The sequence below is a fragment of the Anolis carolinensis genome, chromosome 2 (assembly GCF_035594765.1).
Source record: "Anolis carolinensis isolate JA03-04 chromosome 2, rAnoCar3.1.pri, whole genome shotgun sequence".
Lineage (NCBI taxonomy): Eukaryota > Metazoa > Chordata > Lepidosauria > Squamata > Dactyloidae > Anolis > Anolis carolinensis.
The window spans coordinates 237,809,018-237,881,106 of NC_085842.1; the positions used below are offsets into that span (position 1 = coordinate 237,809,018).

A 72,089-nucleotide genomic window follows, 5' to 3' on the forward strand; every position below is an offset into this window, starting at 1 on the left:
TTATTTATTTTAGGAACAGTTATATAAACTAGCACAAGAAAGATATTGCAGACACTGAGCTCAGGCTCTCAGTCTAAGACTGGACATATAAGTAAAAGTATTTGGGAAAATATGATAATGTGGTCAGGAGAATTTTGGCTGCTGTTTAAATGTCCATTTAAAAGTCCATTGAGCCCCAGAAAGAGAAAAGAAGTGGATTTTTGTTGTCATAATTATTATTACTGTTATTAGTTTCCTAGTCTATCAGATCAAAACAACTGGAGTTTTGATCATCAACAATTCCAAAAATCTAGGAATTGTTAGGATATTGCTTGATAATATGTCATATTCAAAACAAAGTAGCTTTTTTTCAATTGTGGTATTGTTTATGGTAATTTAATACAGATATTTTGTCAGCCCAGTTGGAATTACCCATAGGGCACCTTTCACTACTGAAACCAGTTATTTTATTTCTCTCAGTTTGTAGATGCCACATCTGTAATCCACGTTTCCCTTTTCTCAAACACAATTATGTCTGGCATATTACGTTCTAAGAGTTCTAAGTTTGGATCATACAAACCCATGTGGTTTATTTTTGTACATCACCATTTTATATATTTATTTATTTACAGCATTTATATTCCGCCCTTCTCACCCCGAAGGGGACTCAGGGCGGATCACATTACACATATAGGCAAACATTCAATGCCTTTTAACACAGAACAAAGACAAGACAAATATTGGGCCTCAAACGCATTTTCAACAACTTTTTTCAAACTTGTGCTCCCATCACTTTTTTAGGGATGGTAAAGGATATTTTTGCGTATGTTTGAATGTATTTACATTTATTGTACGTATTTGAATGTAGCTCCTTCATTATAATGTTCCTTATAGTCAGTCTGTAACAGTTGTGCTGTGCAAACTGGTAAGATACATAGATGAAATTCATTCTCCATTAATATTTTGTTCAATATTTGTGTTGTTTGAAGGGTCTATTCTTGAGCTACAAATATAAATCTTTCTGTTTCTTTATTTGGTGTCCCATGTTGAAACTGTTTCTAAGTGTTTCCCCTTCTTAGCTTGTTATTTTATGCTTTTAAAGTACTAACCAAGAAGTGATTTGTTTTCCCAGACAACAAGGCAAATTTTCATGATTTGCCTTCTACAGACATCTTTTGTATCTTCAGTGTTCAAAGACCAATTTACACTACCATGTGGTCAGTAAAGATTCATATAATGCACTTTAATGCAGTTAAACTGCATTATATGAGTATACACTGACCATATGCGCTGGGCTGTGGTGAAGCTGGTTAGTAGCCAGCTGCAATAAATTGCTTCTGACCAAGAGGTCATGAGTTTGAAGCTAGCCCAAGTCGGACTGAGCACCTGACCATTAAAAATAGCCCAGCTTGTTGTTGACCTAAGCAACCCAAAAGATAGTTTCATCTATCAAGTAGGAAAATTTAGGTACCGCTTATACGGGGAGGCTAATTTAACTAACTTACAACACCATAAAAATCATCCAGCAGAGTACAGAAAGTAATGAGGAAGCAATCCATCAAGGACTCAGTGTCACAGCTCTTGGCAGCAGCTTCCCTGTGGCCGGAATCGAGCATACCCTCATGAAGCCTGGAAGCTGGAAAATGTTAAATAGCCTCTGTGTCTTCATCTCTGTCTATATGTCTAAGGGCATTGAATGTTTGCCATGTATATGTACATTGTGATCCGCCCTGAGTCCCCTTTGGGGTGAGAAGGCGGAATATAAATATTATAAATAAATAATAAATAAATATGATGTAGTTTCAAACTGCATTATATGGCAATGTAGATTGAACCCAAGACATTATCTCTTTATATATAGCTATCAGCATTTTTCTTTGATTTTGTTGATGTATACAAAGAATACAGCAGGAGAAAGAGGGGACTGGGGCGGGGGCAGACTATCCCACACCATATCACAAGATCTTAGAGTAGTATACAGATACAATCAGTGTCAAGTCCCAACCCATTTAGGGCTTTGAACGTTATCAGCAAAACTTGGATTTCAAAATAGAAATATTTTGGCAGCCAGTGCAATTGTTTTGTCACTGGCATTATATGATGTCTATATCCAGCCAGTAGTCTAGATTTTGCATTTTGCACCACCAGTAGCTACTGAGAGCCTTGCCAGACAGGTTCAAAAAGTGGGACTTACCACAGGTTTACCTGAGACATCCAAATGACACCTCAAGTAAACTCAAATTAATTCAGAGTAAACTGTAGTTTCCCAGTTTGTACTAATTTGACACCAGGAGAGATCTCGACCTTAATGTAAGTTCCGTATCTTTCCAGATGTGGGCACTGTGGGGATTGACTCCTGGGACCGCTTCCTCGATCCCAGGGGCCAATCCTCACTGTGATCCTGGTACTTTGGGTTCCAAGAGCATGAAGGAGAAAGATGGCACCCACACTCTCCCCTTCCAGCCCCACATTTACTCCAAAAACCTATGTGAGGGACCTGGCTGCATGCTCAGGCATCTCCATGCTCAGGCCTCTCCTGGCACTTGAAAATTAAAGATTGGAAGGTTGCGGGGGGAATTCCAGGACAGCATGTAGCCACCTGTCATTACATTATCTAGGTTCAGATCAAGGTAGAACTCACTAGTCAAAGGTGAAACCAAACATGAAATATGGAATTCAGGGGTACGGTTTTGATTTTCCTGAGGACAGAAGCATTTCAGGTATTTAGTTAATATGAATGAGATATATACACCCTCCCTCTTTCATATGTCAAGTATTTTTATTTTTTACTTTACCCCTCAAGTTCGATATTTATTTACCTCCTTGTTTCCCATTTCTGCCCCCTGCTCAACTGGAACCTGGCCACATAGTTTTCCTCTGCCTCTTTCCTTAAGTCCCTGTATGTTCATTACCCTGCATTCTCAATCCAATGCCAAGGAAATGAAACTGCATTCACTTGTACACATATTGTGCTATTCTGGCTTTTTTCGCTTTTGTAATCTCATCCTGCCCTTAACGTGTGCAAATGTATTAGCGTGAATTCTAATTACGTGTTTGAGAGAAGGATGCATTTAGTTTTGTAATCCAATAGTATTTACTTTAGACAGCATTAATTAATAAGAATATTGTTTTAATCTTATATACTATTAACCAGCAGGTTTTTTTGACATTTCAAGAAAAGCAGCATCATTTATGCCAAGATTTTCTCCTTCACTTGACTATAAGAGTTGACACTACGAATCAATCTTGATGACATGTACATTTAAAAATAAAAGCTGGGTTTCTTTTAACCATAGTACTTCACAGAAACAAATTAAACCAGATGAATAATTAATTATATCTTATTACTTCATTAACTTAATTATAACATTAATATTCATTCACTTTAATTTTGAGAGTTTTATTAGCATGTTGGTAATGCTCCAGTAGTTTCATTATCAGTTGAATCTTATATCTTTTTCCCATAATACGAACATAGAATATGAACTTTATTTTTTAAAACAAAATTAAGCTTTTTAATTACTCTAAACTATAGAATATTGAACACTGATTTTACAGGATAGAATCATTTTGTGGTACCCATATAACATTCCTGTGTACACTTTTCTTGAACCCCTATTGGACTAAATGAAATTTTAGAGCTGATATGCATGGGATTTTGCATCAGCTCACCCTGCCTGAAGTCAAGTAACTCAAGGTGCATCTACACTGCAGAATTAATAAAATTTGACACCAATTTAGCTTCCAAGGTTCAGTGCTATGGGATTGTTGAAATTATAGTTTTACGAAGTCTTTAACCTTCTCTGCCAAATAGTGCTGGTGTCTCTGCTGAAAGTAAAAGTAAAAACCAGAGTGGTGTAGTGGTTAGAGTGTTGGAGTAGAACACAAGGTCCATGGATGTCATTGAGTAAGACAGCAACTGTGGACTTACCATGGGAAAGCCCCCCTTTCCCAAGGTAAAGGCAAGAAGCCTAGTCTAAAGGAGAATGTCTCAAAGCCTCCATAAAGAGAAGCCTGGCTGGTATTATGCAAGGCCACCTATAAGGCAGTCCAGCCCTCTTAATGGCTTGTTTTCTCCAGTGGGGTGACCAACCGTCCTCCCTCAGTATGATATGAGCAATATGCTGGTAGCCTTAGGGTTCCTCAAAGGGTGGGTTTTTTTTTAACCTGCCCCATATTGTATCTGTCAGAGTAAGGAATTTATAAGGATAGTATCTGGTAGTCAGGTTCCCTTGCACTGGAATTGGGGCGGGAATAACAACTAGTGTTCATCTTGGTGCCCTCTTTGGTTGAAGGGGGGGGGGTCCCTGAATAGAGCCCTCTAATAGGTTGTATGGTTTGGGAGGCTGGGAAAGGGGCTATTATTTTCGGGGCTTGAACAACTGATTGGCTGCCTGTTCCAAGGTTGTAGGGCCTAGGGAGAGAGCCCCACAAAGGGTCTTCCTATAGGATCATGCCAGAATTTACAACCCATGTGAGTTGGGTCCTTACTCACGATTGGGTAATTTGTCCAGGGTGCAAAGAAGATGGCCATGGGTTGACATCTGGACTTTAGCAATAGTTGCTCCTCTTCAATTACTTGGTTGTTGCCCAGGAGAGCTTGATTTGGAAAACTAGGTCAATAAATGGCCCATTGTGTTGTCAAAGGCTTTCATGTCCTGGATCACAGGGTTGTTGTATGTTTTCCGGGCTGTATGGCCATGTTCCAGAAGTATTCTCTCCTGACGTTTCACCCACATCTACGGCAGGCATCCTCAGAGGTTGTGATAATAATGGCCCATTATTCATCCATATTTTTGGACTTGGCTAATTATTTCATGGTTGGTCTTCAAAGGAACAACGCTCATATATTGGCATATGGGTGAAACCAGCTGGTCTTCTGCTAAGGGATAGCCAAAGAAGAGGTGGTCTTGGCTGGACACATAGAAGCAGATGCCTAACCCTTACTTTTACTTAGAAGTAAGTCCTACTAATTTATTTTTAGGCAAGCATTGGTAGACTCACACCCAAAATACTGTATCAATTCTTCCTCAATTCCAAGCATACTCCTTACTTATTTAGATACCTGTCTCAGTGCAGCTGTAGATGCAGCTACTGCTTTCAAATAAAGACACACTCTGTGATTAATTTCTTCCTTTCTGATCTGTAGGGCTGAATTATACCAAGTGGCACATCTGAACTAAAAGGAGTGTCTTTGTAAACAAGGTCAAGTATGCTTTGGTGGGAGATGCTAGAGGTGTTCAAAGAAAAGGGAGACAGGAAGAAAACTACAGATATTGTTTAAGTGCCATTTTCTGATGTGTTCTTTTTCACCCTGTTTCATCCAATTGGAGAGTGACAAGCTCAGTGTATCTTGACATTTGACTCTCGGCATGGCTTGAAGCTCAGCAGTGGCAGGAGCAACTATTGTATCAGCACAGCTGAAATTACTTTCCTGTTTATTACCACAGTTTACTTTTGATTCCTTAATGAAAGAGGCACATTTAGTATTCTCTTGGGTGCCTGGTGCTACACCAAAATCCTTTGCTTAAATTGCTCTGGCTCACGCAGCAAGTAGTCAAGCAGAAAATAAAGTGTCACTTTCAACAAGGCTACTTGGTTTGCGGGGGGATGTTATTAAATAATTCAAGCAAAAACAAATGTAGCATTAATTAATGGAGCAGAGGAAATGGATTTAATGTAGTAATATTTTAGAAGGGCTATTAGAATGAGCTTGCAAATCTACCCAGCTTTATCTGTAGTAGAAGTTATGTTTTGGATAATGTAGCATAAATATCTTTGTGACGAGAAACTATTACGGATTGGTGATTTGAATGTTGAATGTAAGTGTTATTAAGTCTAGCTGAAAGCCACAAAATGAAATTGAAAGGGAAGTCTAATTCATTTTCTGTTTAACATCAATATATCCCCTTCTAACTGTGCCATAAAATGGCTCTTGAAACAATGCAAAAATTAACAAATACGAAGCTAGATAATTGAAGAGGCAATTCTTGTGATGTGTTTTCAGTTGTGAACTGATTTTCGCATTCTACAGAAAGGTTTGTGTAATCAAAATTTGGTCATCATCATTTCAGGGTACAATTTAGTTAACTTAAAATGCATGTATAGTTTATGTCTCACTGACTTTTAGAAACCTTTGATTACTTTAATCCACAGATAATACAGTAGTTGTTTGAGTAATTTCAAATTGTCCTGGAAATAAATTATTAAAAAATCATATCATTATCATAGCATAATTGTACAATAAAAGCCATGTGAGGAAGCTCCCAAGATCAGTCCTTAGAAAAGTTCTTATGAACCCACCCAATGAACTGAATGAACCACATCTGCTGTGCACTATGGCCACAGTTGCCGTCACACTTACCCACAATATAAAAGTCTCTCTCATGTTCTGTATTAGAATAGGGGAAATAATCAGAAACAAACATCTCAGTGACACTAGCCTTCTCACATATCCCATATATCTTAAGATGAAAACTGTTTGTTTAGCCATTTAAAGGGAATTTTAGAGAAATAAAATGCATAAAACAATTTGCCAATTTAAATGGTGAACAAATTAAAATGTACACATTTTCAAAAAATGCTTACAAAAATGTTTAGTTAATAGGGGATAACATGTGCATTAAGTACAGGCGGTCCTCAAGTTGCAAACATCTGACTTACAAATGACTCATAGTTAAAAACAGAGTTGAAACAATAGGAACTGAGAGAAGTCTACCCATCAGAAGGGAAATTCACTCCTGGAAGAGTCGTCATGGGGAAAAGGTGTCTCCACTGAAGCTCTGTAATAAATTATTGTTTCCACAATGACCCAAATATTCAAAATCCAATTATCACAAGGATAGAAAGTGAGGCAAAATCTTCTGAACAAGGGCACAGACAGCAAAACAAATACGACAGAGGTGTTAACTCTTCTCTATGCTATCTGATATTTGGCTGAGGTTACACTTAAAAATGTACCTGTTCTGACTTAAATACAAATTAAACTTAAGAAGAAATCTACAGAATCTATCTTGTTCATAGCTTTGGGACTGCCTGTACAATGTGCAAATAAAATGCATGCAATAGGAAAGATGTATTAATATGTGCACTGATTTTCATGTGCCAAGAAAAATGTCTCACTACCTTTTTCGAAAAAAGGAATCCCAAGTGAGATTCAATTATCAAGACTGAGAGAGTGCCTTGTTGCTTTATCCATCAGGTCTAGTTGGCACTGCCTACAGCTGTCACATGTTGCATGTAAACTGCTTCTTGGTAGCTCCAATGAATGGATCTCAAGCAGTGAGGTTGAAGAAGGCTTCCATGGAAAATTGCTACCTAATAGAATGCTAGGTTTATTGGAAGTTTGGTAGGTTTGTAGGTGTGGTATATAAACTGCTTTTGGAATATATTCCCATATTTTAAAATAAAATATTCTGAGAACAATACAAAGCTAACCCAAGCTCCCCCCCCAGCAGAATAAGATTTCAGATTATTTTTCTATTTTGTAGTATTATCAATTCATTATTAAGTGAGCCAGTATGCTGAACAATAATAAAGATCAGTGATCATGTTGCATACCACTGAGATGATCTCCCATAATATGCCATGTTCTTTGTTTACATATTTTGTTGCTTCAATTATCTTCATTCCAAAAGCCTCATTTATTTCTTCATTTGCTTATCAGTTTATTGTACTCTTCATTTAGCATCACTCTGCTTTGCTTTCAATGGGGGGGGGGGGCAAACTTCTCTTCTGTCACCTATAAGATGTACAAATGATTTACGCAAATCTAGTGTGCCACTGAAACTTATACACACCTCAATTTTCAAGGCGCTGAAACAAACAAAACAGGATTTGCTGGCAAATGTAATGCACAGCAGAGAGAGAAGGGAAAGAAGGCACAAGAAAGAAGGGAGGAAGGAGCCTTGAAAGAAAAGGCAGAGAGAGAGAAGGAATGGAAAGAAGGTACAAGAAAGAAGGGAGGAAGGATCCTTGAAAGAAAAGGCAGAGAGAGAGAAGGAATGGAAAGAAGGTACAAGAAAGAAAAGGCAGAGAGAAGGAAGGATGGATGGGAGAAGGAAAGAAGGAAAGTAGCTTTGCAGTGGCATAGCCAAGGCTAGCTCTGCTGAGAGGGAGGCGAAGAAGGCTGCCCTCTCCTCCTCCTCCTCCTCCTCCTCCTCCTCCTCAGGGCCTGTGACTGTCGAAGCAGTGGCCCAGGAGAAAGTTGTGAAGGAGGGTGAAGTGCCTCCGCCAGCCATTTACTGCAGTCTCCAGGAGCCAAGGAGGCTGCCCCTTGCTGCCTTTGTAGTTGCCTTTGCCTCTTCCTCCTTGGCTCCTGTGGCCACTCACCACTTTGACTGATGCCTTTGTCAGCACTTAGATGGCTTGCCTCTTTGCCAGATGTTTTTGTCAGCTCGCCCTTTGCCAGCTTGCCTCTTTGCGGGCCACTTAGGTGGCTCGCCTCTTTGCCTGCTCACCTCTTTGCCAGCCATTTAGGTGGCTCACCATTTTGCCAGCTACCTTCACTTACTCACCTCTTCCCTGGCACACCTCTTCACTGGCTACTTAGATGAGTTGCCGCTTCACTGGCTCGCCTCATTCCTGGCCGCTTAGGTGGCTCACCTCTTTGACAGCTACATTCACTGGCTTGCCCTTTGCCAGCCACTTAGGTGGTTTGCCTCTTCACTGGCTTTACTCTTCATTGGCCACTTAGATGACTCCCCTTTTCACCAGCTGCCTTCGCTGGCTTGCCTCTTCACTGGCCAACTAGGTGGCTCGTCACTTTCCCAGCTGCCTTCCCCAGATCACCTCTTTGCCAGCCCCCCTCTTTGCTGGCCACTTAGGGGCCCGCCCCTTTGCTGCCGCTTGGTCGACTCACCCTTCACCAGTCATTTTTCTGTTTGCCCTTCACTGGTTGCTTCGCTGGCTTGCTCCTTTGCTGGCTGCTTTGCCATTTCTCACAATTCTAATGCGTACCCCAATTTTGGCAGGGCCATTTAGCCAAAAAAGGTGCACATTAGAATCAAATAAATACGGTATATGTCAATTCATAATCCTTTTACTTCCTGAGTTTGAAATATGTCCTGTTTTGTCTTTCAAGAACAGCCTTAAGACACTGTGGTAAGTAAATGAAAACTGCTTTACTTCAGCAAAACATAAAGTACAGTACACTCAGTGAAATAATGCAAAAGAAAGCCAGGAAGTCTTACTTCAGACAAAGAAACAGGCATAAATCCAGATGCAGACTTGGAGCAGGCACACAGAGAGTGAAGGCATTAGAGTCAGTTTGTTACCAGCAAGAGCTGGCTGCACCTGCTTCAGCTTTTATAGCCCTGGGTCCCCACACAGCTGCTAGGGCAGTTCCTAATTACTCAGCTGCATTTCTGGCAGCTAATCTAGCTGAACGACATCTCTGCTCTGTTTCCTTTCACCTCTCCTGGAATGAGGGTACTAACAAAGACTCCTCCTCAGACTCCAACTCACCCTCAGATTCATGAACACTTTCCTGCTCCCCTTCCTCTTCTGAAGAAGAGGAATCCCTGACAAATAGTCCTCCAAGCAACATAGCCAGAAAGCCAACTATATTTCAGCATCTTTTCTTTTTTAGCTTCATTATGGCTTCACGTGTTCACCTTTCTCAAGTTATTGTAAGATTTGCTTCACTGGCTGGCCATTTTCTCAGAATAAAAATATAACTCAATGTGAGTAAAGGTAACCATAGTGTCATTTATACTTCCTTAGAATATTATGTGTTCTAATTATCTTTTCAAAACCATTTATGCTGAACTCACAGTATATCTAGAGCACTGGCTAAGTTGTTAATTAGCCTTGTTAATGTGGATTTCAAGTAGACAAAAATATTACCTAGATAAACAAAAGTTCCTAAAATTTTGTGTTTTTGCAACATTGCATTTGTTAGGTTATAAGGTATGCTCATATTAAATTGAGATAGTAGAATTATTTGGTGTAAGCTATTATGAAACTGTATAATAATTGTAAGAAAACATGGCTTGTGCTTTAACAGAAAGCCTTATCCTGCTAAAACCAGTTGGGCTGAAAATAATCTTATGCATAGCAGAAGTGGGTCCTGCAATTATATTTAGTAGGTTGGAGTATCCCTGCTCAGGTTTTCAGCCACTCTGCTCACATCTACACCAACTACTTAGGTAGAAACAGACCTGGATATAAGCTCTGTGGCAGCTAAATGTTGCACAAAGCTGATCAGGGATAATGTAGTGCAAGGCCATCTTAATGCAACCTTGTTACATGTTAACCAAAGTCACAGGATACTCTGAATTTTGACTCAGAATTTAAAGTGTTCCCCAACTTTGGGCTCATCTAAACAATTGAGCTGGTTCTGGAATGAAACCAGCTGCAACTGTTCTCACTGCCATGAGTCTCTTCCAGGCTTGGGCAGTCTGGAGACATGGGATGACAATTAGTCTCCCCTCCCATCGCCTATGTTGTGAAAGCCTCTGACCATGGCATGGCTCCCACATATCAGCATCATGGGGTGGTCAGGGAAAGAAGTGGGGAAAGGAGGGCTAGCCATCCAGAAGTGGACCCATTGTGGATTGGTTCTGGTATAGTCAGTCAGTGTAACTCTACCTTCTGGTTATCTCCTTTGCTCTGTTTTTCTTTATTCAGCCACACTTGCTTTTTGTCCAACATTCAGTAAGCATGAAGAGGCCACTGAGCACACTCAGACCTCCTCAAACCCCCTTCAAAACAAATGAAAAACTAATCAAGAAACAGAACTAGTATGTCTGGACACACATCTATCTTATCAGTAGGACTGTAGTCTTTTGATTTTTCCATGGCTGACAACTCCTTTTCTTACTTTTGGAACATATTAAAGTAGCATCCAAAATTTTCAATGGAAATAATATTTTAAACATTAAAACATTGTTTTAAAAATATTTTCTCAAGTGCCAGGAAACACAAGGAGGAGAAATCCAGACTGACGAGAAGTTTATAACTTTTTTGTGCAGAAAAAAAATTATTTTCTGTGCAGGAAACAGCAACAGAGAAAGCTGTTTCCTGCACACAAAAAGTTGTTTTCTGCCCCAAAACACCAAATTTGAATTTTGGTAAAGAATAGGCACCAGAAAACACCGCTATTGAAAAAATGCAAACCCTTAAAAACTTCACAGTCTGTTTTCTACACCAGGCATCTTCAAACTATGGCCCTCCAGTTGCTTTGGCCTCCAACTTACTGAAGCCCTAACCAGCTTGTTCAATAATCAGGAATTCTGGGAGTTGGAGGCCCAAACAGCTGAAGGGCTTGAGGATGACTACAATTTTTAATTCTCTATGCCTTTTCTTTTCTCTCCCTTATATCAGTGCTTTCCACTCAGTTTCCACTCGATCGTTGTAAGACTGTTGTGGTATCTTTCTCCTTTACCTCACCCCCTTCCCCCAAAGATTTTTGAGCATCTGCAAAAGCCAGGGTTCCCTTGAATCTAGTGATGCCTCCCTTTTTTGTGTAGGTGATGGTGACCTTTCAGTTACAGTTCCACAGGAAGATTTGAATCAGGAATAAGAGGGATGGTGATATTTCCTTCGTATTTTTCCTTCAAAAATACATTTCTTTGACATTTTAATCATTTATCTCTGAATGGTGATGCATTTATTATTTCTTAATGCATCTGCGCCAGGGTAATCAAAGAATCCTTTTGCAATTTTAGTTTAAAAGACAACCTACAAGTGATTGTGGAAAAAGCCCTTCTAGAGCAGTTGGTGGGAGAATTAGATGGCTGCATGAAATTCCTCTACTGTGGCAACTGGTTTAATATTGTATCAGAAAATGGTGGGAGGATGTGATAAGAAGCAGAAATGGAGTCATTTCTGGGTTGGCAATCCACACCTGCTGGGAATGACTCCATTTCAAACAGCAGGATGCAATAGGTTTACTCATGAGTAAGTTTTCTAAGGAGCTGGTAGACCTCAATGAGAACTCAATTCACAACTATAGACCAAATGAATAGATATATTATGTAGTCTTTGCATGCTGGCTGGCTCTTTTGGAAACTGTTCTGGCTTTTTTCTGAAAATCTTTTGGAGTTATAGCAGTTAACATGATGTTTTGCAATTTATTTATTTATTTATTTACAGCATTTATATTCTGCCCTTCTCACCCCGAAGGGGACTCAGGGCGGATCACATTACACATATAGGCAAACATTCAATGCCTTTTAACATAGAACAAAGACAAGACAAACATGGCTCTGAGCGGGCCTCGAACTCATGACCTCCTGGTCAGAGTGATTCATTGCAGTGATTCATTGCAGCTGCTCTCCAGCCTGCGCCACAGCCCAAGCAATTAAAATCAAACTCACAAAAACTTTCTGCAGCCGAGCTTAGGTAAATCCAAAGAGACTCTCCAGAGTTTGGAGCAAGAGAGAAAGCCAACATGTCAATTTTGATGCCATCTCTCGTGCTTGCTGCAGTTATTCAATGGTCAGCCTTGTAATACAGTATTTGATTGCCACCATCCATTCTCAATTATGGCATCTCAGCTAATTTTGAAGGGCTCTGAATTGGCTTCATTATGCAGAAAGTACTACTCTACATGTTTACATGGTACACATTTAAATTATTTCAGTATTCTTTAAACATCTATTAATATTCTTCAGTAGAAAACTCTACATTTGTTGTTGTTTTCTCTTATCCAAGCATTCCTTTCTTTCCTTTCCTTTTCCAGCATCTTATTTCTTCATCACTAGCAAAGGAAATAGAGGACTAATTTAGCCATCAATACTTCCTGAAGCAAGAAGCACACTTTCTAAAGGGCAGATAAAAACTGGTCCACAGTAATAATCATAGCACTTAAAGTTTGCTCAATTTTTTATTATTGCCTTTACCTTGCACCTGCTGTGTTCCTACTGTGCAGCCTGGAGAACATATTAGTTCCAAGCACTAATGCAGCCTACAGTTCAGTTAGCAACACATTTCAGTTTCCAGGAGCGATTGCTGATGTTCGGCAGACAGAGTTAACAAACTGGAGCCATCAAAGAAGACTAGCTGATGAAAACATGTAGTGTGGATTTGGCTCTTGCGGCAGTTCTAATTCGAGCAGTCAGTCAGCCTCAATTCTTACTAAACAATACAAAGATATTGGCTTTTAACAAAAACAACTCTGGGTCTTCCATGGAATTATTGTATCTTTTTTCTTTCATAAACATGTATCAGGTGAACTTACGCAGCAGAATAGAAGCCAATAAATAAGCACATTCTTTTTGAGCCTTGATGGAAGAGGGAAGAACTGTACCTGAGTAAAGGTTTCCCCTGACGTTAAGTCCAGTCATGTCCGACTCTGGGGGTTGGTGCTCTTCTCCATTTCTAAGCCGAAGAGCCGGCGTTGTCTGTAGACACCTCCAAGGTCATGTGGCTGGCATGACTGCATGGAGCGTCGTTACCTTCCCGTCGGAGCGGTACCTGTTGATCTACTCACATTGGCATGTTTTCGAACTGCTAGGTACCTGATTACTGTGATAATATATAATGCTATTTTGAAATGAGAGAAACCATTTCAGTGACTGGCTTGACCTTGAGGGAACTGAGGGCAGCGACGGCCAACAGGGAGCTCTGGTGTGGACTGGTCCATGAGGTCACGAAAAGTCGAAAACGACTGTGTGATTGAAGAAGAAGAAAAAACCAAGATAAAGATATATCATTTATTTAGGTTTCAGATATGTTTATCTGCCTGTTTATTATATATATATATATATATATATATATATATATATATATATATATCCATATCCTTAAGACAACCTCAATTTATGATGCAACTATTATAGGGGTTTCTTGTCAAGATTTATGCAAAGGAGGTTTGCCATTGCCTTCATCTGAAGCTAAGAAAGTGTCACTTACTACAAGTGTTTCCACTGATGACTGAGGATTTAAATTATGACTCCCAGAAACTTTGTCCAACATGGGAGTAATAATCCATAAGAAAACACTGTGGGAAAATGACATTTTACTCATAGACCTGTGATGGCTGGTAGGGCTGTGCGATCAATAAAAAAAAAAGTTTCAAAACTCATTACAAAATTAGAAGGTGCTGGTGTTTTGTTTCTAAAGTGTTTCTAAAGTATCATTAGCGAAAATTGTGATAGTATAACAAGAGTAACAAAATTTTATTACTTTTTTGTTATAGTAATTGTGTAAGAGGGCTCCGTTCACTCTTATTTTTATAGCAATTAGGGTGACATGTTTTGCTTATCCAAGGAGTTTTGGGGAATTTTCCAATTTTTTATAAACAACATTTTTAAAGAAAAACTGTAATAGATATCTCCTTGAATTTTCCATGCAATGACGCAAGATAAAAAGGGGATCGTTCCCCCCAACTTTTGAAAAAATTCATATATCTACTGATTTTAGAGATTTTTTATTAAAAAAATTGACAAAAATGTTTTTTTAAAGCCACAACAGCTTATTTAATGTATCTCATATTAACAAAGAGAAATGCCATTTAGGGATTTCTTCCCAGTATCAGTCTTCCTCTTTATAGATTCAACAATTTCCTGGAACTCTGGCTGCCTGATGCTATGGAGGGCTAAATCTCTCCCCTATCCTGATTGGGGTTATATGATGCTGAGCAGAATTCTGGGAAATGTATTTTAGAGCAAAGCCTTTTTAATTCTCTTCCATAGGGCTCATCACCTTCACGAAATACATTTCCCAGAATTCTGTGCTTTTTCAGTCTCTTTCCCAATGAACTCTGCTTTCTCCCTGCTATTTCCCTCTCCTAATGGTGAGAGGCCATTAATTTAAAGAGGAATGGCAGCCTTTTTGGCTTTGCTTTGTTGCCTTGTACTGAAAATGAAACTGACTTTGGGAGGCTTCCAAGGTTTACAAAATTCAAACAAAAAAGTATTGGGTAAGTTTCAATTCCTAAGTTTTTGGTGCGGGCCATGCCCACATTTCACTTTTAATGAATATGATCCGACTAACAAGGACTAACAATAATTTTGCACGGCCCTAATGGTTCATTATTTTGACTCAAGTTATATGATGGTACAGGTCAAATTCATCTAAATGGGTGGACATAAAGAGAAAATATGCAGAAGGAAAGGGAGGGCAGGAAGCTAAAAGGGAATGGATGTGAAAGGGAGACAAAAACACCGATGTGTTAGTTTGCTTGGATGTCTATCCCCATTGCATGTCTGAAGGAAGCAAGTTTTAAGTGGAAAGACCAATTAATTCTCAAAGCCCGGCTTTATTGTCTGAGAAGTCAGGTAGCCTGTTTGCTGAATCAACAAGACACACATAGTCACCAATAACTTTTTTTTCTGGTCTGAAGCTTGGTGACATGAAAGAAAAGCTAAAAAGTGTGCATGGTAAAATGGGGAACCCAACATTGTTATAAATAATCTGAGTCTCCCTTGAAATCAGGCAATAGAGACCCATAGGAAAGAAGGTGGGCCCATGCGTCCAAAATGTCCAGGAAACAAGATGGGACCCTGTCCTAGAGAATATTTTGGCCGTATGAGCCCTCGGAAGTGCAGCGGGTTAAACTGCTGAGCTGTTGAACTTGCTGACCAAAAGGTTGGCAGTTCGAATCTGGGGAGCAGAGTGAGCTCCCGCTGTTACCCCAGTTTCTGCTAACCTAGCAGTTTGAAAACATGCAAATGTGAGTAGATCAATAGGTACCACTCCAGCAGGATATAATGGCACTCCATGCAGTCATGTTGGCCACATGACCTTCAAGTTGTCTACAGACAATGACAGCTCTTTGGCTTAGAAATGGAGATGAGCACCAACCCCCAGAGTTGGACACGACTACACCTAATGTCTGGGGAAAACCTTTACCTTTACTATAAGAATATCTAGAAGGGACAGACACAAATTAGTATTAGTTATTGTATACTCAAAAAAAGACTAGGTGGAAAACAATACTTGAATGTTCTTGTCTACATGAGGCAAAATTTATACATATATAATAATAAAGTAAATAAGTTTGGTTTTGCCTCCTTCTTATAATTTGCCCACTGACATCTAGAAAAAAATAAAAGCGATGGCATTTCCAGTGCAGGGGAAGAAAAATAAAAGAAATTGCTATTTAAATGCCAACATCTAGGACTCATTTTGTTGTTCTTACTGTTTGGATGTGTGCCTAGCAATGACAAATGCATGAATGTGTGTTGTAGTCAGTTTCTATAGAGAAAGCCACAAATCAAAAGAGAACTTTTTGCTCTATAAGTTTTAAACAAGAGATTTCTTAATGAGGGCAGGGAAGGTGAATGGGCACTAGGCAAGGGTAAATTAATCGCAATAAGAAAGCATAAGTAATTATTGGTGTGCCTATAGCCTGGAAAGTGATTATGCGGAATGAAAAAAAATATTTGCAGATTTGTGGTAGAAATGTGGGTTGTTTTTCTCTAATCCAATGATGACTGGCACAACACAGCCATCTTGTTTCTAGAACAGGTTATGTTTTGATCATATACTTGGCTTTAGAGTAATCTCACTAAATCAGTGATGGATGTGGATGAAGTGATTTGAGGGCTGTTGACAGAGTTATGTTTATAGATTCCAGGTAGAGACTGCAGAACATTCTTTAAAATTCTTAAAAGGCGTCAAGTATCAGAAATGGTATTTAAAAAAAACAAAAAACCTTCTTCATAGCACAGAGCTGCTCTTTTTAAAAATTGTATAACATAAAGTGCCTTGAATTTCTAACTTAAGGAAACCAAAGCTGAAAGGTCTTCTATAGCAAAGAGAAGAAGGCACATCATTGTGGTATTTGTTCATTTTACACATGTCAAAGATCTTTTGTCTCAGTTCTTAAACACTATCTGCCATAGCAACAATTACAAACATTCGCTCAAGGAGTATCATTTCCAGGAGTTAATTTGAGTCAAAGTGTTGCTTTTGAGATCTTTGCTCTTGCTGCTGATGGAGAGATTAACTGCCAAACAATCACTCTGATTCCAAGCAAGTAATATCTCCACTGTTGACAGTTCCTCTGTGAGGATAATGAACTATTCTGTCTTCTAATGGTTACCTGATATAAAGAATACTCACAAGGATCCACAATTTTGATCTGAAAAATACCAGTAATTGCAGTTTTTTATGAGGAAGGTTATATAAACTTCTACCCATTAACAACATTGTCCACTGCTAGTAGGAGATTTTTTACATTCAAAATTTTCAATGTGAAATTATTATGATTTTTGCACACAACACATTTCCCCCCCAAAAACACCACTTTTTTTTTAACAAACCATAGTACACTTAAAAAGCATGGCATTTAGTAGAAAAATAAATGATTCTTTTCCTTTTTACATGTGAGAATAAAATAAATGAAGATTAAAGAAAAAAATGAATTCTAAACTATTTCCTCACTTGAGTGCTTAATTTGAGCCAAAAACTTGAATTCTTTCTTTTATACCCTCTCCCTGTTAATCTTCTTACCAAGTTTAAATTTGAAGAACAGCAGACAGAAAAAGTACATTTATTCTCACTAATTTCATTGCTCCTGAATGCTGATACTAGAGAAAATCAGAATCCAAAATTCTGAAAAATATAATTATTGAGAATTCAGTCTAGACATTAGTCTGGCTTTTTGTATTGATAAGCTGAGTTGTCAAATGACAAAGCCGAATAAATAGCACAATGACTGAGCCCAAGACCTATGTGCCAAGTCAAAAATTGCTATTAGAGATCTGGCAACTGATTCAACCCTAGTGCTATTAATGGCATCAATAAGAATACTGAAGGATACAATATTGTTTCATAACTGTGTATGAATGAACCCAAACTGTTAAAATATTTTATTTGTTTTTTAAAATAAATCTTGGTCTTTTCCCTAATCAAACTAAGGATGAGGGAGTGCCAGTCTTCACCACCTCTTCAAAAATGAACCCATCACCCTCTTATGTCACACATTGACTTTGGCTGGGAGCCTGTTTTCACAGAAAGATTTCTGAAATCATTGATGGGACTGGGTTAGAAGGCTATTTTGCAATCCTCTAGAATAAAAGGCTTCTCTTAAAACTAGAGTCTGGTACTTAATTGAGGTTATGGTCCTTTCTGTTTACAATATCCAAATACCCATTCTGATGGCCTCCAAAAATCAATGTAAACACACAAACAGATTTCATAGTGGTTTTGTGATTAACTGAAAGGGGTTTGGAGCATATGTTTTTGTAAACTAGGACTTCTTCATCAGCTGCATCAGGGCTGTAATGTAGTCCAGATGTCACATAGTCCATCTGTTGTGTTTCTTGCCAATATCCAATCGAATTCTGCACCCGTTCAAATTTCTCCCTCAGAGACAGCCTTATAAACAATAGTAAAGGACCGGGCTGTGGTGCAGCTGGTTAGTAGCCAGCTGCAATAAATCACTACTGACCGAGAGGTCATGAGTTGGAAGCCAGCCCAGGTCAGGGTAAGCTCCTGACCATAAATAGTCCAGATTGCTGTTGACCTATGCAGCCGAAAGACAGTTGCATCTGTCAAGTAGGAATTTAGGTGCCGCTTAGGCAGGGAGGCTAATTTAACTAATTTACAATGCCATAAAATTTCCAGCAGTATGTGGCAGAGGAGGAAGTTTCCATCAAGGACTCAGTGTCACAGTGAATGATGAAGCAGCAGCTCCCCCTGTGGCCGGAATAGAGTATATCCTCATGAAGCCAAAAGCTGGAATGTTAAATTGCATCTGTGTTTCTGTCTATATGTGGTTGTCTATATATGTCATTTGTCCAATGGCACTGAGTGTTTGTCATTATATGTGCATTGTGATCTGCCCTGAGTCCCCTTCGGGGCAAGAAGGGTGGAATATAAATACAATAAATAAATAAATAAGATCTGACTTCCCCAGCTAGGGTCACTGCTGGCATACAATCATAAACTTGTAAATTGTCATCTGAGATTCTTAAGTTAGCACAGAATTCTGATGAATTCTCAGATTCTGAGATTGGTCTTTGGGGTGGGGTGTGTGCAAACCCATCTAAAGTCATTTGTGAATCTTTACTAAGAGCAGTCAGTTTTTCTAACCTCTTTTGTTTGAAACTGTGGGATTTCTTAGATACCATGGATTATCCTACATGGTATTGGTGAAGTGCTAAGTGTCACCCCCCCCCCCCACGGAAATATATGTTCCACTTCACTGCTACCAGTGCTCTTCCCCCATTGCCATTCCTTGTTTGCAGAAAGTTGGGACTAGCAAGGTAGTGTCTGGCTGTGAATGTACAAAAACAGCATCTCCCTCTTGGATTTCTTCTGCAAGAAGCATGAGAACTTTCTTCCATCTTAGGACTTCATCCCACACAGTCTTCTCTCAATTTCTCTGTGCTGCCAAAATGGAGCCCCATGGAGACAATCACATCATGCAAGGCCACTTCTGATGGCTGGCAGTGAGATTTTGTTGCAGCAGTGCAGAAAAACCAAGAGAAGACTGCATTTTCAGGAGCTGGGTGCTACCCGATTCCCAGCAATAAAAGACAGAGTTTTGCTGGAGAGAAGTGGGGAAAGGACATGGGATGGCTGCCATCCCTGAAAATGGAAAGGCATGGGACCTCAATGCTAGGGAATGAAAGCAGACATTTCCCTCTGCTTTCCCCCGCTTTCATGTGATGAGGTCCTTAATATGTACAGCACACCTAACAGACAGAGCTGAACACTGACTGGCAAGCCAATCCATCACGAGACCCTAAATTTCTAATGGGAAATGCCATCACTAAGGAGGCAGATTGTATGGGCAGGGGCGAGTGTATAGATTGGATGTATCCTTTCACAATGCTAAAGAAACATAATGATTGCAAATGTCATTAATGGTATTGCCATGGTTTCAAAATAGCAATAGGGAATGGTTGAAATTCCTGACATGAAGGGTCAACAATCAGGAAGTAGCTGTTAACAAGTTTGTTACCTATTTATTTAGTGGAGGTATTGATTTCCATTAACCTGGCCATGTATTTCTCTGTAAAATTAACATATTGTACACATTCATAAATTAGATAATTCACATATGTCTGCTTTTATGAAGGGCATTATCTGAGAAAGGGAAAGAAAGTTGTGCCTTAGGCATGCTTTGGCTGCAATTTTGCAACTAAAAATTACTATTACTGCTACTACCGCTATTACATTAAAATACATAAATACATAAAATACAGAGCATCCCCTGGCTTGGTTTTTTAAAAATCTTCTTTTAAAGCCTGTCTGAATAGAAAAAAATTAGCCTGTCACTGGAAAGACAGCAGGGCGGGGGACACTTTGGCTTCCCTAGGCAGGGATTTTCCACAAAAAGAGCATATTCCTTCCACCCAGCCATAAACATGCAAATAGATAGGGCCACCACTGGCCATTGATTTATTGTGGGGAGGTCCTCCTTTTACCTTGAGTTGAGGCTTTGCACAGGGGCAAAGGGGGAAGCCAGGTGGAAGAAAACTAGTAGAGATTTACATAGGACATTGGGCATCATTTTGAGAGAAGTAACAGTGCTTATTGTAAAACACTGCCTAGAGGAGTATTTAAGAAGGAGATTGTTAGTCATATTTGTACTTTGGTGCATTGTGAAATAAAAATAGGTTATAAAGCAACTTACCAGCAACCATTAGTAGTAAAAACAAATTTTCCTTGTAATATTGATCAACTACAAGCAATGAATTGCTTTTAAAGAGGAATGTTCAATGCCACCAAAATGCCAAACTTTCTATTCTGCCCCTTCTGTTGCAACACTGCCACCATGCTTTTCTTCCTTTTATTGGAAACAAGAACAGGCACCCTGCATGAATTAGAGCTCAGAAGAATGAGGCCAAGATGAAAACTTTACTTTGGTTTTGTAGTGAGAAAAAACCCTCTACAGCTAAAAGGTAAAAATGTATCTTCATTGCAAAGTTGTGGTGTATATGCATCTTCAAGTCACTTCTTGACTTACGGTGATCCCATGAATTTCAAGACATTTTTAAATTGAATAAGTATTGGTAACTTTGTGGACTGAACACAGAATGGGATTTTAAATCCTAGCCCCATTCAGTGACCCAGGAGGTTGCTTTTAAATTGTCAAAAGAGAAGACTACTTCTCTTAGCAACTAATTTCACTTCTGAAGCACTCTTACTGTCAAAAAATTATTTTTGACTTTTTAAATTCTCAATTTATTTGGTAAGGTTCTTGGGATCCATTGGAAGATAGGCTGTGAAGAGGTTGAATCTGAGTTTCACAACAAGGACCTCATCTCATTGAAGTGTCACTTCTCTGCACTGCCAGAACACTGCTGGCACAGAGTCCCCCGGAGTCCATGATATGAGGCAGGGCTACTTCTGGCAGGGATCCATACCAGCAGTGTGCTGGCAGTTCAGAGAAACGGAGCCCAGAGGAATTGGGTACACACCCGATTCCTCATAGAAGAAGCTGAAGAGGAAGCGAAAAGACGCGGGAACAGTGGAGAAACATCATGAGACGGGATAACATGACCTCCATGACCCCTGACAGTAAGGGAATGCAGTATGACACTACCCAACAGTTTTCCCCACTGTCCCATGGTTTATAGGCTTCGGTGTGATGAGGTCCCTAGAGAAGAAAACAATTGTTATTGGGGAATAAACAATCTTTTTTTATAGCACTCTCCTTAATGGAAAAGTGAAGGCTGGTAAAGCTAGGCTAGGGATTTTCTATTGCTTGAAGAAATAGAGAATAAAAATGTATTTTTGAAATTGCATTCAAAAACTACTAGGAAATCATTTGAAAAATTTAAACTATTTTCTTCAGCATATGGCAATTGCTTTTTAGTAGACTTATATTCCTTGACATTTCCATTCCTTTATGGGAACCAACATCTGTTAGTTACTGCTAATATTGACTAGGAACCATTTCCCTGACTAACATGAGACCATTTGGCATATGCTGCTTTACTGTTCCAGTATAAAATTTACCATCTTGTTTATTAATCCAAACCATTTCCCCACAACCCTTTGGATATTGGGCTCACTCTGTTTATCACACTCTTTCCGTACATTTAAAAATCCTAATTAAAAATTTTAGCCAAATTTTCATCAGTCTCAGTTGTGTGATGCTATTTTATCTGATTGTCTGTTAGAAATACTTCTCTGTTCTCATATTTTCTGAATTAAGGTGTTGACCCAGTTTTTATTCTCTCAGTGTATTTCAGTAGCCACATATGCTATTATTGTAAGTTCGACATGCAAACACCATCCCTTTGTGCTCTTGATGATTTTATAGAAAAGGGGGTTACATTAATTTTTTTCCTGGAAACCTCCTGGCTTGGTGTAGTGTATCATCTGAAAAAGAATGAAGCTTATGTGTGTGTACATTTTTATTAAAAGTAATTCCTTAACTACTTTGGAATTCAAGCTGATTTTTTTTCAATGCTGATTGTTTCCTAGCGCTTCCAGACAGCACCAAAATCCACATTTTAAAAGTGGGTTAAAAATCCCACAGGAGCAGGTCCACACACACACCTGTCAGTCCCGGGATATAGTCCACCACAATCCCCTCAATTCTAGAATCATAGAATAATAGAGTTGGAAGAGACTACATGGGTCATCTAGTCCAACACCCTGCCATGCAAGAAAAGCATGGCAGGGGGTTGGATTGTCAAGTACTCTTGACAGACAGCCATCCAGCCTCAGTTTAAATGTTTCCAAGAAAGGAGCTTCCACCACATTCCGAGGCAGAGAGTTCCACTGTTGAACAGCTTGTACAGTCAGGAAGTTCTTCTTAATGTTCAGGTGGGATCTCCTTTCCTGTAATTTGAACCCATGCTCCAAGTCCTAGTTTCAAGAGCACCAGAAAACAAACCTGCTCCCTCTTCCTTGTGACACGCTTTCATGTATGTATACATGACTATCATGTCTCATCCCAACCTTCTCTTTTGCAGGCTAAACATACCCAATTCTTTAAGATGCTCCTCATACTTCTTATGAAGTAGATCAAGATGGAGGGAGGATGGGGGACATTCAGTTGAAGTTTTTTTAAAAAAAATCCCTCCATTATGCATGGGACCATATATGGGCACATGCAAATATCTTAATATAAATATAAGCAAATTTACATGTGCACATATGAGGTCCAGGGCATAAAAGAGGATTTTTTTTTTTAAAAAAAAAAACAACTTCTGCTGGATCTTCCCCCAATTGTTAATTCAACATCTATAAAAGAAAAGGTTTCAGAGAATTCTAATTGTTTTCCATTGGTGCTTCCCTTGACAGCACAGTGTGTTCATTTGATAACCCGAACAGTTGATCAGCTGTTTCAGGCTTTTTAGAAAGCGCATGTGGGTTGGAGAAGTCTATACAGGGGGGAGGGAAGGAAAACATGTGTCTTAAATGACTGCAGAGATATACAGTTATGCAAAATGTGCATTTTTCAGCCAGAATAAGATTATAAGCACACCTTTTTAACACGTGTTTTTAAACCTTTTAACCTGATCCCTCCTGCACTTTGGCTAAACATAGTTTAGCCACACACAAACCCTTTTAACCTAGTTACTCCTGGGTTTTACAGCATATGTAGAAAAGACCTCCCAGTTCAAGCGTGTTATCATTCCACATCGAAAGAAATGAAAAGCTACTCACTAGGGGCTGATCATCCCTTTTTACTTTGGTATCTCTGACCTCTTGCTCTGCCATAACTCGGTGTTGATAGTTCTTGAAGTCTATCTGCCCCAACTGTTTTCCTTCATCCATCTGTGCTGTCAAGATTCCATCTCCTGTGAGTATATATGGGTGAGTCCTCCTTTCTCCCAAAAGTAAGTTCCATCCTATCACCAGTGCATATATTTGGATGAATTCACCAGTTATGTATATTCTACCAGTTCCTTCATTATCTATGATCCCCCATCAATCTGCATAAGTCAGAGATATAAATATCCTCTTGAGAGGCTATCTAACCACTTGTCGATTAGTTAATTGTTCTTTAAACATTTAGGGTTTTGTGCTTCATCATCATGATCAACTGCAACATTATCATGATTTCCTTTATGTCTAAGTTTTGTTCCAAAACTTGAACTCAAAGTAGCATAAAACATTCAAAATAAGTTGGATAAAATAGATGTGCAAACATATAACTAGAAACATAAATGGATTATTGTTAAAATGCAGTGACATTTTCTATAGATTCATAGAATCATAGAGTCAGAAGAGACCACAAGAGCCATTTAGTCCAACCCCTTTATACCGGAACACAGAATCAAAGAATAGAATTGAAACTACAGTAGAGTCTCACTAATCCAACACTCGCTTATCCAACATTCTGGATTATCCAATGCATTTTTGTAGTCAATGTTTTCAATACATCGTGCTATTTTGGTGCTAAATTCGTAAATACAGTAATTACTACATAGCATTACTGCATATTGAACTACATTTTCTGTCAAATTTGTTGTATAACATGATATTTTGGTGCTTAATTTGTAAAATCATAACCTAATTTGATGTTTAATAGGCTTTTCCTTAATGCCTCCTTATTATCCAACATATTTGCTTAGCCAACATTCTGCCGGCCTGTTTATGTTGGATAAGTGAGACTCTACTGTATTTAAAACAAACCTGTGAGAAAATCAAAAGAGGAAAGGTAATAAAACAGTGATTCTCAACCTAGGGTCCCCAAATGTTTTTGGCCTTCAGCTCCCAGAAATCCTAACAGCAAATAAACTGGCTGGGGTTTTTGGGAGTTGAAGGCCAAAAACATCCCATGCACATCTCCCTCTCTGCAGTTTTCCTCATCAAATGAAGAATCAATGTGTTGTCGAAGGCTTTCATGGCCGGGATCACAGGGTTGATGTATGTTTTTCGGGCTGTATGACCATGTTCCAGAAGTATTCTCTCCTGACATTTCGCCCACATCTATGGCAGGCATCCTCAGAGGTTGTGAGGAATGAGGAATCTTTGCCCTTATGGGGAGGCCCCATTCTGATTCCATTGCTTTCACCCTAGTTGTGGGCAGGGCCTCTGCTGGATATCATAGAACGTTGTGTGATGTCTGGCATCCAGAGAAAATTCATTATGGGGCAGGGAAATGGGGATAGTCACACAATGCATTTTAATTATGGGTGACAGGGGATCTTACTCTATGGAAACTTTGGAAACAAGAGCATCCCTTGTAGGATATCATACTTGGACAGAGTTGGGCAAAGTCTACCCTTGCTACTTTTCAATAAGAACACTAAAGGTAGGAGTGAAAATTCTTCAATACAGGTCCTTCTATACTCTGTGGCATTCCACAAGGATACTATGCTCAATCATTTTGAAGTCTGGTATAATCAATCATCTCTAGAAAAGGAATGTGAAAAATTATAGCTAGCAAAAGCATGCTTTGTAAAAGGCAATGTCAATCTGACAGGATCCTATATCTCAAGGAGATGTCATCAGTGTGTTACTGAATGCATCTGAGTTTATGTGAAGTGGAGGAAACAGTGAGAACTATGCAAATGTTCCCATTAAAGAACTTTATTTTGGATGATGGTTTACGATTCACTGCTACATAGAGTTCCTTGATGCAGGTAGTTGAGTAGGAAGGAAAGTATAGTTGCTATCTCTAACACAAAATTACATTCTGGCCTTCATTGAAGGCACATAGAATTTATTCTGGTGGCATTTAGTATTTTAGGAGGAACTGTTGATTGCAAAACAGCTTTGTTTTTAATGAACTTCCTACTGAGCAGCTAAAGACTAAAACCATCAGAGGTGAGGATATCACAGGTTAAGGATGTAATAAATGGAATTATACTTGAATTTTAAAAAAAATTGCCATAGGAAAAAAATTCCTCAAATATTAATTGCTACTACTGACCTTTACATCTGAAGAAATATACAGATTTTTGAGAGCTAAACTAAGGGTATTGACCCAGAACTCTGCTGGAATAGGAAGATTTGGGAACCATATGCAAAGTTTTCTCTGTTTCCTGCATGAAAGGTATCAATGTAACATATGATTTTGATGTAGATATATTTTGTTATTAATCAATGCCTCATATCTTATATTTGTGGAATTCTGTAAAACTCATAACACAGTAGTACACTAACTTTGAAGAAAATCCCACAGGAATCAATATTTTGTACTTTAAGGTGAATCTACTTTTGACTTAGTCAGCAGAGCATTATTAAAATAACGTAATCATTACTTAAGGAATTCTCAATATCTCTCTTTAAATTGTATCCATACTCAGCAATCTCCTTTTGAAAAGTTTCCTTGATCTGATACTAATACAGGTTAAGTGTCCATATCTGGAAATCCAAAATACTACAGATACCATTGGAGAAAGTTGGGTTAGGCATACAGTATATCCAGTGTCTGGTAGGATTTCCTTAAGGATCCCTGATAGGTGGAATAAAAGAGAGTTAAGTGGAGGATTTTGCATATATGAGACCCCTTGAAAACATAGGCCTTCCAGATACTTCCATGCTTGTTTTCTACCCAACCAATGGCAGCACATAATGGAGTGGGCACCCCCAAAATGACTCACAAGCCAACTTCATTGGCTGCTGCCTGTCTCCAGCCCAATAAGAATTTTTAAAAGACTCATGTGGAAGGGAAGTATTTTTCCCTTTGCAAAAAAGGTGGAAAGTGTGAGGAGGACTATCAAGGAAGCATTGGGAATACTTGCTTTTTACGGGAGTCTGTGTAATTGGAGTCCTCTCCTGTCTCTCCTCTCTTTCTCCTGTCAAGTCTCCTTGAGGAAAAACTCAGTGGGTGCTGGACGTTTGACTAGCCCTCACCCTTCCCGCATTCACTGTGTATATGCAAATATCAGCAGTTTTTTTAAAAATCTGAAATCTGAAATTAAAAAATCCTTCTGTCCCAAGCATTTTGGATAAGGCAGACTTGATCTATGCTGCTAAATCCCTTTCAGATGTTTTGCCAAGACCATTTGGGTCAAAACTGGCAAGATAAAGATATACACATTCTTTTCTGTTTTGTGCTTTCCAACTGAGATATATTATGCACCTCAAAATGTTTCAACATTCTTCATGAAACACTTTGAAATTTCTCAGGTCCACACTAAAACAAATTTGTCCACACTAAAACAGATTCAAGTGTTTATTAAATCCTTTTTAAAAGAATGTCTATGACAAGTCCAGGATTGCCTCTGTGGTTATGCATTGAATGTTTATTTAATGCTGCTGATTTATGCTCTGCATGTGGACCGTGTTAGAAGCAGCAACATTAACATGCCTATATTCTGTAATTGCTAGTTTGCATCTCTCTCTAAGAGTTCAGGTATTGCATGTATTCATGTCACTTCCTATTTGTTTTTCTGAGACACATTGTCTTGCATCCTATATCAGTTAATCAGCAGTTAGTCTGCATTTGTTCACCTGCTTTTTTTAGTCTGTAGTTTTCTCTCTCTCCTCCATTTTTGAAGAGTGCATGCTGCAGGTGCTCTCATTACGACATCTGATGAATCCTTTAGTATCTGTAAGTAAAGCTATGTTTATGTTTTGACCAATGATGACTAACCTAATCTTATTTCTCTGATAGACACTGGGCAAGTGAGACTGGTAGTTGCTTCTCTTCTGCTTGAGAATCCTAATTACTCTGTTTATGAAACAGACATTTATTTCTCAAATTCTACATGAGTCAGCCACTATTATGAAGTGCATGTTGAACATACCAATTTTTCACACACACACACACACACACACACACACACACACACACACACACATATATATATATATATATATATATATATATATATATATATATATATATGAAGATGTAATACCAAGGAACTTTATCCTACCTTCCAGTGGTGTATATAGTGTGTGTGTGTGTGTGTGTATCCAATACAGGTGTGTATCCAATTTGAATAAAAATTGAAATGAAGGCAGTTGGTAGTTGTGTGTCTTCAAGTCGTATGTACCCTATTCACATTATTTGTTTTGATTATAAAACTAAGTGGACATTCAAAGACACATAGATTGCAGGTGAACAATCTATTTGTAATCCATTCATTTTGGATGCCAAAATTGTGGATTTTGTATGGCCCATGGATAAACTGAAGGCCATTCTGCATAGAAGGGAAAAACAGCAATGCCAATTCAGTGGGTCAGCCCCCCCCCCCCCTTTCCAGGATGGAATAAGTTCTTTCCTTTCACCATTCAGAAAGGTTCCTTTTTTTATAAAAATTAAGGTGCAGTACTCACATAGACCAATTGATAAATTGACCCAGGTTTGGGGTTGATTTTTTTGACTAAAACGTCTAGACTTATACATGAGCATATAGGGTAGTTTGCCATTTAAAAGCAATTGAAGTTTACAAGAGGTGCCCCTTTTAATTATCTAGAATGGGAGCCAATTCCACAGGAAAAACAAGGAGAAGGGGGAATAATTGAGATAGCTGCCCTTTGAATGATTCCATATTAATAAGTGAGGGTTCTGTGAGAGAATGGGGCACATATGCAATATTAAAGCATACAATAATAACACTGAAACCTGAAAAGTATGTTGTAGTGATTAGTCCTTCCCTCCTCCACCACCACCTCCTCCTATTATCATTACTATTTCAATTTCTTTTGTGATTTTTACATGTCACATAAAATAGATTTTTTAAAAGAAATCGCATAAACACAGAGTTGGCAATGCTTCTCCAGAATAAATTATGGGAATAATCAAAGAGGATGTTTCTTTGCACTAAAGCAGTCAGTTTATTTCTCCCTGTCTGCATGACATGAGTGGAGACCTCATGGGTTACATGTGTCAGACTGCTATTTCAAATTTGAAAATCCCATTTAGCAGAATAATAAACCATGCTGTGCTCTGTGCTGAAGCACTAAAGCTTAGTAAAGTACATTTAGACCCCCCAAAGTTCACCCATGCTGCCTGTTCAATACATGAGCTTTAGGCAAAGGCAGCTGAATTAGCATTTTCAGTTGTATTAAAGATCTGAACTTAAAGACCTTTTCGCTTCCAACTTGTCTTGTTGCAATTAGTGTTAAAAAATAAAGGGTTTATATAATTTTCTTATGATTATTACAAATCAAGCTTCAATAATTACTTGTAATAGCATTTAAATTAAGAAAAGGCATCTTGGATTTTTAAAAAACTCATTGTTTGTCTAACAAGAAATCATTGCATGTTAATTTTACAGAAATCAGTAATTAAAGCTTCTAATTTTAAACTTGAAAAAAGTGATTTGATTCAAGTTAAATGGCATTACTTTCGATTTCTTTTTTTAAAGTCCCTGTTTTGCTCTCCCTATGCTTTATGAAAAAAGGTGGGAGCTATTTTTCCCCCACCACTGCCACCACCATCAAAATATTGAGTAAATTATATTGGAAATAAAATCAAAGTAGCCTTTTTTCCTTTAAAAAGTCAGCTTGAAAAAAGCAAACACAGAACACAAGCATGACCATGGACAAATGCCAAGTATATATTCCAGTGCATTGACCTGAAAGGCAACCTGTCTTGCACTCAGATCAATAAACCATCTTGCAGAGTGTTTAGATACAGGCTCTTCTTTTTCCCTTGGAACTAGTCTACATTTAAGGGGACTCAGCACACTGTTCTCTTAATTCCAAGGTAATGAATTATTTCCCAAAGTCAGTCTGAGGTTTTATACGGCAGTGATTTCTAAATGGCAGGTCAGGGGAAACTGACAGACTGACAGAAAAGTCGATCCGGGGGCCTCGGGTTACAAAGAAATGTTCGGCTTCCAGCCCAGTAGCAATAAATAAATAAATGTGGTGATTTCAAATACAAGTAACATTCCAATTGATAGTTCCATAGAGCAGGCAATTGGGGACAGAACCCATGTGACATATGAAGGTTTTGTAAAAGAAAAATGAGGGCAAGATAGCAGCAACCTATACACACACATGCTTACAATTTGATTTTCACCCATCTACCCAGTAATATGTGGCCATTTATTTTTTTCCACCTGTGTATCAACTTCTGCATCTGAGAAGTAGTGTACTATAGTGAATTGAGTATTGGACTAAGACTCAAATCCCTCCTTGACCACAAAAGACACTGGGTGACTCTCTCAGTCTCAGAGGGAGGCAATGTCAATCCCCTTCTGGAAAAGAAATGTATTCCAAGATAATCCTGTGATGAGGCAACCATAAGGCAGAAATGGCTCAAAGGCACACTACAAAAAATAGTAGCTCTATTTCCTATGTGATATGTAGATTGCATCTACACAGCAGAATTAATGTTGTGTACATTAATTCTACACCACTTTAGCTGCCATGGCTCAATACTATGAAATCATAGGAGCTGTCGGGTTGCTGTGAGTCTTTCAGGCTGTATGGCCATGTTCCAGAAGCATTCTCTCCTGATGTTTCGCTTACATCTGTGGCAATCATCCTCAGAGGTGTGAGGTATGCTGGAAACTAGGCAATATCTGTGGAAGGTCCAGGGTGGGAGAGATAACTCCTGTCTGTTGGAGACAGGTGTGGATGTTGTAATTAATCGCCTTGATTAGCCTTTGATGGCCCTGTGGTCTCAAGGCCTGGCTTCTTCCTGTCTGGGAGAATCCTTTGTTTCGAGGTGTTTTCTGTCCCTGATTGTTTCATGTCTGGAATTTCTCTGTTTTCAGAGTGTTGTTCTTTATTTACTGTTCTGATTTTAGAGATTTTTTTAATACTGGTAGCCAGATTTTGTTCATTTTCATGGTTTTCTCCTTTCTATTGAAATTGCTCACATGCTTGTGGATTTCCATGCCTTCTCTGTGTAGTCTGACTTGATAGTTGTTAGAGTCCTCCATCATTTCTGTGTTCTTAAATAATATGTTGTGTCCAGGTCGGTTCATCAGGTGCTCTGCTCTGGCTGACTTCTCTGGTTGAGTTAGTCTGCAGTGCCTTTCATGTTCCTTGATTCGTGTTTGGGCAATGCTGTGTTTGGTGGTCCCTGTGTAGACTTGTCCACAGCTGCATAGTATACAGTAGACTTCTGCAGAGATGAGAGGATCCTTCTTGTCGTTTTACAAGGTCCTTCTCCTTTTCTAACCAAACAGTGCCGGTACCTCACCAAACTACAGCTCCCAGTATTCCATAGCAGTGAGACAAGCAGTTAAAGTGGGGTGAAACTTCATTATTCTACAGTGTAGATGCACTCTATGTTGAATATATTTAAAGTCTAACAAAATCGAATATCTACTAATATATGTGTGTGTGTGTGTGTGTGCGTGTGTGTGTGTATATATATATATATATATTAGGCTTGTCCGATCGATGGAAAAATTGTTTCAATTCTCGTTTCTAAAGTAGGGGGTGCCGGCTCTTCGATATAGAAATTATTTCTAAATGTTTCACCCAAAATTTTCGGATATTTCCGAAAATTCATAATGTTTCTAAAATGTTTCTAAAATGGCGGACGCGCATGTGCAATCGCCAAAAAACAGGAAACCAGGGGTGGACTTTTCTGGGGATCTCCTGCCCTCATTTCTTGAGCTATCCTCATCAAATTTGGTACAGTGGGAGATCACATTCAACACTCTTTGCTCAACAAATTGCAGAACATTTCCTGTCTTCTATGATTTTTGGCGAATTTTCATAACTTTTTATAATACACTATTTTTCAATATTTGAAGAAACCTGTTCCTGGTTTGAAAGTCTTATTTCCTGTTCAATTGGGTTCTTATCACTGTAAAAGTCCCTCTTCTACTTGTGTAGACTTTGGATTAGAAACGCAGCACACGCCAAGCAATGCCTTGGCAGGAGTGCCACTGTCCTTTGGAAACTATAAATGGCCTTTGAACCTTTTGATCAATGGTGCCACTGGCTGACCTTGTGATTGCAAAAATGAAACTCTGGCTGAGGACTTTGGATTAGAAATGCAGCACACGCCAAGCAGTGCCTTGACAGGATTGGCAACGTCCTTTGGAAACTATAAATTGCTGTGGACCCTCTATTGAATCAAATCAATGTCTGACTTTGTGATTGCAGAAATAAAACTCAGCCCAAGGCTTAGGAATAGAAATGGAGCGCGAGGGAAGCAATGCCTTGGCAGGAGTGCCCACGTCCTTTGGAAACTATAAATTGCTGTGGACCCTCTATTGAATCAAATCAATGTCTGACTTTGTGATTGCAGAAATAAAACTCAGCCCAAGGCTTGGGAATAGAAATGGAGCGCGAGGGAAGCAATGCCTTGGCAGGAGTGCCCACGTCCTTTAGAAACTATAAATTGCTGTGGACCCTCTATTGAATCAAATCAATGTCTGACTTTGTGATTGCAGAAATAAAACTCAGCCCAAGGCTTGGGAATAGAAATGGAGCGCGAGGGAAGCAATGCTTTGGCGGATGCCCCACGTCCTTTGGAAACTATTTCTTCCAATGTACCTTTTAGGTTTGAAAACAATGTGTGTCTTTGTGATTGCTGCAATAACACTCAGCCCGGGGGCTTGGGATTACAAACGGAGCAAACGTCCTTAGGAAACTATAATTTTCTAGTTCCCCCCTTTCAGGATTGGAAAGAAGGGCTTATGTGGTGAATGATTCCAAAAAAGAAAAAAAGAAAGGCAAAGGGTCTCCCTCAGGAGTAGGAAAGGAAAGCAAAAGCACCCCTACTGCTTACAGGGACACAGACGTCCTTTGGAAAATAAAAGTTCCCTAAAGCCAGCCACAGCAAGGACTCTGCCCCAAGCCAATTTCCCCCAAAAGAAACACAATATCGAATCAGCAACAACAGACACTCTACCCCAGTCACTTAGCCCTCTCTCCCCCAAGCAAGCAAGTAGCTTCCCAGCGCGCGCGAAACACCCTCTCTCCTCAGTATCCTAGCCCAGAATGGCTTGGCTCCGTTGCGGAGGACGTGGACGCGGAGGACGCTAGCCCCCACCTTTTTCAGCCATCGTGGAAGACTCTGATTGGCCAGGGAGCGGTAGCCATGTTAGGCTGCGCTAGGCTCCCATTCATGTTAGGTTGCAGAAACAAAAAAATAAATAAATAATATTTTTAAAAAATATTTTAAAAAAAATTTTGGAAGGAAAAAATTTAACGAAAATTTTAAGAAACAATTAGAGAATGGGCCAACGATGGTTCGAATTACATTGCCAGTTGCGCCCAGGGAAAATGTTTCAATACTCGTTTCAAAAAACGAGAACAATACGAAATAATTACGAAACGAGAATTATTACGAACATATGGACAACCCTAATATATATATATATATATATATACACACACACACACACACACACACACACACACACACACACACAGAATTAGATCTATCTACCTACAGAAACATGTATATAATTAAATAACAGAGTGGAAACTTGTGCTATTTCTCCTGTGGATAAAATGAAGTTAAACTTTTCAGCAATGTGAGCATTATTGGCTGGAATCCTATGTGCACAGATTATACTATGCACCCCACATGTTGAATGGCAAAATTACATATCTGTATGTATATTTACTCAGATGGCAGTGATAACCTCACTACTATTAGGTATACAAAAACTCTAAGCATGGTTGGGAAAGCTTGAGAAGAGACTATAACAATATACAGATGAATAGGATTGAAGAGCCAGTGGAGAACTATAACCACTGTTAGCCAGCTGACCTTTAACTAGTACAGTAGAGTCTTGTTTATCCAGCATTCTGTATTATCCAACACAGTCTGCCTTTTAGTAGTCAATGTTTTTGTAGTCAGTGTTTTCAATACATTGTGATATTTTGGTGCTAAATTTGTAAATACAATAATTACTACATAGCATTACTGCGTATTGAACTACTTTTTCTGTCAAATTTGTTGTATAGCATGATGTTTTGGTGCTTAATTTGTAAAATCATAACCTAATTTGATGTTTAATAGTCTTTTCCTTAATCCCTCCTTATTATCCAACATATTCATTTATCCAACGTTCTGCTGGCCCGTTTATGTTGGATAAGTGAGACTGTACTGTACAAACCTTTACCTTCATGATGAGGGGATGTGGGCTTATTACATGTTCTTGGGATTTTCATCTATCTCAACTCACTATAGGCTATACATGAACAAGAATAATTATATGATCACAGTATATTCAAACATTGCCAGAGGCAATACCAAGTTTCTTGCTTTGGACAAAGACTAAAAGAAAATCAGGTAGCAAGGGCAGGAACAATGAGTTGCAGCTTTCAGTCCCATATTTCCAGCAAAGCTTCCAATGTCAGATGTTGGGAAAATGAGGGAGAGTTGTAGCCATTTGTTTTTTCACTGCATATCAGTGGAAAGAGCAGTCAGTGATCCAGATTTCAGGAATGTTATTCTCTGGATATGGATCAGAAAGTGTCTGATTTGATCTGGACCCACATTGGGGCCAGATCCAAATAATTGAATCAGCCTCATAAGTAAACCAGTTGGCCTTTACATTACACCATAGACCCACATTACAGAAATGGCATGAACTATAACACTCTGTGGGATGCTTAAGAGCATGTCCCTTTGGGGGCTTTTGATTAGTTCTGGAGAGTAATTTAAAGCGATTTTACAGTGAAAGGGAGATGGAGGAACTACAGAGGGCTGGGAAATAAACTAGATAATACAATGGAAGGAGAATTGGTGACAGCCACATGAAGTCATACAGTGATCATTCAAAAGCAACTCTGCGATCCCCAGATTATTGCTGATGTGGGTGGGGAATTCTAGTTACCCATTACATTTGAGCAAGGCACTCCCTTTAATTTTGGGGTAAAGTATTTATGAGAAGTGTTCCTTGTCCCCCCTTTTTTCGTGTCAGGAGTGACTTGAGAAACTGCAAGTTGCTTCTGGCGTGAGAGAATTGGCAGTCTGCAAGGATGTTGCCCAGGGGACACCTGGATGTTTTTGCTGTTTTACCATCCTTGTGAGAGGCTTCTCTCATGTCCTCACATGGGGAGCTGGAGTTGACAGAGGGAGGTCATTTGTACTTTCCTCGGATTTGAATTGGAAACCTTCAGGTCAGCAACCCAACCTTCAAATCAGCAGTCCTGCTGGCACAAGGGTTTGACCCATTGTGCCACTGGGGACTCCTTTCCTTGACTCCTCATAAGTTGATATTTTCCTTTCAAGTAGCCAGATGTGGTCCATATTTTGCACACATGGATTTGTGTTTTGCCTTTCTGTCATTCCAGAAGATGTGAGGGTCAGTGCATTGCAAATACAATATACTACTTTGAGGTCATGACATTATTCCCCCTCATCCACCCCATTACTGCTCACATCATTTGCTCATATCAAGTAAGTACTATGAAGGAAAGTAGGGTTAGAGTTAAATTGCAGTGGGCTCATGGTATCTACTAGACGTTGGTTTTAGGACCCTACATGGTTACCAAAATCCATGGATTGTCAAGTCCCATTACATATAATGGCATAGCAAAATGATGTCCCATATATAAAATGGTAAAATCAAGGTTTATTTGGGAATATTTCTAAAAAATATTGTCAAGCCTTGGATGGCTGAATCTGTGCGTATGAAAAGCTGACTGTAAATGATATGGAAAATGTTTACTGCTCATAGATTTCATATTCAGCTTAGGTAATCTATAGAGAGGATTTTCCCCCATATTTTACATTTAGGAGCCTTTTAAAAGGTCCATCAGTGAGTGCTGAAAAACAGCAGACATCAAATCTGAGCATGTTTATGATGGCAGAGAGATGGCTGGAGTTAATCCATGGGCCTTGTTAAAATGCAGATCATTTACAATACCTATAAATAGGCTCATTGCCCAACTGTACTGCTAATCCTGATATAATTCAAAATGCTGAATTATCCAACATCTCTATTAATATTGTTACATGGAAAATAAATAGTCCCCTGTCACTTTTAAATTAGCTCCGTGAGTGGTTTCTTGTTCCAGACTTTTTAACTGTGTTATATAATTTGGATGAAACATAGTAGATTGAAAAAGAAACCTTGCTTTGACAAACATGTAGCCCAATGCTTTGAATATTTACTCAGAAGTAGACCCACACAAAAGGATTGCAATGTTATTCATTTTGCCACAATACTAAGTAAACATTTGTTGTTAATTTGTTCAGTCGCTTCCAACTCTTCGTGACCTCATGGAGCAGCCCACCCCAGAGCTTCTTGTGGGCCATCGCCAACCTCAGTTCCTTCAAGGTCAAGCCAGTCACTTCAAGGATACCATCCATCCATCTTGCCCTTGGTCAGCCTCTCTTCCCTTTTCCTTCCATTTTCCACAGCATCATGATCTTTTTCAAGCTTTCCTGTCTTTTCATATGTGGCCAAATTACTTTATCTTTGCCTTTAATATCCTTCCCTCCAGTGAGCAACCAGGCATTATTTCCTGGAGTATGAACTGGTTATAGTTAGTATGTTTCTCAATTTTTGGGATGCTATGTTTAATGTAATTAGTTGGAGTGTAATTGCATTATCAATGAAATAAGGCTTTGTTATTCAACAGTAACCCACCTCAAGCTGTGAGGAAAGGCAGGTAAGAAATCAAATCATTATTATATTTATTGTGTGTGTGTGTTTATGTGTCTTCAGGTCACTTTATGTCACTTTATGACACGTTATGTCAGAGTGGCTTTGCTAGGCACACACAGCAGAAGTTGCTGACGAGGAAGCCCTGGATAAATAACGACAGTGCAGTCTTCAGTTTTCTATCAAACGTTTACTTACGAATGGAATTCACAAGACGATACACAGCTCTCATGCAGGCACACACGGGAAGGGGCAGAGATAGGAAGTAGAGGGCTATTTATCTCATCCTCTGCTGTCTGATGCAATCCAAGTTTAACCCTTTACACACCGGCATAGTAAGCAGCACACAGTGTATGATGCAATCTCCAACACACATTGCACGACCATGACTCAATTACATTTAAACAACTCTATATACAATCATTCCCACTTCAACACGTTAATGTCATGGAGCAGTGATTCTCAACCTGGGGTCCACAGATGTTTTTGGTCTACAACTCCTGGGAATCCCAGCCAGTTTACCGGCTGTTAGGATTTTTATGAGTTGAAGGCCAAAAACATTTGAGGACCCCTGATTGAGCACCACTGTCATAGTGGGTTCTTAGGCAAGTTAATAATAGTCGTTGTTGTATGTCTTTCAGGCTGTGTGGCCAGAAGTATTCTCTCCTGACGTTTCGCCCACATTTATGGCAGGCATCCTCAGAGGTTGTGAGGTATGGAAAGGTTGTGAGGCAACCTCTGAGGATGCCTGCCATAGATGTGGGCGAAACGTCAGGAGAGAATACTTCTGGAACATGGCCACACAGCCTGAAAGACATACAACAACCCTGTGATCCTGGCCATGAAAGCCTTCGACAACACATTAATAGTAGTCCTTCATGCATTGCATTTTGAGGAAAAAAAAACCATAATGCTGTGATGTCATGAACCATGAGGTGTAATTATAACATTAACTAAAATAATGAACTGGTTTTTATTTTAGCATGCACATTCGTTTATATAAAATCCGTTTATTTAGATATAATGGAGGTTTATACAGTTGTGGGATTGGGATAGAATATAATAGGATTCTTAAAAATAGTTAAAATTAGATAAAAGACATGTAAAGAACTGGAAAAGAAGATAGGAAGAACATCAAATAGTATGGGAAGACATAACTACCAGTTTTGACATCGGATTACAAGAATGTGTTCTTTTCTGTTATAGCGGATATATGGAACTTTCAAAACTTTAGACAACGTGTGTATAATAGTCCTTGAGTTGAAGATATAGATGCAATAATTACAACAAATATAAGATTTCTCTTCCCCTCAATCTCTTTCCTCTTCTCCAGTAACACAGTAGAAATTTATATGGTTCTAATTTACTAACGGTAACCAGAGCTCCATAACAGTCATCCTCTACTTTGTTCTTCTTTTTTACTTTGTATTATTTTTTAAATGCATAATTAAAACTTATGGAAAAAACAGGATTCATAAAAATGAAATCATATCATTTTCTCTATATTTCCATAACTTGCATCCTTTTGGGTGCTATTAATTTCTATCTCAGACCTACAACTGTATAGATTTGCTTTATACCTGAGGCCTTAATAAGACTCAAATTGCTTCCAGAGAACTGGCTTTATAACCACTAAAGCTCATGCTAAAATAAAAATCAAACGGTCTTAAACCTGCTGCTACATTCCTTCCCTCCCCTTCTCTTCACTTCTTCCTTTCTATGCTGCAAAATACTACATATGACTATTTATTTGAAAACCACCACAAACTAAGGAAAATTGTTTTTGGTTATGTTGTAATCACACTGTAATGTATGGTGCACCTATGCTACATATTTATAGCAATTAAATGCAATTTTAACTCTCTCCAAAAGAATCCTGGGATTTGCAGTTGGATGGGTCCTTAGATTTCTGTGCTAAAGGGCTGTGGTTCTCCAAATTTGGTTTGTTTGGGGATTCCATAGGCTCAGAACATGGCCCTCTTCAGTAAATTATCATAAATATGTCCAGGTTTCTAAATTCTATCCTGAAAAATTGTTACAGAATCCTGCATAGGTCTTTTGTTTTGGACTAAATCCTGGAGTGGATTCATCACCCCACTGATATCATAGTCAGTGCAAACATCTTGTGATTCTTTATTTGCAGACTCCAGTGTGACAGCATGAAAGATTTGCCTTGTGACTTTATGCTTTCGAAAAGCATTTTGTTTTCCTAATTAGCAGTGCTTCAATTGGCATTGGACTCAGAAGGTTCACCCCAAGGCAGACTAATGCAAATCTAGGTTATATCGATAGGCGCATAGTGCCTACATCAAGGGAAGTCATAGTCTCATTTTGCTTTGGTCAGAAGGGCAACAAAAATGATCAAAGGTTTGGAAGTCAATTCCTATGAGGAACAGCTGAGGGACCTCCATATATTTAGCTTGGAAAAAAGAAGGCTGAAAGGGGATATGATAGCCATGTTGAAAAGATGTCACATTGTGGAGGGGGCAAGCTTATTTTCTGCTACTCTGGAGACCAGGACAAGGAACAGAGGATTCAAATTGCAGGGGAGGATGGTAGAGTGCTTCTCTGGAGGTGGGAGTGTTACGCATTCCTCATGGGAAGGGATGACTGAATGGCCCTTGTGGTGTCATCCAACTCTGTGATTCTATGATTCTTCATGTGTCTTTCACTGAAGTATCATCACTCTTGGAATCAGAATTCTTGATTGTGATTTGCCATAATGGAGAAAGATGCCTGAACAATTCAGTGGTCTTTTCTTTTGCTTAGTAATCCTATGCATATTTTTCTGGGCATTTTGAATTCTCCATGCTCTTCTCCATTGAATTCAGCTGCCCTTACTTCTGGGGAAGCCCACAAAAGATTGCTAAAGGCATAGATCAAGTCAGCCACATTCCAATATTCTGCTGGGATACGGCAGCCCAAACTACCGCTTGCCGTTTTGCCTGACCTAAGATGTAACTGGAGGGCAAGGGGGAGAAAATGTCCCCACTACTCTTTCTGCGCTAAGGTTATTGTATTCTGTGAAGAGGAAACAAGAAAAGGCATAATGTCTGACTCTGTTATTTAGGTGTAAATGTGACTAGAGGGCATAGAACTGCAAATGCCATCCCTGTCAGTAACAGAAAAAGAAGCTCGTAGCCCTGACACTGCAAACTCCCCAAGGGTTTGTTAAAGTGGGAAGAAATGTTTAAGTTCAAGCTGCTCTAACAGGCACATACATACATGCACATATCAACACATTACCTCACATCGCTTTTTGGGATGCTTATCTATGAGCAAAATAGTCCATTAGGCCAGTCATTGGGCCATTATCTGCAAATGAAACCCGGGCTCTGAAGTGAGTTCTAAATCTTTCCTTCCTTCCCTCCACACTCCCAGCCTGATTCAAAGATGAAAATGCTTTTCTTCTGGTAAAATTCCAGTTCACAGCATGCCAATGTGGCTGCATTTCAGAGCAACTGCCTTATGAAAGCAAGCAGGTAGAGGAATTGGAAAAGTAAGGGGTGGGAGGCAGGGAAGGGAAACAGTCGAGATGCAATTATGAGTGACCTTGCAATACTAAACTGGCACACTCTGCAGAATCAATAGCCAGACAAGTTTCTGTGGCAGATCCAATAAAAAGAGAAGGATGGCGTTGGTACAGGAGGGATGTAAAAGAAAGCTGGGCACGTACATTAAAGCAAAGTGGTGATAATATTACCATTCCCACTACTCTACATATGAATGTGTGAGTGTGTGTGCAGATATTTTTGAAGGATATATTTTGACTGAGGCAAAATGGCAGCTGCTGTCTCTTTGGCCAATTAAGGAGACCAAAGATGTAGTAATTATGTACTTGGCTTGTTACAAAAACTAGCAGCCTACTAGAACGTTAGGCTGCTAGTCAGCAAAGATCAGCTCACATGAGGTTTAGTATTGGGAAACAGGACTTTCTCTCTTATGGGTGCCATCAATAAATAAGCAAAATTAAGCTTTCTCAGAGTCTCTCCTCTCTCCTGGAGAAATGATGGGATTTCTTTTTTTGAAGAAAATCAAAACTGCAAATTGGCAAGCCTATTAAGCCACTTGCAAAGTGTTTGAAATATATATATGGTCTTGCACTGAAATTCTAATGTTCTATTAATATGTGGGAGATTTACGTTAGAAGTCATTCTGCCTATGTTCAGTGTCATTCGGTTTCAGATGGCTCAAAGGTTTCACAATTCTATGTTTGTCATGTAATTATATGTTCTTCTGCAGAAATTGAGTGCATGACAAATACTATATGGGGAAAACAATGCTTTTTGTTCCTTCTGAAAATAGTGGACATCTGGTTCTCACTATTTCTTAGCAGTTTGGAAGTGGATGCCCAATTAATATTTTGTGCTGTTGTGTGCCTTAAAGTCATTTTTACATGTGGAAACCTTTAGACGGACCCATCACAGCATTGTCCAGATGGGGAGGGATGTAATTGATTTTTTTAATTCTGAGAGGGTTTGACCTAACAAAGATCATCCAATGGGTTTTCTTGGCTGAGTGAAATTAGAAACCTAATGTGAGAGAGTCATCACTCAAATCATTATGCTTTGCTGATTCTTCAATATTAGTATACATTTTTAAAAAATAGCTGCAGGCGGAGCATTCACTTTTCTGGCACATAGTTCAAAGGCATACTAGTTTTATTCATTCAGGCCACTCACCATATGTTAAGGATACACTATGCAATTCCTCTTATTCCTCTTCCATCCTCATTTCCATCCTCATGATCATTCTGCAATAGGAATGGCTTCTGAGAAGGCCTTCTCCAATGTTCCAGCAGATACACTTGTGAAAGTAGGAGAATAGCTTTGAACTGATGATGACAGAAGTCTAGGGCCTGCACTTTATAACCACATTTTACCTCCCAGGGTATTTTAGACTGTTTAATTGATTTTGATAATTTTACATCCTATATGGACCAATTTGGGATTATTTTAATGGATTACAGTGTTCCCTCACTTATCACAGGGATTAGGTTCCAGGACCACCCGCAATAAGTGAAAATCCATGAAGTAGGGATGCTATATATTAATACATTATTTTAGTAGTTATACACTATTTTAAGTCTTTATCAACCAATCGTATGTTGATAAATCGCCTCCTTCTCCTCCCGTTGCTTCTTGGGCTCCTTTTTTCTCCCTTTGGCTTCTCCTTCTTCCCTTCCTTAGGTTGTAAATTGTAATTTTTAATTATTTAGAATATTCTTTTAGAGTTTATTGAACAACCACAAAAAAGCGAATCCACGAAAAGTGAACCGCAAAGTAGTGAGGGAACACTGTACTTTATATTGTTATGTTTTAACTATGATTGTAAACCACCTTGAAGAAAGGTGACATAGAATGTCCCAAATAAAGAAATGAGAGATCTTTCCCTACAAGTCTCAAAGGGGCAAATACTGTCATTCAGACAGCATGATTATGAAAAATATCTAGTTCTAATGTAACAATACTAGATAGAGCAGCAGTAACAACCCAACAACTGCAGGAAACAAATTGTTCATGTCTTTAGTCTAAGTTGCAAGACTACACTTAAAACAATTATTCCCTTTTTGGTGATTTTTAACCATTTATCATTCCATACATACTGAAAGTTACAGCTCATCAAAATGACTTGGAAATAATACCAATATGGCGCACACTGGCTATTTTCTCTGGAGGGGGGGGGGAATACATTAACACAACATGTGCATCAGTGTCTTGATATCCTAAGGAACACAAAGGCAGAGTCATTCAAATCAACTGTTGATCTCAAAAGTAAAAACAAAATCTGTGCAATTTTGACTTCCTGTTGTTTATGACAAGAAGGGCTAAGGATATAGCAGAAATGGACTACCACTAGATTATTCCTGGAACAAGAAGCTTCATATTGGCAATGAATTGTGAGTAGTTTCCCCACTGGCATTAGAAAATGGAAAGCCCCCAAATGGACTATGTCTAGCATGCTGACAGCTTTAAATCCATTGCATCCTAATCTTTATAAATCTCTAATAATCCCAGACTTATGGTCCCTTCAGTTACACCATGAAAATAGACATTATAGTACGTATGTTGTATTTTTATAACACCTGTCCTTCAATGAATATCCATGGCTCTCCTCTTCTGGGCTTCTGTTCTTATGACAAACATGCAACAATAGGTCAATAGGTCAGGCTGAGAAAAAATGACTGGCCCAAAGTTTCTTAGAGAGATTCCTTCTACACTACTTTATAAAATCCAGATTATCTTCTTTGAACTGGATTATATGGCAGTGTAGATTCATATAACCCAGTTCAAATCAAATAATCTGGATTATCTGTTTTGATAATCTGCAAGTGTAGAAAGGGCTTGAGTTTCATGGATCGGTGGGAAGTAAACCTGGCTCTTTCCAACTCCTCTCCAAGGCCCCTTCTACATTGCCATATAATCCAGACTATCAAAGCAGATGATCCACATTAACTAATATGAGTCTACAGTGCCAGTTCAATCTGGATTTATATGGCAATGTAGAAGGGGCCTAAGACGCTTAACATTATTCTAGTTCCTTGTAGCCTTTGCTTTCAATAACATACCTATATTGTCTATCAAAGAAAAGAAAACATTTCCACAGTCTTATGATCTTACTAATGTGCATCATTAAGACCTCACGTCAGCAGAGAATATTCTCCCTCATTTCTTCCTGGCTCCATTTTGGGTGGCTCTACAAGTATGGCCTGGTGGACTGGAGTGTTCATTAGACTTTGGAGACCAGTATTTGAATCCCTGTTTGATCATGAAACTCACTTTGTGACCCGGGAAAGCCACAATCTCCCACCCTCAAAGGAAGGCAATGATAGGTGTCTTCTGTACAAATCTTGCCAAGACATCCCTTGACAGATTCACCTATGGGTCACCATAAGTTGGAAATGATCTGAAGATACAACAAAGAAGTCTATTTTTTTTTCATTTTGCTCCCAGTTGGCTATCTTACAATCTTATTCTTTCTCTGAAGTCTATGGGTCCATGTTTCCTGTTCTTTGTACAATATCTGAGAAATTGTTACTGCAGTAATAATGCAACAACATTAAGATTTTATTTTAGCATCGTTTTAGTAAGAAAAATGCCATAGATTTCCAAGTTATTCTCTGGAGATGCTATTGTAAGCTTAATGGAATTGTGTGCAGAGAAATTACAACATAGGTTGATGGAAGCACACCTTTTTGATCTGAGAAATCTTTCATTTGCTAAAATAACTCTCCATCTTAAAAAGCAAATGAAAGAGGTCTGCATCGCTACTTGTACTATCCTTTACATGTAGTGATTTGATATGCAATTCTGAAATTTAAAATGAGACACAAATCAAAACTCATTCACTGTTAATTGCAATAAATGCTGGCCCTTCTGAAGAAACAAATGGAGCAATCAGTGTAATCAGTTCTGTAAATATAATTAGATGAAATTAATGTTTTTTTCAGAGATTGTTTGAAAGATCAAGGATCTAGAGATTAACATGTTTGTGAACTCCAGGAAGAAACCTTGTATTAACTGGGCAAACTATTGAAGGTGAAGGATACAAAGAAGCTTTTCGGGGTTATTTGAGGAGGCAGAACTAAGTACACAACTCTGCCTATCAAATTACTGATCTATACTCAACATTATTGTTAAATGGATATTGGTCATTTAGGGAGGCTTTCCATGCCCCCAAATTTTCAGTCAAATATAATTATTTCTCATTCTAATTCACTGGGTCTGTATATTCATCATGACATTTTGAATGCCTCATATTGCTATTTGAAAGCACTTTGACGTCCATGGCTCAATGCTATAGAATTCTAGGATTTGTAGTTTGGTGAGTCACTAGCACTCTTTGGAAGTGAAGACTAAAGACCTTGTAAAACAACTCACAGGATTCCATAGCACTGAGCCATATCAATTAAAGTGGTGTCAAACTGCATCAATTTTACAATGTATTACATTTTTACTCTGACTTTCCTCCAATGACCACTGCCAAAAATGCTCCTCAATGAAAAAGAAGTAGCAAGAAATCTTGGTTTTGAAAAATCAATCACTTTTGTTGAAAACAAATTCAATGGCCACCCCAGTCAAGTAATTTGGAAATTGGAGATCTTCCTTACATGAGACAATCAAGTGTCTTAGAGTATCCCTGCAGACTATTAATAGATTGTGAACAATAGACACTGCATTCATGACTACCAGTGGTTCATCTGGCTAGCATCTAGCTGCTTGCCTGTCTGCCTTCCTGCCTGCCTGTCTGTCTGTCTGTCTGCCTAGCTCCTTGTCACACCAGTAGACCATGCAACAACCAAAGTTCTCCTATCAACATACACTTCATTGAAATATGACATACCACAACATAACAATACATAAAAGATGAACATACTGAATCCAAGATCAAAGAAACATCTAAAATCTGTCTTATAAGGAACAATTACACATGCCAGTTGCAAAATACAGTAAGAATAACAGAGTCATTTTAATATAGTGAATATAACATTGTCCTTGGACTGAGAAGCTTTGAGTTTACTTCAAATCCCTCCTCTGTCATGGCTGCCTAGTAACCATCTCTTACTCGAACCTTGTCTTACAGAATTACTATGAGGAAAAATAGTAGAAGTCAGAATGGCGTTCTGAGCTTCTTATTTTAAAGAGAAGAACACAAATGTGTTACATAAACAAATGCTCTGATTTCCAAAATTTTGACTTTCCAGACTATTTTATTTATTTATTTACAGCATTTATATTCCGCCCTTCTCACCCCGAAGGGGACTCAGGGCGGATCACATTGCACACATAAAGGCAAACATCTGATGCCATAACATAGAACAGAGGCAGAGACAAGACGCAGGCACGGGCTGGCCTCGAACTCATGACCTCTTGGTCAGAGTGATTTGTTGCAGCTGGCTTGCTTTCCAGCCTGCGCCATAGCCCGACCTTATAGAGTTGCATAGATTATAGAGTTGCATATCTATAATCTGCTCCATACATGCAGGTGAATCAGCCAAATCTGTGAACTGTGTCCTTAAAAGCAAAGTCTTGTTTTTCAGGTAATTAATTAGCTGCACAGAGTCAACAATGAGATCTGCTTGTTCTTGGCTTGTCCATTCCAGTCCCAAAGCGAAGTATTTATGTACACATTTCTTGTGGATGAAGATGATGAAAAGCATCAATTGAGAGTTTTTGTACCTTTTAACATTTTACAGTCTTTGCCATAGTGCACCAACAAATTAAGCAATCAATTGATAAAACCAGTAATAGAAATATAGAATTCAAAGAGACCACAAGGGTCATCCATGCAGGAATACACCATCAAATATACTTCTGATAGATGGTATCCTGCTTGTGTTTAGAAAACTCCAAAGAAAGACCCACCTGAACCTTCTAAGGTTCCATATTCAACTATCAAACAATTCTTACCATCAGGGAGTTCCTCATAATTTTTATGCAGAATATCTTTTCCTATAGTTTGAATCCATTGCTCTATGTCCTTGTCTTAGGGGCAGCAGAAAACAAGCTTGCCCCATCTTCAATAAATGTCCTTCCAATATTTAAACATGGTTCTCATGACATCTTTTAACCTTCTCTTCTCTAGGTTAAACATACCCATAAGCTGCTCCATAAGGTTACCAAACTTTTACCATTTTGATTGCCCTCTCCTGGACATCTTCTAGTTTTCAATATGCTGAGAACTGGGCACAGTATTACAAATGAGCTCTGTTCAAAGTTGATCTAGGCATTATACTTCTATTGATGTAGCCTAGAATTGCCTTAGCTGTTTTATCTGCTACATCATGATGTGGAGTCATGTTCAGCTGTTGTTCTATTAAGACTCCTAGTTCCCTTTCACATGTACTATTTTTAAGGAAAGTGTCACCCACCCTTTATCTGCGCATTTCATTTTTCCCACCAGAATGTAGTACCTTACATTTATCTCTGCTGAAATTCATTTTATTAGTTTTGGATCAGCTTTCCAATCAGTTAAGGTCATTTTGAATTCTGGTCCTGTCTTCTGGGGCATTAGTTGTCCCTCCAAATTTGTTGCCAACTGCAAATTAGCATGTCTTCTGTTCCATAGTTCAATTCTTTAGTTCAAGGTGTTGAATAGGACTTAAGCCATGAATGCTGTGGGATCACTAGTCACTTTTCTCCAGGATAAGGGGAGCCATTGATAATCACCCTTTGGGTTCAGTCAGTCAAGTTTCTTTGGGATGATACTCTTATAAACTGCAGTTAATAAAAAATTTACCTTTTCCTGTAAATTCCAATGTTAAAAAGAGGTTTTTAACTAATACATCAGCAAAAAATAGTAAAATTCAATAAGTTAAAAAAAATCAGTCATACTTGGGGAGGAAAAAGGTATGTGAAAATTAAAATTCTGTACTCAAAGTCGCAGTAAAGTTATGTGATTAAAATGTATTTGTAATGAAACTTTTTAAAAAGCTATCCTCATTATATTTTCTATCTGGTATTGTCATGTTACATTAGCAGCACTCTAAATTAGTGTATTATTTGTTCTTGGTGTAATGAAGTCAGGACCTCCAACAGGTCACTCAATTTCCAGTGTCCACAGTGGAGTAATTCTCATCCTGGGAAAAAGACTTTTAAAAAGACTCATTGTTAAATATTCACAGATTTTGCCTGAGAATTTTCTTATAATGCATGTGAATAAGCCATCAGTCATTCATAAGATTCAGAAAAGTCTTTACAATGGCCTGCCTCATTTATCGATGTGTTTCCTAGTCTCTGTTGTAGAATTCTCATTTCAGGATTTTACTACTGTTTTGTTTTCTATAGAAAAAAATGTAAATTAAGTAGAATGATTCTGAATTGTAAGGTATTGTTCAAAATGTGACCAGTTGGCCCCTTTAGCATAAAGCCTCTGACCAATCGGCCAGCACAACAGTCAACTTTGTCTGAAAACAGAATGTCCACCACTTGTTTAAGTATTTAAAAGCTACTTTTCCAATTGTAATTTTCCAAAGAAATAAAACTATTGGTAAACAAATATCATTTGTTGTGAATTTTCTATGCATTTCTTCTGTCAATTTTTTTAGAGTTTAATAAAGGTTTCTTTTGAAAGGGACAATATACAAATGGTCACATTTCCCACCTGTCTTTATCACTATTCACATTTACTCATGTCTGTGAAAGTCAGTTCTATATTCAAGAGGATCTGTGCTACATCCTTTCTCCCTTGAAGAGGTGTTCTGTCCTTTGTAACATAATGCCTTTGTATTTTTGCCAAAAGCAGTTGCTTGTGGGTTTCCAGTTTGAATCAGGCAATAGAAAGTGGTGTTAATTCTTTCCTACGTGATCTCTAAGATCTTCCGGGGAGGTCCTCCTCTCGCTTCCATCTTCCTCACAGTTACAACTAGTGGGGACGAGAGAGAGGGCCTTCTCGGCTGTGGCCCCCCAGCTCTGGAACTCCCTTCCCAGGGAGATTAGGTTAGCACCCTCACTACCTTCCTTCAGGAAACAGTTAAAGACCTGGATGTTTCGGTTGGCCTTTGGTTAGACAGTCATTAGATAATTAGCCCCAGATGGTATTATTCTATCCTGTATTTTATTAGGTCCTTACTGTCTGTGCACTTAACTTATCATTCTATTCTTGCATTGCTGCTCCAGTTTCTCCACCTAAGTAGATGATAGAACTGTGCCTGGTGGTTGACTGATACTATCAACTGTTTTATTCTTGTTTTACATGGTATTACTGTTTTTATCTTTTATATTGTAAATTGTATTTATATTGTTGTTTATTTTGTCAATGTTGTTCTGGCCTTTGCCCCATGTAAGCCACCCTGAGTCCCCATGGGGAGATGGTGGCGGGGTATAAATAAAGTTGTTGTTGTTGTTATTATTATTATTATTTCCATCCACAGTGGTCTCCTTCTCCAGTCACTTCTGAAGATGATATTAATTTTGTTGGAAGGGAATACATACTGGTGCTCTTTATGTACCAGTACATTTTCCCTCTGATGCTGCTTCTACACAGTCATTTAAACTGACTCAGGATCTGGATTGAAGAAACCCATTTCCTTGTGGCATCCCTACACAGGAACCAGCTGAAATCCAGAGCAGTGGACACAAAGTTCCACTTGTGGATCAATCCAATCAAAAGAATATGCATTTACTACTTCATACACCAGGATGTGCTAATAAGAAGCAGTCTGTCCACTATGTCCAGTAAGGATCAGAACTACACAGCGGGGCACAGGAACAAAGGAAATTTAATGTTCCCATGGGAATGCCATAGTTTTATTTTCACACAGAGGTTGTTGCACCCCAAGGCACCCCGAGCACCCGGAAACCAAACCTGAGCCAATATAACACACAAGCCATTTATTGAAGCAGAATGTAATATATCTATGCACATTTAAGGTGGAAAGTCAGAGTAAGAAATAGTCCATAATATATAGTCTATTGCAATTCAGAAAGAGTTTATCAGTGTCCAATTTATAATCCACAAGTGAAGCTCGATAGCTTCCTTTAGAAATCAAAGTTTGTTCATGAAACAATAGCAGAAAACAAAGCACTGCAAATCCTCTTGAAAGGTCCCGTAGCAAAGTCAAAGAAGCAAGGTAAACAAAGCGGAGTCAATCTCGATTCAGGAACAAGGAAGTCGCAGTAACAAGGCAAGGTATACTTGGGAGTCGCGGCTCGGCACAGCTCTCCTGAAACTGGAAACTCGGCAGGGATTCAGAAGACAAGGCAAGGAGCTGGAAACTGGAACCTCTTCTGAGGAAAGGCAAAGTTGACACTGCAACAAGAATACAGTGAGCGGCACTTTTAAGGAATCCCATGCCTGAAAGATTAAGGAGTACAGGACCCCCAAAAACTTCCATTGGGAAAGTTAGCCATCCAACTTGTGAGCTAATCTTCGAGACCTTCTCACTCCCTCTTTCTTGCTTCTATCTCTAGTAACAAATTCCTTTTGATTAAACATTTCATCTTCACCCAGGTCAACACCATCTGGTGTAGGTAATGATGAAGAGACTTCGGAATGTCTGCCAATTAGTGGTTCTTCTGAAATCACCATATCAGGCAGTTGGAAGGTCATGGGGCCTCAGCCTGAAGCAGAATTGTCTGCAAAATCCTCAGCCTCATCTGTTTCTCACTCCATTTCTTGATGGAATGCAGGCCATGATGGCTGATCTACAACAGAGGTGTTTGTTTATCTCCTGGTGACCTGTGTTTCTGGTTTCTTCCCCCCAAATGCTTCAGCACTACCCCTGTCCTCTGCATTCATTGCCTATACATTGATCAGTTGCAGTTGATTGTATGGTTTATTTCAGAATTTCTGGTGTTTTTAAAAAGCTATTTCAAACTGAATGGCAATTGCAGTGCAGACTCTTACTATTCTGAAGTAAATTGAGTCCTACAAAAGTATGTGGGGCCAGTTAATCCCCATCTCATCACAAAACAAGGGCCCAGTTGATTATATCCCCAATTGATGTTTTCGATAGAGGGAAAACCATATGGGCAGTCTGATTCTGCTTTATCTAAGTTTATGTGGTGTTGCTTTTTTGCATCCCAATTCAGAATAATGGAAACTAAGGGTGCATATACACTGTAGAATTAATGCAGTTTACAAACATTATACCACTTCAGCTGCCATAGCTCAATGCTATAACATCATAGGAGGTTTGATTTTACAATGTTTTTCTCCTTCTCTGCTAAAGAATGTTGGTGCCTCACCAAACTACAAATCCCATCATTCCATAGCATTGCAGTATAAGTGGTATAAAACTACATTAATTCACTAGTTGGAATCCAAAATTGACCTCATGTCATATTCTGATGAAGTGATCTCAGGCCCCTTCTACACTGCCATATAAAATCCAGATTATCTGCTTTGAACTGGATTGTATGACAGTGTAAACTAATTTAACCCTGTTAAAATTATCTGCATTGATAATCAGGATTATATGGCAGTGTAGAAGGGGCCTCAGTTAGGGTTGAAAGTATAGCAGGAGAACATTGAGGTGTAATAATAAGATTGCCTTTCCACATTTCAGCTAGTTCAACTGAGCTGCTGTTTGGGTTTTTTTTTTTAAGTACTTTCATGCTTGCTTTCCAAATGAGAATCTCCTTTAAAATAGTCAGCAAGGAATTGGAAAAAAGAATAATTTTCAACAATTGAAGAACTGAAGTTAAAATGAAAACTAAAGTGCACATTTCAGGTAAATCTATTCAGTTCCTTGAACACATATTCTCTCACACCATGCTTTTTGTTTATTTTATGCTTCTGTGTGTATGCATGCGCACAGTATAATTTTACCGTAGTGTTATATTTAAACAACATGAAAATATATAAAGGATTTTTGTATGAAATTACTGAAAGCTGTAAGGATGAAATTCTCCACAGGTGCAACAACCCACAGTACTGCTGAGTTCTTTGTCAAATGAAATGCGCATCACATCAGTTTAAAAAGTTACTCATCCATTTTCCAAAACAGCCTTGATTTTGACATCACTTCATGCAGTAGAACTATTACTTTCAAAAGCTTTAACCTATTTGGCTGGTTGTTGTTGTTATTGTTTAATGCCACAGCAGACTTTATCTTCTACTCAATGCAGCATCCAGTGCACTTTTTAAATGTCATGTTCCACTGTATTCCTAGAGCACTATAAACAAGATTCACTGTTCCATAATTTTTTAACATGGTAATGATATATAGAAATCTATGTTTTTAAAGATCTGAGTTCTTGAAGTCTGTTTCCAAAATGTACTTCTTTTCATAGTAAGATTTTGTTCCCCTTGAAATACCAGTGCTTTCTTTTGAGAGAAATAGTGTTCAGCTCTTTCCGCTGAAAATGTGTCACAGCCTCCACTGGATCTTTGGCCTCAAAGGCACACTAGAGCTTGTTTTAAAAATGTAGTTAGCAATTATAACTTTTTCCCATGTCCATGAATGGAAGGATTAAGGACCATACCCCAGATCAGTTACTAAAATGGGGTAAAGGTTTTTAAACCTTTCCCTGTTGCTCAGTTCTTATCCAAATTAGATTCCCCATAACAGCAACTTTTATTTCCAAGATAATGATACTCAAAATGAAGTCTTTCCCTATACTCTGTGTCTTTAAAGAAACATGGGTTTTGACAGACATGGTTTTAGCTTACCTAAAGTCCCATTTATTTCTGCTAAAGCTACGTTCAAGTCCAGTTAATATACCCAGAATAAAACTTATAATATAAATTCTGTTTTGCACTCATTAAGTACATATGGGGCAATATGTTTTTGAATTGAAATTGAACTGAGTTGGTGATAACCCAAACTCAGCCCTTTCACTAGTATTTAAAATGTCAGGAATGAGTGAATGCTCCCAAATACTATGCTTTAACAGGGAAGGGGAAACAAACAGCCCTCTGGATCTTGTTGGACTTCCGTCATCCTCATTATTTCTAATTCTGGCTAAAACTGTTAGGAATTGCAATTCAGCAAGATGCAGAATATTTCCACTATACTTGTGTCATGCAGTTTAGAAGTAAATGAATAATGCAGCAATTTTGTCCTCAGATTTTAACACATGGTTTATAGATTAAAGGAAATATTCACACCAGTAGTTAAATCTTTAAAGTAATATGTGCCTGTAGACAAAAAAAAAATCACAACCTGCTACAAAGGCTGACTTTAAAGTCTGAGATCCTTCAGCATAGCATAAATATCTACCGGTAGAGTTTCACTGCACTTCCACTGAGCAGCACTCTGCACTGAATAGCAACATAACACAAGATCAGTGTGCAATGTGCATCCACACAGAACACAGAAAACATAGATGCCCCTCTGAAGGCACAATAGTTCCTCATGAAGAACTCTCCTTCCATCACTGAATATAACCAGTTGTGCATTGTCCATGAAATTCACTCTATGTTCATAGAGCAATTTGTTCTTCTATAGTCATTGGCAAGATATCAGATGAATTCACCTTCATGGCCTGTAGCCTAAATGAGAAATACTGAAATTCACATCTCCCTCATCAAGTAAAATAGTTATTCCATCTGTATACATTTAATTGTGTACATGTGGGGGGAGTGGGACCTGGACATAGCTGCATGTGGCTCTTACCTTTGTGCTTTTAATAATTGAGTGAGGATGAGACAATGTTAAGCATAAAATATAGAGAAAGGCCATTTCCTTGACCAGGTTTTTGATAAGAGCTAATGTACTATCGACCAATTTCAAACCTCCCATTTTTAGGCAAGGTTCTGGAGTGAGTGGTGGCCTCTCAACTCCAGAGATTCTTGGAAGACACTGATTATCTTGACCCATTCCAGTCTGGCTTCAGGCCTGGTCATGGTACTGAGATGGCTTTGATAGCCTTGATGGATGACCTCCGTAGAGAACTTGACAGGGGGAGTGTGTCCCTTTTGGTTCTCTTAGACATTTCAGTGGCTTTTGATACCATCGACCATGGTATCCTTCTGTGTCGGCTCTCGGGAATGGGGATTGGGGGCACTGCTCTTCACCCAGATGGTGAAGCTGGGGGATACCTGCTCAGACCCCTGGCCTTTGACCTGTGGGGTCCCGCAAGATTCTATTCTTTCCCCCATGCTTTTTAATATCTACATGAAACTGCTGGGTGAGGTCATCTGGGATTTTGGGGTTCAGTGCCATCCCTACAGATATGACACTCAACTCCACAACGCCTTTCCACCTACCTCCAAGGAAGCCCCTTGAATCTTAGACCAGTGTCTGGCCACTGTGATGGATTAGATGAGGACCAACAAGTTGAAGCTTAATCCTGATAAGACAGAGGTCCTCCAGGTCAGTCGTTTGACCGATCGAGGCATAGGGTGGTGCTTGATGGGGTCACACTCCCCCTTAAGGCGCAGGTCCACAGTCTGGAGGTCCTTCTGGATTCATCGCTGTCACTTGATGCTCAGGTGTCAGCGGTGGCCGGGAGAGCCTTTGCACAATTAAAACTAGTGCACCAACTGCAACTGTACCTCAAGAAGTCTGACTTGACCATGGTGTTCCACGCTCTAGTTACCTCAAGGATGGATTACAGTATATGGGACTGCCCCTGAAGACGGTCCGGAAATTGCAGTTCGTACAATGGTTGGCAGCTAGGTTACTAATTGGAGCTGCTTACAGGGAGTGATCAACCCCCCCCCCCCTGTTTAAGCAACTTCACTGGCTGCCGATAATATTCCGAGCCAAATTCAAGGTGCAGGTTATTATTACCTATAAAGCTCTAAACAGTTTGGGACCTGCCTATCTTCGTGACCCCATTATCTTCTTTGAACCTACATGATCTCTAAAATCTTCCGGGAAGGCCCTCCTCCCGCTTCCATCTTCCTCACAGTTACGACTGGTGGGGACGAGAGAGAGGGCCTTCTTAGCCGTGGCCCCCCGGCTCTGGAACTCCCTCCCTAAGGCGATTAGGTTGGCTCCCTCTTTATCCTCCTTCAAGAAACAACTGAAGACTTGGATGTTTAGGTTGGTCTTTGGTGAGACAGTCACTGGATGGCCAGTCTCATTATAATTCTATCCTGAATTTTATTAGGTCCTTTTATTTGGGTATTTTAATCTGATTATGCTATATTTATATTGCTGTTGCAGTTCCCCCACCTATGAAGTTGACTGAATTGTACTTGGTGGTTGATTGATATTATTACTGCTGTATTAACTCTTGTTTTATTGCCCTATTGTGTTTTATTTTTGTATATTGTGCAATGTATTTCTGCTGTTGTTTTTGTAAATTATGCTGATCAGGCTTTATCCCATGTGAGCCGCCCTGAGTTCCTGCGGGGAGATGGTGGTGGGGTATAAAAAAAGTTCTATTATTATTATTATTATTATTATTATTATTATTATTATTATTATTATTCTCACATTATCTCAAATATAAGTTGACTTAGTTTTTTTTAGTTGATTTTTTTTTACTAAAGTGACTAAAGTTATACATGAGAATAAAGGAAAGAGCTAACCACTTGGATACTACTTGAATCATAGAGTTGGAAGAGACCACATGGCCCATCCAGTCCAACCCCCTGCCATGAAGAAACACAGAATCAAAGCACCCCCAACAGATGGCCATCCAGTCTCTGTTTAAAAGCCCCCAAAGAAGGAGCTTCCACCAAACTCCAAGGCAAAGAGTTCCATTGTTGAACAGCTCATATAGTCAGGAAGTTCTTCCTAATGTTCAGGTAAAATCTCCTTTCGTGTGATTTGAAACCATTGCTTCAATGTTTTTTTGCTGCCCTGAAGACTATGACTTTATATCATCCCTTCAGATATTTAAACATTGCTATCATGTCTCCTCTCAACCTACTTTTCTGCAAGCTATACACACCTGACTCTTTAAGCAGCTCCTCATAAAGCATGGTCTCCAGGCCTTTGATCATTTTAGTCATCCTCCTCTGGACACATTCCCGTTGTCAATATCCCTCTTGAATTGTGGTGCTCAAAATTGGACACAATATTCCAGTTGAGATGTGACCAAAGTGGAATACAGGGGTATAATGACTTCCCTTGATTTAGACCAGGCATGGGCTGTTGAGGCTAATCTGAGGAGGAGGAAGGGGACCCTTTGGTGAGATTTTGTGCTCCTGAATTGGAGCCTGAGTTGGAGCCTGCTACTTCTGAAGTGCCCCAAGAAGAAAGTAGTTCATCCCTGCATGTTGGGAGAAAGTCACCTTTTCCTTGAGCGCCGAAGTAGGACATTCTTGCCTTAGTTTCATGTCATGTTTTTCTGTTTGCGATCGTGGAATCTCATTTGAATACAGTTCTTTGTTTAACTTTTGGGGACTCTGACTTTATTCTGTGTTGGACTTTGTTTATTGCTGCATCAAAGGATACTATGACTGTAGGATATATTTTGGAATGACTTTTGAATCCTGTACTGTGGATATACTTTTGTTTGGACCTATTACATATACAGTAGAGTCTCACTTATCCAACACTCACTTATCCAATGTTCTGGATTATCCAACGCATTTTTGTAGTCAATGTTTTCAAAACATCGTGATGTTTTGGTGCTAAATTCGTAAATACAGTATTTACTACATAGCATTACTGCATATTGAACTACTTTTTCTGTCAAATTTGTTGTATAACATGATGTTTTGGTGCTTAATTTGTAAAATCATACCCTAATTTTATGTTTAATAGGCTTTTCCTTAATCCCTCCTTATAATCCAGCATATTCACTTATCCAACGTTCTGCTGGCCCATTTATGTTGGATAAGTGAGACTCTACTGTACCTTGGAATTACTTTTGTATCTTTTACCTTGGAATGTATTTTTGAAATAGCTTTTTTCTATAGAACACTCAATTTTTAATACATTTTAAATCAGTGGATTGAATACCTTTCGGCTAAGCTATATATGGGCTAATTAGCTCATCATGTTGGGTGAAAAGGTGTCACGCAGGTGGCTGGGCTGCAACAGTTTGCACTCACCCCCAAAAAACTTTTCACCCTTTTTGGGATCCTGGAATCTTCAGAGATGGAGGCGCTGTGGCAGCAGGTCCAGGCACTTCAACTGGAACTCACTACCATGTGTGCATAGTGCACCCAAACTTTGGGAGCTGCCAGACAAACTAAGGCCCCATTGCCATTCCCTGAAAGGTTTGTAGGAGAGGGCAGGATGATGGACTCTTTTATTTTCCGGTTTGAGGTTTACCTTTCATCTTGGGCCATGAAGTTTCTGAATGAGAATGCCAAAATGGAATTTATTTTTAATATTTTCACCAGATCCATATTTCCTTGAGTTTTCAGTCTGATGATGGCCAAATCTCCAGTGTTGCAGTCAGCAGTGGCATTCATGAAACATCTTTCACCTTGGAATGTATTTTTGAAATAGTTTTTTTTTTCTATAGAACACTCATTTTTAAAAATAAACTTAAAATCAGTGGATTGAATACCTTTTGGCTGAGCAATATTTGGGCTAATTATTAGCTCTTCATTTTGGGTGAAAAGGTGTCACGCAGGTGACAGGGCTGCAACATGGGAAAACTTCAGCCCTCCAGGTGTTTTGGACTTCAATTCCCAGAAATCCAAGCCAGCTTACTGGCTCTTAGGAATTGTGGAAGTTGAAGTCCAAAACACCTAGAGGGCCAGTTTTTGTCCACGCCTGATCTAGATAGTTTACTTCTTTCCATTCAGCCCAAAATCCAATTGGCTTTTTAACTGCTGCATCACATTGTTGCCTCAGGTTCATCTGCCTGTCTACTAACCACCTCATCAGAGTCCGCTTGGGCTTCATCCCAGCAGTGTGCTGGCAGCATGTCATCAATGCACTAAGAGAGAGCCCTGAGGAGATGAATGAACACCCATCATCTCATTAAAGAAGCTGGGGATAGTACAGGAGGAAGCTGGAGACAGCGGGGAAATGTCACGGGACAGCAGCCCACAATCAACCACGGTAAGAGAACAAAGCTAGGTGCTGCCCCATGGTTACCTCCACTGTCCCCGCTTCTGGATATCCATGTGATGAGGTTCTTAGATTTCAATATATTTTTCACATGTACTGTTGTCGAGTCACGCATCACCCATCCTGTATCTATGCATTTAGCTTTTTATGCCTGAGTGTAGTATATTTCTCCTTGTTGAAATTCATTTTGTTAGTTTTGGCCCAGCTCTCTAATCTGTTGAGGTCATTTTGAATTCCAATCTTGTTCTCTGGAGTATTAGCTGTTCCTCCAAATTTGGTGTCAACTGAAAACATAATAAACCCTCTAAACTTTCATCCAAGTCATTAATAAAGATGTCAAACAGCATTGGGCTTAGGACAGAACTCCACTTGTCAGTTTTTTCCAGGACGAAGAGGAACAATTGGTGAGCTTAACCAATTGCAAATCTACCTAATAGTAGTGTTGTCTAGCCCACATTTTACTAGTTTTGTTTGGAAAAAGATCATGGGTAATCTTGTCAAAGGCCTTACTGAAATCAAGATATGCTACATTACAGCATTCCCTGCATCTACCAAGCTATCAAAAAAGAGATAAGATTAGTCCAACATGCTTTATTTTTAAGAAATCCATGTTGATGTTTAGTGGCCACAACATTCTTTTCTAAGTGATTACTGCCTGCCTCCTTAATGATCTACTGATCTACCACTATTATCCTGTTAAAGACAGGGAAAGGGGAAAAATATCAGTTATATTCTCCCTGTGCAGTGCCAAAGTGTAGTGACTAAAGTCTAAAAGATTAATTTTTGACAAAAATAAACATACTTCAGGACAATTTTTCATGTACTTTATAAATCCAGTGAGCTACTGTGATGCTGCTAACTTGTTATGTGCCTTGTACTTTTCATATGCGCTTGTTTGCAAATCCACATTTTTGAATTCATTTGGCACAGGCATAGCTGGAGCATGAGAAAGATTTCCTGCTTTAGCAAAAGGGGTCACATTTTAATAACCAGTTAGTCCATAATTGAATTCAAAGCAGTTTAACAAAACAGTTCATAAGCAGAAAACAAGACAATTTTATAATAAGGAAAGGGTATAACTAGATTTGCTTCTTTTTAATGGGATGCCCAAGATAATTGCTTAAGCACTAGAAAATCACCGTTGATTTCATTCAAAAAGTACTGTTTATTTTTATTGAAAACAGCATGCCAAATCCTGATTAAAAGAGATCAGCATGCAAAGTTCACTGAACTAAATGAGCTGAAGAATGTAGATTTTGTATGGATGAGGCAACACAGGCAGTCCTTAGAGAAGCATTGCAAGCTCACTTCAGATGATTAAGGGTGTAGTTGTCATTTAATTTCAGATTATCTGAAGTTCACTGGATCTTGGCTATGGAGCTGATTCTCACAGATTTCAATGTGAGGCTAAGTAACATCATGGTGTGATTCAGATGGCAAAGGTTATTCATGAACACATAGGCTAGGAGAAGTTGAAATAGTTTGCTTTTGTCTAGATGTGGATCAGCCCTGCAGCAGACAAATGCCACACAGGACTAATCCAGTGTAATGTAGAAAAAGGCGACCTTAACATGGTTTTATCACACATTACCCAAAGTCGAGGAAAAGTCTAAATTCTGCAAAAGAATTCGGACTTTCCCCCAATTTAGGGCCTATGGGGACAGTTGGGCTATTTCCCAAATTGAACCAGCTGCAGCTGACCTCATTGCCATCCCACATTTCCTGGGCTCAGGCAGCCCCAGGGACATGGGATGGCAGTCTTCTTTTCCCCGCCCCTATATTATGGCAATCTCCAACCCTACCTATTCCCCGTCATGTGCCATGATGTCAGCCAGGGCAACAAGGAGCTCTTGGTGAAATCAAATAGGAAATATTTTGAACTCAACCTGAACCCCAGAACCTATCCCATTTCCTATGACCCAGGCTTCCCTTCCCAAAAACAAAAGGATAATCTGCCACCGCTTAACCCAATCAAATTCAGATTGCATGGACAATATAGGGCTTGAGTCGCCGAATTCGGAGTGTTGTCCTAAAGGTGATTCGCCTCAAGGCAAACATTGTCATATCTCACCCAAAAGAAAAACCAGGACACCTCAGGAAGGCGCCCTGCAGAGCCTGTCAATTATGGCTCATCACCACCCATCTCTACTTCCACCTCTGACACCCCAAGGCATATCTAAAATCTGTGTACGTGACAGAAACCCGGACATCCTTGATTGCTGTCATTAATCCCTTTAGAAATCGGTCTAGCAGGAATTAATCCGGTCTTTCCTGCCCTGTCATTTCATTGTTTCAATAACTCCCGCCTTCTCCTTCCTGATTGGCTTGAGTGGGGACAAAAAGCAGCTCCCTATTGGGCCAACAGAGCAAGGCGGGAAACGAAAGCCCGCCTCGTTCAACCTTCTAACCTATCAGCGATCAGATGGGCGGGGGAGCGGGGCGGGAAATTCAAAGGGCTGTCAGACTGAAACTTTGTATAAATATAGCTTTATTTTGATTATGTGGTACCCTAGTAGACTGAATGATCACTACTAGAGTCCTTTTCAGCTGAATCGCTCAATAAAGACTCCTTGGCGGATTTTCCTTCAACTTTGGCGGACCTTCTTCATTTCGGCTTCAGGTTGTATTGCGGCTCATATTTTCCTATTGGCTCCGCCAAGGTCCGTTCTCTCAGGACCGGGTCGGGTCTCTCCTTAAGGGCCCGATCCCCTAAAACGCGGTCGACAACATTGGAAGGGATTAATCAGAATTAACAGAGTATTCATCAGGATTAACCTGTCAACTGGAGGGAATGTTACAAAAGACTTGAATATGTTGACATATAGCAACAAATGTTATAGCCACTCAGTGATTTGTAGAGATACCCAGAATGCTGTTGTAATGTATTGTTTGTTTGTTTCACTGTCAAGGCATCTTGAATTCTAGATTTTCCAGAAGTCCAGGGTCCAGTGATTTTGTACCCCTAAGCTTATTTTATTTGGGAAATTCTGAACATTCGAGTTCTATAGACTCAGCATTTAAACCACAAATAAATTGCACCAAACCTTCTGGTTTTTTTTTTTAGCTTTCTTAATCAGATCCACCTTTTGTTTTTTAAAATTAAAAAACATTCTGACCACCAAAATAGGGAGAAGCCAAAGCACATACTAAGGGTTTAAACATAAAAGGTTACTCTTTCACAGAACTCATTAAATATATTCATTTCAAAACTGCGAACGAATCCCCTGAGAGGCAGTGGTGCTTCTTAAAAATGCCATTCCCTCCTGCCAAGCAGTACAAAAGGTATTGGCAGTTCCTTTAAAAATAGTTGCATAATACAAAAACCCATACATCTCTCCATATAAAATTTGGCAGATCCAGTCATGTTGTCAGCATCCACTCTCCCTGCAAAATGCATCCCATTCTGACAATAAAACATTACAGTTGTTCACTGGTATCCAATAACAGTCAATAGGAGACAATTTGAGCTTCCAAACTGAATTATGGATTTGGTCCATAGTCAAAATCAGACAGTCTTTGGTTAGCTGTGACAGAAACAGAGCTGGTTCATGAATCAGCAAAAGAAGCTCTGAACAGGATCTTGTTGTTGCACATGCAGAGACAAACACTATACATCAGAAATATTTTGATTTCAGATTTAGCATCCATGGTTCAGAACAGGACTTCTTTATCATCACCAACACCACCAGTGATATTCCTATATGCAATCAGCAAGAACAACATAATTTGTATTCCAGAGATTGCTAGGTTCATAGAGATTTGGATACTCAATTTTTTTCTTAAGCATCATGGTAACTGTAGTTCTTCTAGAACGTGTTACCATAGGTGGATAGGAAATTTTATTATTAATATCAAATACAGACTTTTAAATGTCCAAAACATTAAATGGGGTTTGGATATCAGGATCAATTCCCAATAAAAAGATTAAGCTTCATTTTTATATATATGACAAATTTGTTATTATTCTGTGCATTATCAATTATATTTATTAGCCAAAATGGGGTGAACAGGTGGTACAAGGCCTCCCCACTCCCACTTTCCTGTTTCTTAAAGAAGAAACATTCCCTAAAATAAGGCCCATTCATCCTAAAACAAAGCCTAATGTACACACTGTGGTGATACTTTCATTACATCAACCAGAAGGCACAACAATCATTACACTAGATTTCAAAACGCATTGCCTTTTTCATCAAACAAATATAGTTTTAAAAATGCATGGAAAGAAAATTGATATTGTTGAAGTCACAGGTCTTATGTGTTTGAAAAAGTCTATGCAAATGTTCAGCTGTCTCCTCTCTCCTAAAAAATGACTTGATGAACTGAAAAAGGTGGTAAAAGATGTCAATAAAATAGTCTCTTCCCATTTTGTGTCTCAGTTTTCTGATACATGTCAGTTACTGCTTATTTTTCAACTGTGTGCATTTCATTCAGATTATATAGCAAATAAATTGCTTATAATTTTCAAACCATAATAACAATAACAGGGAGTCATAGCTTTAACCCAAATGTATACAAATGCTAATTGTGTCCATTTCATACTGTGGTGCTACTATGTGGTAACTTGTTGGTGCACCAGCAATGGTTGGGCAAATATTTTTCCTTCATTTAGGACTTCATCTCATGACAACTTTTTAACATCCTTAGTACACTTTTACCCCAGCTGAGCCACAGAGTCACACACCACCCATCAGACAACACAGGCTCACTTCCAGCAGAGCTCCATAGCTCAACTGGGGCACAAGAGTCCTATAATGCTGCACCGGCAACACAGAAGCCTTCCCGTGTTCCATTAGGAACAACAGGCTAGCCTAGGAGGAAGCCACATGAAGATGCAGGGAATGGACCACAGGGATTGCCCTGCTGCCCTGCCGATTCAACATGCAGGTTGGTGAAAACTGTCACATATTATATTTTTGATATCAATTTGTCAGTATATATCATCTTATTGCATTTTTATATCTAAAATCCCACACAAATATACTAATGCATTTTCAAAAAGAAATGTTATGGGTGGGGATATTAAACACTTAAAAACCATTTGCGTCTTGTTCATTTTATACAGGCACAGCATGATCAATCACTTCAGAGTTATTTGTATTCTAAGAGGAAAGCCAATCTGGTGATGGCTTTTAAATGCAGCTCCACTACTTATTTAGTAGGTGGAGAAAGGCCCCAGTTCTTTATCAACAATAAATTACACTCCTGTTAAACTTGCTGCTAAACAAGGAGTTACACTCCTATTAAAATCCAATTAAACATGCATCACAATTGATGGATGTAATTAGAACAACTGTAGAGGGTAAATGGTTCAAAGCACAGTAAGTGAAAAAAATAGTTTGGTGTCCAAATGGGGTGGGAGAGGACATTGAATCCAAGATGTTTTAGCCAGTTTCATTTTGTCTGTTTGGTGACACTTAAATTAAAGATAATAGATCACTGCAAAATCAATCCATTATTGAGAATGGGGGTTCCCCAATCATCAAAAGAAGCACTACCTTACTTTTATACATATAAATAAATTGTTTGGCACATGAGCACAGGTATGAAATGTAAATTTGACCAGTGTAATACAATCCTCAGCATCTCAGGATTGGTGTCAAATCCTCCATTCGTTTGTCTCTATCAAGAAAAATGGAACTAAACCTTTGTATACACGGACGAGTAACTGTGTGTATGGGTTACAGAGTCTACACAGTGCACCCCAAGCTATTTGATGTGGGGGACTAGCATTTTTTTTCATGTATGACTGGGACCAGTGACCAATGGCTACAAGTATTTTCCTTTTATTTCCTGGAAACCCTCCAGGGATTGGCACCAATCCATAGATCACCTCTTTGAGAAATACTGTTTCAAGGAATATAGTTCTCTCTGTAATGATCATGTGTTTGTCAACATATAAATATATGAATGTACTCAGAAATTATCATTAACTGATAAAGATTAAGCATGAAAAATGAGGACATAATAACAAACATTTTGTGCATTCAGGTCACTATAAATAAATGTTTTCAGAGGCTTACTAATGAGGTGATTGAATTATTTACTACTTTGAAAATGGACTCTTCTTGAGTTAATGTGGGGTGATTCTGAAATTTCATCAGCGAGATTTTCATGTTAGATGCCCAAACATGCAACTTTCCACAATGTGGCAGTCAGGCAGCATGACATGGTCCCTAATAGAGAATGGAATAAAGCATGAATAGTCTTCTGTTTTGTTTTGGCTTTGTGTATCCTAAGGCCTTTGGTTTATTAGTTTAAAAGCATTATCTGAGTTATTATGTCTGATTATAAAACAGTAAATATTGCTGTTCTTGGAAACCACATTGTGAAAGTTGTCACGGGTTCATTAAAGATCCTATGACATTAGGAAATGCTCCATTTCTGAGACTGTTTAAGAATGATTTTGAATGGGTCCCATCATATGATGTTTGCCCCATCTCATCAGTATTCTGTCAGAATCTGTTTGCAAAGCATCACAAAAATGAATTAATTGCAGACGAAATTCTAGTTGGGTTTTTTTGAAATACTATGGATTGTTCCATTGCTGAAGTGATGTTTTTGTGTGTGATAGGAAAATCTGTATGCATCCCATCAGCAATATAATCACGTGTGATGAGGAGAGTATGTATCCTGTTTCAATACAGTATGCATCCAGACTTTAAAGAATATGGGATACATACTGATATAAATGGATTATACCCAATGTGATAAAGTCCTAACTGAGGATGTTATGGCCTGGATCTTGAAAAGAAAGGATTAAATTATATATTGTAAGAAGTACAGATGTGTGAAATCTGCTTAGTAATTCATTTGGATGGCCCCCACTTTGATTAGTAAAGATTCGGAGAGGTCTCATTCCAATTCGTAATCCAAATCTCTGAAGCTTTGTAATTCGTTCCATTAGAGGCAATGGGGAAAATTGCAAGACTCATTTCTCTGTCATTTTTATGGCTATCGGGATGAATCTTGGCACACATGTAGGCAACATTTACGACTTTAAGCCATTGAGGTTTAATAACATTTCAGTCATCCACTGATTTTTAGGACATGTTTAAAGATTTTACAAATAATTTTAAAAAGAAGAAAACTACAGAACATATCACCTTCAATTTCTGCACATTGAGACAACATAAGCAAGGCATTAATCCTGCTGATTTCTAAGAATTCTTAACTTTTTTCAATTAAAAATATTTTTTAAAAACTACAAGAGGCATCCACTCAAATTGTGTCCCAGTGAGACAACATGAGCAGGGCAGCAAGCCTGCCAGGTTTCAGAACAATCAGTCCACTGAATTTTAAGAATCTTTTTCAGTTAAAGCACACTAGATTAATCTACACTGGGGTTTTAACACAGGCAGCCCCATTTTTCTGGCATGAGCAGAATTCTGGGAAATGTAGTTAAGGGTAGGGCCCTTTGAATACTTTGATACTGAGGTCCTAGCCTTCTAAACTACATTTCCCAGAATTCCACTTGCACCAGAAGAACAGGGCTGCAGTTTTAAGAGAACTAAGGGGAAGGTAAGGGCTGTAAAGTTTGAGGAGGGAATAGGAATTTAGAAAATACAAGTTTGGGGTACAGATGCTGAGGGAGGGCTGACAGTGAGGAGAAAAGGGCTACTAGGCCTCCTTCCTTTCCTCCTTCCCTCCTCCCACCAATTGTTGTTTCCTTTCACAGCCCCATCCATTCATGCTTTGTTCACACATATTTTTACGTCAGAGGGGTGTCTTGGCTCTGGGAGAAACCACCAACACAGAAGGAGGAAGAGATGGCGGCGAGACCCTCCTTTCGCCTGAGGAAGCAAGAGCCACTGCCAGCAGCATCAGCCTAGTTCTGAAATGACAGATGTTTACCAATCTCTCTGAAAGTTTCAGAGACTGCTATTTTGACTTGTAAATGCTTCTGAGGGTCCCTTTCCAATTAGTAATTCTGAAATTTGTATTAACAAATCATACAAATCTCCAAATTATGGAACTGAGGTTCGAAGCTTTGCACACCTCAACTGATAAGTCAATCAAGTAGCCTAAGCCAGCAACAGCAGAGGTGGCACAGTTTAAATGAACTCAACAGCTAAGATTATATGGAACCTATGATCATAAACTGGGCCTATCACAGACCTAACTCCTGGGCCAGCATCCCAGGATTTTCCTTACCAAGACCTTCATTAGCAGACCTCCGGTTCCTGTCTATCAAATGAACCAAGTGATGAAAGATGGAGTGGAGATGGAGCTATCAGCTTCATTTCTGAAGGCTGCCTTTATCTGAGGTATTGCATGTCTTTCTTTTTCTGAATCTAGTCTGTTAGATGAAATTAGGATCAAAATGCAAACCATGGATACTTGAAGTGGACGAATGAGTCAGTGATCTTTCCAATTTTCTGAAACCTATGTATTTCTGAAACTCACCATTGCACCTGAACAAATTCCATTCCTGTGCTCTGTTCTGGATCAGAAATGGACACAAGCACATCCAGTTCTCTGTTCCTCCCTGTTCTTTTCATAAGTTAACATACACTATCTGCTTCCCATGGAATCAATTTTCTCAGACAGCAAAGGAATCTAAAAGCTGCTGTATGTATACTACTCCAACATGTTACTACTGTTTCCCAGACATCATGTTCAAGAGTTAAAGGTAGACAATAACCAACATTAAGTATTAGCCCAGGTAGTTCCACTAGTCATGATTCCTCTATATCAGCAGTTCTCAAAGTGTGCTCTGCAAAGCCCTTGATATTTCTTGAAGCATACTGAGGGGATCTGTGGTTTCCCCTCCTCCTCCCTCCTCTTCCCCTCCAACCTTTCCCTCTTCCATTCTGTTCCTTCCTCCACTTTCCTTGTTGCCAAAAGCCTTTTCCCTGAAAGGTCTTTCTCCCCTCGCTGCTAAAGTCTTTTTTCCTCACCTTTCTCTCCACCCAGATTCTTTCCCCCTCACTTTGCTTGTTCCCAAAATCCTCCCACAACTCAGATGGTGATTTGATTGTGCTTTTCCTGCATGGCAGAAGGGAGTTAAACAGGATGCCCCTGGAATTTCAGCTATTATTATTATTATTATTATTATTATTATTATTATTATTATTATTATTATTACAAAAGCTGGATGGCCATCTGCTGGGGGTGCTTTGATTGTCCTTTGCCTGCATGGCAGAAGGGGGTTGGACTGGATGGCCCCTGGGGTTACTCCTATTATTATTATTATCATCATCATCATCATCATCATCATCATCATCATCATCATCATCATTACAAAGGCTGAATTGCCATCTATTGAAGGTGCTTTGGTTGTGCTTTTCCTGCATAGCAGAAGGGGGTTGGACTGGATTGCCCCTGGGGTCTTCCACTGAGACACTGTTAAGTTTATGTTGGTCAAAACGTTTTCCTGTGCCTGATATATATACATTATACATTGTATATTATATAATTTATAATATATAAATATTTATTGGGGCTCCATTATAAACTTTTGCTTCAAAAAGGATTCTGTGGCAGGAAAAAAAGTTTTAGAGCCCCTGCTCTATATGTGTGTTTTTCTGGGTATTCATATGTGTTCTCATGCAAATGCCTATAAAAAGTGAAATAGTTCCTAGGAGGGAAACAAAAAGCAGTCTTGAATACAAGAACATAATCAAGAAATAGGAAAAACAAATACCTTAAGGAAGGCATCTCTGCTATTTAATGAAGAGGAAAAGGTTAAGGATGGATGAACTGGAAATCTTGATGCTATTTTATTTATACTTCATTTTGGATTAAATTATGTTATGAGTTGGCTAGAACAGGTTTCAAAGAAAAATAATGAAATAATGTGTTTTGTCTACTCCTTCCATTCTCATGATAATTTGGTCATAGTATCCCAGGCTCAATTTTTCAACAAAAATTATCTATGAATAAAATTCGAAAGCTAGAACGCAATCCTCATCTCTCAGCCTATGCTACTCAATTCTCAGATATCTGAAGGACAGGATACAACTCTGGTTATTGTGGTGGTAGTTTCCATCCACCTTAGAAGGTTTGGGGGCCTCTTAAGGTATTAGTTATTTTCTGACAATGATTACGTTTTCCGAGACTTCCCACATATTTCCAATTTTATATGTTTAATAGAATGTGAGTGTGAATGTGAAGAAGAAGCATGGCTGGCCCAGTATGCATTTTCAAACTTTTAAACTTTTAAAGTGCTGTAATTTAAGAGGGAAGTGAAATATTTCACAGAATGATTAAGGATGGCTATAACTTGGGATAGTGTCAAGGATCTGACATTACCAATTGATGTACTTCCTAATCAATATCAAGCAATTGCACCTTATTTTACATCAGTCAGCATGCTGGAATAACTAAATTACCAATCAATACCTATGTTTGACTACACACACTTCCGGTGCCAAAAAGTTAAGTGGAGGGACGGTTTAACAGCAGCACTCCCATTTAATGTCTCCACATGGGGCAATGCCCCATGTAGTATGTGTGTGTGTGTGTGTGTGTGTGTGTGTATATATATATATATATATATATATATATATATATATATATATTGTGTCAGGAGCAACCAGAGTTGCTTCTGGAGTGAGAGAATTGGCCGTCTACAAGGACGTTGCCCAGGGGACGCCCGGATGTTTTTTGATGTTTTTACCATCCTTGTGGGAGGCTTCTCTCATGTCCCCGCATGGAGCTGGAGCTGATAGAGGGAGCTCATCCACACTCTCCCCAGGTGGGATTCGAACCTGGCAGCTTTCAGGTCAGCAACCCAACCTTCAAGTCACTTAGTCCACTACGCCATCTGGGGGCTCCATGTAGTATATTGCCCACAGTATACTAATAATTGTTTTTAATACAGTAGAGTCTCACTTATCCAACGTAAATGGGCCGGCAGAATGTTGGATAAGCGAATATGTTGGATAATAAGGAGAGATTAAGGAAAAGCCTATTAAACATCAAATTAGGTTGTGATTTTACAAATTAAGCACCAAAACATCATGTTATACAACAAATTTTACAGAAAAAGTAGTTCAATACACAGTAATGCTATGTAGTAATTACTGTATTTACGAATTTAGCACCAAAATATCATGATGTATTGAAAACATTGATTACAAAAATGCGTTGGATAATCCAGAATGTTGGATAAGCGAGTGTTGGATAAGTGAGACTCTACTGTATAAGTACCTGATAGCTTATGAGGGACCTGACTGTCTTAAGAACTTATTGTCCTTCTGTTGCCTTGAGATCAGAGTGATCATGCTTATAAAACTGATTCAGGGAACTCTTCTGAAATCACTACATACATCCACATACTTTTGGACCATCCAGGGACTTTTTGACATGTGGCTACCCATGTACACAGAGCTACTATGTCCTTCCTTAGGGAACACCATTTCCCGCCATCTTAAAATGTGGGTTTAGACATTCAATTGGCCAGAGTCAAGAACAGTTTTTTAAACTTTGGGTTCCAACTCCAAATGGGTCCCCTTAGCTCAATATTATTTCATTTCTATCCTGCTTTTCTCCCATGCATGGGACTCAAAGCATTGTACAAAAGTTTAAAAAACACAAACACATATACATCAGTACATAAAACACATAACCAACTCAAAACATCATATTCCATTTTTTTTTAAAAACCAATATGAACACCCCATATACAACAATTAATAACTTATGATAAATACCATCAAAAGATTTCTTTAGCCACAGGCCATTGGGATTATTTATAAAAATAAGTTATGCAGCTCCTAAGAAATTCCATTTTCATTAGGCTATGTCACAGTTCTTGTGAAAAAACACCTGAACACCATTTAGACATTTACACAAATCTGCTAATAACAACATACAGTATTTACAGTGGATAATGCAGAAAATGCTTCATCTATACTTCATAAAAAGTACAGCTGTTTAGCAAGCCTTGCAAATGTTGATTTATTATCAGTAAATGTTTAATTTAATATATATATATTAGGCTTGATCGATCCATGAAAAATTTGATTCTAAACTCGTTTCAAAACTAGAGGGGGCAGTTTTTCGTTTTTGTTGCTAATTACGAATTTTGCCCCCAAAATTTTTCGAAATTAACGAAAATTCGTTATTTTCTAAATTAGTTCGTTAATGGCGGACGCGCATGCGCGGTGGCCCGAAAACAGCCCGAAGGGGGGGGGACTTAGGGGGCTCTCCCGCCCTCATTTTTTGAGTGATCTTCTTCAAACTTGGTACAGTGGTAGAACACATTTAACACTGATAGCTCACCAAAATGTGGAACGTTTCCCTTATCCTCTGATTTTTGGCAAATTTTCATAGCTTTTATAATAAACCATTTTTTAATAATTGCAGAAATCTGTTCCTGGTTTCAAAGTCTTATTTCCTGTTAAATTGGGTTGTCTTTACTGTGAAAGTCATTGCTCTACTTCAGAAACTTTGTTTTTGTGGCTGAAACTTTGTTAAATTGGTGTAGTCCCTGCATATGTGTGTGTGTAAAGGTATCCCTTGACGTTAAGTTCAGTCATGTCTGACTCTGGGGGTTGTGCTCACCTCCATTTCTAAGCCCAAGAGCCAGTGTTGTCCATAGACACCTCCAAGGTCATGTGGCCGGCATGACTACATGGAGTGCCATTACCTTCCCGCCAGAGCGGTACCTATTCATCTACTCACATTGGCATGTTTTCAAGCTGCTAGGTTGGCAGAAGCTGGAGCGAACAGCGGGCGCTCACTCTGCTCCCGGGATTTGAACCTGGGACTTTTCGGTCTGCAAGTTCAGCAGCTCAATGGTCTTTGCCTTGGCTGCCTTCCAGATCAGGCTTATAACCAGCCTATTATGGGCCACAAATTAAAGTAAATTCAATCCCATTTAAGCACAACATGAACAGTTTTGATGCAAAAACCATAAACTCTGTTTATTAAACTCTACGATCCAAACTTTAGAACAACTTGCAAACAATTGAAGGTTAGACCACAGTAATAATAACCAAATCTATTCCTTTCCAAAATATACACATAAAATAGTATCTTTCTTTCCAATAGCATATAAACTTTTCCTTTGTTTACAAAACAAAATTCTAGACAGTACCCATTTAGAAGATATTTCTATATTTTCCCAGCAAAGGATAGGGCTGCATCCCTCTGGAGACACACATGATAACCCGGACATGATATAAGGCACTTATATACGTTAAATAAACATGATGTCATTGCATATATAAAAGAAGCATGATATTAGGCAATTATAGTTGCAAATAATATAATTAAACATGTAAAAATTATACATCCATACATAAAAGAAACATGTAAAGTAACTGCATATATAAAACACAATATAAAATATGATATAAGGCAATTACAGATGTAAAAGGAACGTGATATTACATATGTAAAAAACATATATGTATAAAAAAGCATGATACAAGGTGTCAGGATCTAGGCTGCTGGGCACCAATAACCATACACTGAGGCCACATTCTATCTAATATCTTTATTAAAGGAATATATAAAGTCAATAAAAACAAGTGTAGAATAAAGTTCAGAAGCAGACCTTTCAAATGAGGCCAAATATAGTCCAGCAGATTATTGTCCAATATGAAATATTAGAGTCCAAAGATTATAATCCAATAACCGCAACACACGCTTTGCCAAGCAAAGCGTTGGGAAAACAGCAAAAGTCTTGAATCCAATGAAGCTTGACACAAGGCTGAAAGTAACTTGGAACGTGGCTGGAGCTGTGGCTAAAGGCAAAGCAACTTGAAGCATGGAACAAGATCTGTGGTAAATCCGTGAGACGAGGACAAGGCTTGGAACTAGATTCAGGAGGCAAGGAACAGGATTCGAAGTCCACACACACGACCTCTCTCCAGGAGCTGACGAATTGACTCCGCAAGGAATCCTTCGCGCAATTTCCCTATATTGGGTCTCGTTTCCCCAAACAACAATCACTTTCCCTAGAGAACAGGGAGCGAAGGAAACCAGCTTGCAGGTGCAAGACTCCCCGTATTTTCTCAGGGGAAATACTTCTAATCAGTGGCATATTTGGCAGCAAGGCGAGCACTACTTCTAAATTTTTCTCTCGATCCTCTATCAGTCGTGTAAGCCTGTTTTCTCCCATAAGGGGGAGAGTTCCCACCAAGGTCAGGTTTAATTGGTTCTTGGACTAGAAATTCAGGCAGCTGCCAAGGCTCTGACTCCGACCGGAAATCTGGGGAAAACTCCATATTTTCCTCCTCATCTGCCACAATACTGTCAGGAATAGGACTGCAGGGCCCATGAGTCATCACACTAGGCAACTGACACATCTAAAAGAAACACAATATAATTAACCTAGGTACAACAAATGTGAAAGAAGGCAACAATATACTTAAAAAAACATTTCTGGACTCACAAATGTAGTCTAAGAGAATTGGGCTTCCATTCTCCAAACCTGAAACAAAGTGGGAGGAAATGTAAAGAGTGTTAATGATGCTCAAAATCAAATGTTGTTCTTTTACAAAGTCAAACTAAAACTAAGAATAAATGCTTCGGTCGTCTCCTGATCTTCTTATCTCCTCACCTTGCGTCCAGCCGAGTTGCGTCCGCACTTGCGATACAGCGACCGCTTCCCTTGGCTCAGTGGGCAGTATTTTAAAGTATGGGCCTTTTCGCCCGTGGCACCGCTGAGCGGACAGGTGTATTTGCGCAAGATGGGGCACTCCACGGTGCCGTCCATCCCCTTCAGCCGGTGGGACGAATAGACCTGCTTGGATTCCCCGTTGTGTTTGCAGAAATTGCAAATCTCCTTGTTTTGGGAAGCCTGGCCATTGGCACTACCTTTGGAGCTCTTGCTGCTGGAACTGCTTCCATTAACCCATTGTGATGCTGTTTCAAAGTTGTCCTCGTTGAGGACTAGCTGCATGTCGTAGTCCATTGTGTCCCAACTCTGATATGGAAATGGGACCTTCTTGCGTTCCGCGATGATCTCCGTAACCACTTTCGCAAGGCTCAGATAGTCCTTCCATCTGTCAAACTCCCTGAACATGGAAGGGGCATAATGTGGCACGTGCATGGCTGATCTGGAGAGCATGGTGCCAATTCTACCCTGGTGTGGACACACACTGAATGCCACATATTGGAGGCGGAGTCTTTGTTTTATATATAAGGGGAGGGGTTCCAAACCTTTCACATTGGACCCTCCCATCTATTTTTACCCTCCTTTGCCCTAGACGTAACCCACACATGTCTAGACAATCACAGGTTTTCAAGGAAGAGTTGGGTTTTTCCAATTTTTTCACTTCGGAGGTAATGCCACAGTTTCTCCCTTGAGGCAGTGGTTCTCGACTTGTGGGTCCCCAGATGTTTTGGCCTTCAACTCCCAGAAATCCGAACAGCTGGTAAAATGGCTGGGATTTCTGGGACTTGTAGGTCAAAACACCTGGAGATCCACAGGTTGAGAAACACTGCCTTAAGGGAACGTTAGCAGTTGTGGTTCTGTTTGT

General features: G+C 39.0%; 1 long non-coding RNA gene across 1 annotated transcript; it reads left to right on the plus strand.

The window, feature by feature from the left end:
* Positions 1-50,894: 50,894 nt before the first annotated feature.
* Positions 50,895-59,244, plus strand: LOC134296600 (uncharacterized). Its single transcript, XR_010003395.1, has 2 exons — positions 50,895-54,428; positions 56,437-59,244. It is a non-coding gene; the product is annotated as an uncharacterized LOC134296600 (long non-coding RNA).
* Positions 59,245-72,089: the final 12,845 nt, after the last annotated feature.